The following is a 72,089-nucleotide window of genomic DNA, read 5'->3' on the forward strand; positions in this document are numbered from 1 at the left end:
ACCAGGGGATCCCATGTTCATAAATCCACTGCCATGCTTCTTTTCCTTCCATTTGTGTGTCCCTCAGTTCAAAGAAATGTTATGAAGAATTCTGTGTTGGTTGATCATCCACTCTCAATGCCTTTGGATATTTGTGCTGGTTGAGGTCATGAAGGCAAGAAAGAGAAATCCTTACCCAGAATATGTGTTGATTCTATTCAATATGAACCCCTGCCTGTTTGGAGATGAAACGGGTCTAATGCAATCAATTTGTCATCAAGGTGCTGGTTGGTCTCTTTGAGGAATGGTGCCATATTGATGACACAGAATATGTCTCTGTTGCTGGCAGTTTAGAATTTGGCAGCAACGGCAGATACTTTAGAGGTGGTGAGTTGGAGCTCATGCTGTTGGACCTGTGCATAGCCTCAATCCTGGCCTCCAATCAGAAGCCAATTTTGCTTGCTCTGGGGAGGCTAATGGAAGAAGATGGTGGATATCAACCTAAGTCATTTTGTTTACTTTGTTGTCTAATACCTCTTCTATGGTCTGTGGTGTCTAGTGGTAGATAAATATGATGCAAAGATCTTTACACGTCATGCACTCCTAGAAGTACCTCCACATGCCTCTTGCCAAGGCCTCCTATCACCCAATCTTTCTGTTTTCATGTCCAGACCAGCAAGCTAAGCCATTTGAAAACCTTTTTAACTCATATTTATCTTATGGAAGGCTACTTTTCTTTCTACACAAAATGAATGATCAGGTGTAATTCCTGAATCTCTGCCCATTTAGAAAATTTTCTGCCAATACTGACTGTCAAGATCACCCAGAGTGGGCCAGTAGTTCAGGAGCAGTCCCTTTGTGGCACATATATCCATATACTGAGTCATTCCACATGTGAACGTAGCTCAATTATTTTCTTCTTCTGTCTTCTGGTCATAACAGACACCCAGGGGGGCTTGGTGTGAACTGGAATGAGGTATAACATTAGTAGATGAGAGGGGCTCTGAAGCACCTTCTTATATAGCTTATTTCTGTCCTCTGTCCCTACCTATGCTTGTCCCAGAAGAACCACTTCCACGTTAGGATGGATTGCTGTTGGCCCACCTGGCAATATGACTTGGTGGCTTTAAGACAACCTACTTAGTGATCACGTGCTCTGGTCACATGGCAATTTAGTGTCCTCTCAGTCATGCTTCAGGTGGCATGACCTTGCTCCATAACTTTAGGGCCTATGATGTAATTTTCCTTTGAGACTTTCCATAAACTTTAGACAACATCTTTTTCCACTCCAGATGACTCTTTTACTGTAGGAGGTATTTTCATGTAATATGACCCATTTTCAGAGCTGCTCCCACCTTTTCCAGAGCCATTTCATATGCTGGGCCCCCTCAGCTGGCAGTCTTCCATGTTATTCAGTAAATAGATTGAAAAGAACTCCCAGTGGAAAATACTACTGATAGCAGTGAGAAGGCCTCCTAGGCACTATGCTTCCTTCACAGTGGTGGTAGAGGCAAGATACAATAATTTGCCTTTTATTTTGCAGGGTGTATCACGGCATGCCCCAACTACCTGGAATTCTAAAATATCCCTGATGTTGTGGGTTCCTGAATATTTGCGGTTTATTTCCCCCACTTAGTGTCATGTATGTCTTGCCAAAGCCTCCAATATATTGCCATTTTTTGATCATCTACTCTGATGAATATCGTGTTAATGGTATAAAGGACCAAGTGATATTCTGTAAAACGTGCACACAGTCCAGGTCTTTTGGATTACATTATAAAGGTATGGAAGAGAGGTAACAGAGTCTTGGGACAAAAGTGCAAGTGCATATTGTTGCACATCTCAAGTGAGTATGAACTACTTTTTGTCTTCTGAATAGGATGGAAACAACACATTCCACAGATTAGTACCCATGTGCCGTGACATAAATCTGTGTGAATTTGCTCTAGGAAAGACACCACACGTGGCTCGAGGCTCTAATTGAGCCTAATGTTTGATTCTATTTGTGGTAGTTCACTGGTATCCACTAAGATCAATCAGCTACTTACAGAGCCAGACTTAAATGGTCTGGCCCTGCAAATAATTAAGTGGAGAAATGATGGAAACCACTATCTCTGGGTGCTTTAGGCCTCTAAAAGTGCAATAACTTCTGTATTCACCAGGAATACATTATGGTTTCCAATTTACTCTCTTGGGAGTGAGTTAGACAGTAGTTTTCCAGTTTCCACATGTTTTTTTTCAGTAGAATACATCATATGTCACAGACCAAAGAACCAATGTGGGGTTTCTGCAAACATCTAAGTATAGTCAATCCCATAATATATGCAGTGATGGGGACACAGTCATTTTGAGAATGTGGACCCTGTGGATTTACTGTGAGTCCGGCTGTAGTCAGGACACATTTTATTACCTGACCACCAAGCTCCTGCTCGAAGAGGGGCAGCATGATGACTTTTTGAGTCCGTCAATATTAGTGTATCCATGAAATCTGTGTCCTGCAGTCCTCAAAATTTTTCCAGTGCATGTTCTCCCAAGTAAATCTTGTTAGATATCTCTGAGAAGGACTGGAAGAATCATTCATGTGTATAATTACCGCAGTATTTCAGAGTTCTTCTTTCTGGGGGTAAGGCTTCTACTCCAGTCAGTGGCTTTGGGTTCTGAGACGTAGCTCTGGTGTGGAAATTAGATAACGGATCATGCTTTTTCACTGGGGCAGCTACCCTCAAGCTGTTGATTATCCATCCTTGATTTCTTTTGAGTGTTTATATTAAGTTATATTCTTATTGGTAGTCCATTTTTTGCAAAGTGTTACCGTATTTCATTAGACGTTGCCACAGGTTTCTTTTTGTCAGTTCCCTGGGAAAGAGAATCTGAGGCAGAAATGTATATGCAGGAAGTTTTATGGGAAGTGTTCCTAGAACCAACACTTTTAAGCGTGTAAGGACATGGAGGTAGAAATAGAAAAGGGAGGCAGTCAGTGGTTTTTAAAACAAATATATCCATACATAGTTTGATAAGCCACCTTTTAAAAGTTGGAGTGCCCCCCGACCCCGGTTGAGTATGGGCCAGACATAGTGACTCTCTGCTGAATAACTGAACAAAGCAGAAATGATGATGTGTGGTTTTGGAGATTAAATTGTGAAAAGACATGGGGGCTGCCATCTTGATTACTCCATCTCTTGGGTTATTTGCTCCTGGGCAAGCAAGTTGCCATGTCATGAGGACATTCCCTGAGAAGAGGCCCTTGTGACAAGGAATGAGTTCTTTTTGCAATAGCAGCCTGAGAGTGAGCCATCTTGGAACTAGACCCCCCCGCCCCAGCACCAGTCAGACCTTTAGATATATCCAACCTCTGCTAACAGCTTGAGTGCAACATTGTAAGAGACCTTGAACCAGAGGTATCTGGCTAACTTGTTTCAGGATTCTTGATTCTCAGAAACTGTGTGAGATAACATATGTATGTTGTTTTAAGCTGCTAAATTTTGGAGCGATGTGTTTTGCTGCAATAGATAACTCCACATCTCCACCAACACTTGTTATCTCTTCCCTTTTTGATAATAGCCTTTTGAATAGGTGTGAGATGATATCTCATTGTGGTTTTGATTTGCGTTTCCCTGATGATTAGAGCTGTTGAGTACCTTTCCATATACCTATGGGCCATTTATATATCTTCTTGGAAAAAGGTCTGTTCTGGTCCTCTGTCCATTTTAAAATTGGATTATTTGTCTTTTCTGCTACTGAGTTGCATGAAATTCTTATATTTTCAATTCAGTTATTGTATTTTTCAGCTCCAGAATTTCTGTTTGGTTTCTTTTTATAATTTCTCTCTCTTGTTATTTTCTCATGTTGTTCTTATACAGTTTTATGACATCTTTCAGTTCTTTGTCTATGTTTTCCTTTAGCTCATTCAGCATATTTAAGAAAATTGTTTTAAAGTTCCTGTGTTGTACATGTGATGCTTATGTTTACACAGCGATGGTTTCCGCTGCATTTTTTCCTTTGATTGCACCATGATTTTCTGTTTCTTTGTATGCTTTGTGATGTTTTGTTGAAAACTGGGCATTTGAAGAAACAGCACCTTCTGCTAATCTTTGTAGCTTGGCTCTGTGGAGATGCCCTCAATAGTTAGCAGAGTGTATTTTGAGCCCTGTAAGTAGCTCGAGGTGGAGCTCAAGGTCTTCTCAGGTCTTTTCTGACAATGCATTCTGTGTGGGTCTTTCTATGGCCTTGTCAATTCCCTGTATACGCAGCTGCTTTTAAAGCTCTTTATTTTGCAGAGTCTCACCACAGATTCCCCTTGGGGCTTTAGATGGTCTATTGTGTTTCTCCACTGGAAATCTCTGCCTCAGGCTTCTATAGATTTTGCAGTCGTGTGTTGCTCAGCAACGGGGATATTTTCTGAGAAATGCAACATTAGGCAATTTGGTTGTGCAAACATCTTAGAGTGTACTTACACAAACAGATATCATAGCCTACTACACGTGTGGGCTATATGTTACAGCCTACTGCTTTTAGGCTACAAACCTGTACAGCACATTACTGTACTGAATACTGTAGGCAGTTGTAACACAATGGTAAGTAGTTGTGTATCTAGTCATATCTAAACTTAGAAAAGGTACAGTAAAAATACATCATGGGGCCGGCCCCATGGGGTAGCGGTTCAGTGTGTGCGCTCTGCTACTGGCGGCCTGGGTTTGGATCCCCGGCGTGCGCAGAGGCACTGCTTGCCAGGCCATGCTGTGGCAGCCTCGCACATAAAGTAGAGGAAGATCAGCATGGATGTTATCTCAGGGCCAGTCTTTCTCAGCAAAAAGAGGAGGATTGGGATGGATGTTATCTCAGGGCTGTTCTTCCTCACACACACACAAAAATACATTATAAAACACAAAATAGAGTACACCTGCATAGGGCACTTACCATGAATGGATCTTGCAGGACTGAAAGTTGCTCTAGGTGAGTCAGTGAGTGAGCGGTGAGTGAATGTGAAGGCCTGGGACATTACCGTACACTACCTCAGACTTTATAAACACTGTACACCTAGGCTACATTAAATTTATAAAAAAGTTTTTCTTTCTTCCAGAATAGATTAATCTTAGTTTACTGTAACATTTTTCCTTATAAACTTTTATTTTTATTAACTTTTTGACTTTCATAATAACACTTAGGTTAAAGCACAAACATATTGTACAGCTGTAAAAAATATTTGCTTCGTTTATGTCTTTATTCCATATACTTTTTTCTACTTTTTAAATTTTTTATGTTTTTTTTAGTTTTTAAACTTTTTTTAAACACTAAGACACAAACACACATATTATCCTAGGCTTACACAGGACCTACATCAATGTCACTGTCTTCCACCTCCACTTCCTGTCCCACTGGAAGGTCTTTAGGGGCAATAACATGCATGGAGCTGCCATCTCCTATAGGAACAATGTCTTCCTGTGAAATACATCATGAAGGACATTCCTCGGGCTTTTCTGCAGGAGGTATCACTCTTTCAGAAATTTTCAACTCCATTGTAATCTTTTTGGACCATGATCATATACATGATCTGCTGTTGACCAAAACGTCATTATGTGGCACATGACTATAGTCCCTCCCAGCCTTTACAACCATTGTCCAACACTTTCAGTCTCTTTTTCCAGCCTGAGATCTGAGTTTTACTGCTTCTCCTGCTCTGAGCTCTTAGATAAAACAGAGACCACTACTTCATTCAGCTGCCAGACAGTTTAGAATATTGCAAATAAGATCTTCTCTGCTCCCTCCAGTTGTACAGAAGGGATTGGGAGCTGGGCTGCTGCTTCCTCTAGACCATTACTGTGCTGCACTGGGGAAGTCAGGGGTAAGAGTGAGCAAAAACTTTCTACTTTTTTCAATGTTCTTTGTCCTTGATTGGTATTCGCTCGGTTGCTGCAGTCCTCTGGCTGTTTTCCAGAACTCATATAAAGTTATTTTATTCAATCTCTACTTTTTAAAATTAATGTTGCCATAGGACAATAAGTGCCTTGTGTATCCTAGTTTGCCATCTTTCTCTCTCTTTCTTCATATATTTCAAGGGTCTGTTGTTAGGTTTGTAAATGTGTATAATTTATAGATATTATTATTATATTGAAACTTTTATTAATATATAATGTTCTCTTTGTCTCTTGTAACCTTTTTGAATTCAAGTCTCTTTTGTCTGATACTAGTATAGCCTACCTGATCCCTTTTGATAACTATTTGCATGAAATATCTTTTTCAATCCTTTCACTTTCAACCTATTTGTGTCTTTGCCTTTAAAGTGAGCCTCCTGTACAAAGCATATAGTTGGAGCTTTGAATTGCTGTCTAGTGTTCTTTTATTTCAACATGAAAACTACCTTTAGCATTTCTTTCAGGGCAGATCTAGTGGTAAAGAACTCCCTGAGCTTTCCTTTATCTAGACGTATCTTAATTTAGCTCTCATTTTTGAAGGATAGTTTTTGGATATAGAATTCTCAGTTGATATTTTTTTCAGCACTTTGAATATATCAATTACTACCTTCTTACCTCCAAGAAATTGAAGAAATTGGCTGATAATATTGAGGATCTCTGTATGTGATGAGTTGCTTCTCTCTTACTGCTTTCATGTGTCTCTCTTTGTCTTTGTCTTTTGACAGTTTGGCTATAATATGTCTTGGTGTGGGTCTCCTTAGGTTTATTATACTTGGAGTTTGTTAAACTTCTTGGATTTGTAGATCCATGTCTTTCATCAAATTTGAGAAAATTTAAGCCATTATTTTTTAAAATATGTTTTTTGCCTCTTTTTCTGTCACTCTCTCTGGATTTCTCACAATGCATTTATTGGTTATCTTGAAGGTGTTGCACAGGTCTCTTAGACTCTTTCTCTTCTTTCCTAATATTTGTCTTTCTATTTCCCACACTTGATCATTTCAGTGGTCTTATCTTTAGATTAACTGATTCTTTCTATGGCCTGCAAGAATCTGGCTTTGAGCCCCTCTAAGGAAATTTTCCTTTCAATTATTGTAATTTTTACCTCTATAATTTCTGTCTAGTTCCTTCTTATATTTTCAAACTTTTTATTGATATTTTTATTTTGTTCATACATCATTTTCCCATCTTTTTTCAAGTCTTCCTTCAGCTCTTTGCATATCTTAAGACAGTTGTTGTAAAGACTTCATCCTGTAAATTCATCCACTGGGCTTTCTCAGGGATGGTTTTTGTTGATTTATATTCTTCCTTTGAATGGATAATAGATTTCTCTTTCTTTGTGTCTCATGATTTTTTGTCGAAAACTTGACATTTGAATCTTAATGTGGTACAAATGGAAGTCAGATTTTCTGCCTTTCCCAGGGTTTTCTTTCTTTAAAAATTGTTACGGGGTGTCTCTGTGCCAAAGATCAACCTAAGATGTAATCTTGAGGTCTTCTCAGTTCTATTCTGAGCCTGAATCTTTACCTGAGCATGAGTGGTGACTTCTAAATTTCCCTGTATATGTGGTTGCTTTTGATTGTTCTAGTACATAAATGTATAGCACCCAAAAGGAAAAAGGGAAAGAGAAGGAAAAAAAAAGTGCTTTCTCCTTACATCTCTTGAAGCTGCTTCAGCCTGTGGGGTTTACAACAATGGCCACCTGCTTCAGTGTCGGTACCTCTATGATCAGAAGTGGCAATCAGAACACAGATCCTTGATGTTTGAAGGACAAGGTCCTTTTTGCCCCCACTGGCTCCCTCAAACTGGTCCAGGAATGTGGGTATGGTTCCCTGCTGTAGTGATGAGTGTGTGTGGACGTTAGCCACTACTGTGGTAATGATTGAAATTGACTGAAATTAATCACGATTTATCAGCACCTGGGAGCTGCTGGCTTTGAATAGACTGCATATTTCCAGAATAGTTAACCAGAAAGTTTTCTCCCAGTACTTTTCTTGTCCACTTGAAAAGATGGATTTCTGGTCCTTCCAACTGTTCCCTGATGTCACTCCCCACTTCACTCTTTTTCAATCCCTGCACCACTGACCATCTCATGGAGCACAGCTGCTGGTTTATAACATCAAACACCCAAGAACAACTGTGGGACGCTCTCCTCCAGCAACACCAGAATCTATGGACTGGCCACAATTCTTCAAGGTGAACAACAATAGATTCTACCTGGTCTTTTTCATGATAGGGTCTCAAATATTTCATTAGGTGGAAGAATGTGGCTGGATAAGCCAATGACATTCCTGATGGATGATTCCTCAAAATTTCTGTTGTGTCTTTCCCACATTCTATAGTTTGTCATTTTTGTGCTTCTTTGTATCTTGGGTCACTTTGAAGGATAAAAGCAGAAGAAGCTTGTAAGATTGATTGACTTTCTTTTCAAAATTTAAAGTCTGTAGGAGAACTAGAGGGTCTCTGTAAGACGTAATGAGAGAAGAGGAAGGAAATTGAGTGTTTGGGAAGAGGTGAAATCAGGGGATGGTCTGTGGGTTATGGGAGAGAGATACCCAGTTCTGACCTATGGTAGTGCCCCAGAGAAGCAGAAGTCCCAAGCAGAGTGGCTGCATAGAGAGCTGATCAGTCAGACTGGAAGCCCCAGATTCCAATGTCTCATGTGGTGAATGGGAAGTTGTAGCAATGAATTGTGTACAGGGCTAGTATTAACCTGGTAACCTCTTTGCACAGATAACTGATAGCCAGTGGCTGCCCTTTCTTGTTCTCGCCTCATCACTGTGGCATTGCATGTGCCTATCGGATCATAGTTCTGGTAGGGAAAGAGTGTGGAAATAATCCCCACAGCTAACTGACTTGTGATTTACTTCCAATCTGGAGGAAATGGGAACTTAAATTAAAATTATGTTGAGTTGTAGAAAATAAAAATGGCAGACCACATCTGCACTTGTGTACTAAGAAGAATACCTGTTCCATCTGTTTTATGTCTATTTTTTCCTTTCATCTTCATGTGCAGAGTGGTTACCACACTGCTTGGTAGTTACTACATGCTCAATAAATGGCTGCTGAATTCATGAGTGTTTATTTCAAAGCTCTTGGTAATGATGCCAGACTGCGGTTTTAGCAGCTCTTTAGCTTGAATTATCGTATAATTCCACTATCAATCAACGAGTTTCTATTTAACTGCTCTCTCATCAACCTTGACCTGAGCACACATTAATTAAGTTGGTCTTTCGTTTGAGTTTCTGTCTTTGTTTTCCAGTGGGTTTGTACAATTTTCCATAAATTTATTGCCTATGTGGCTTTTTTCTTTTGAAAATGATATATTCTGCCTTTTACCCTTTTTCTATTTAATTATTTATTATCTTTTGGGTAGATATTATGAGAATTCTACATATTAAGTGTACATTTTGAAAACTATTTTGTCATTTGCTCTTTCATTTTTGACATCTTATAGTATTTTGGAATTTTACATATTCTTTGTTTAAACTTTGAATACATAATCTTACAAAGAATAAAGTAACAATCATCTAAAAGTTCACCAGCAAAAATTAACTGCTTTTATCATTTTGGTAAATGTTTTTCTAGTTTTCTTTGATAAGTTGTTAAGATTTAGCCCAACAGAGGCTTTAAATGGGTATTATGCAAATCTACCTGTCTTTAAATTTCTGACATTTGCTTTACTATTCAAAACCTTTTTTATCTCAAAACCCAAATTTTCTAATGAAAGGTTTAGTTTTTTTTATCCATTTAACTTTTTATTAACAGAGAATATTTTTTGGTGTAGGGTATGAAATCACATTATTAGTCATTTATTTTTAAATAGGTATTCATGCTATTTGTTGCATAATCATTTCTTTTGCCCTGTGATTTATGATGCCAAAATTATATATTAGGTGTTATATTTACTTTGGTGTGTTTCTTGACTTCCTTTGATATGTAAATGCATCTGCTCTTAATGTTTTGACTATTGCAGCTATAATAAATTCCGCATATGATACCCCATACACTAACTAGCCTCACAGCACTCCCTGATCCTCTTTTTTAGAATCACTTTGTTTCTTTGTAATTTCTAGATAGACTTGCATCTATTTTTTAAATTCTTCTAAAACTATGTAGTTTTTCATTATAATTAAGTCAATTATTCTACCAATTAATTAGGGGAAGAATTGTTATTTTTAGTACTAATCAAATTTCCTATCCAGAAACATGCTGGTTATCCACAGTTATGCAAATGTTCTAAATTCTTTTAAAACATTATGGTTTCTTCACATTTTTTATTATGATTAACTACTTTACACTTAATAATTTAATGTTGCAATTTTAAAATATCCATTTTTTCATTATATATTTTTATGTATTTATTTTGCTAATTTTCTTTTGCGAGGAATTATCTTCTTTTCCACTTTATTTTGCACTTGAATCAGCAGTTAGGTCCTGGAGTTCCTTACAACGGTGTCACGTTCATAGAAATATCTTCCTGCTCTGCTTTTCTCCTGGTAAAAATACAACGAAACCAACAAACAAATCAACGCAAAAAATGAAAAGACATGGAATAAACAGATATGTTCTGCCTTCTTTAGAGCAAGCTTATCCTTCACTAACCAGCTTTGGTACAAACTGTGACCCCCTTCCCCAAGCTTTTGAGTCAATCTTGTGAAGGAAAAGACCCAGCTCCCATTGCAGGATCTGGGAAAACAGCTTTGATAGTCTGTACTCTCAGCCTTGGACACCATGGCATTGGAAGAGGGGGTTTTGGATAAGGCAAAGGAGGTAGAGAAAAGTTTGAGAATTTTTTCCCATTCTTCATCACTTTAAAATCTCTGTTCTCAACACTTTCCTTCCCAAGGAAAACAAGACGGTCTGAATCTCACAGGCAGCACAACAGGACTCCTTCCCACGAGATATATTGACATCTGTGGGAGGGGCTCCTGTCCTGTCCCTGATCTTCCTCAGATTCTTCAGTGACAGGGTTCTCCTCAAGTCTTGTGGTTAATCTTATCTGTCAACTTGGCTAGGTCATAGTGCCCAGATGTTTGGTCAAACATCAGTCTAGATGTTTCTGTGAAGGTATTTTTTAGATGTTATTAGTATTTAAATTAGTAGACTTTGAGTAAAGCACATTACCCTCCAAAATGGGGGTTGGGGGGCTCGGCCAATCAGTTGAAGGCCTTAAGGGAAAAAGGCAGATCCCCCAGAGGAAGAAGGAATTCTGCCTCCAGATTGCCTTTAGGCTGGAGAACTCTTCTCTTCCTTCAACTCTTCCCTGGGTCTCTAGGCTGCTGCCTGCTCACAGAATTCAGGCTTTCCAGCTGCCACAATGCTGTGAGCCAATTCCTTAAAATAAATCTGTCTCACTGTACGTACACACATCCTACTGGTTCTGTTTCTCTGGAGAATCAGAATCAGATTATACAGGTCTACAATAACCAGCAGTCTCAGAGACATTACACTGGGCTGCACTTCCTGGGCTGAGGGCTGACAGGGACAGGGAGATGAGCATCTCGTGTTTGAATCTGTGCATGTTTGTGAAATACCTTCAGGGATGTGAATACCACGCTAGGGCACCTAATTTTGGCCTCTTCACCACTAAACCTACCAGTGCAGGTTGGGCAGAGTGGATCTGTGTGATCTAGAGAGCCTTGGGGGAGTCTGAGGTCACTGTGTGGCAGGGTTGAGGCTGTAGCCAAACCAAAGGAACTGACCATATGGAAATAGACTGGGTCTAAACCTTCGTCTGGAGACAATGACCCTGAATGGTGTTCTGCCCTCCTCATCACAGACCTGTAGTGCACAGCAACCATAAGGGACAGTTAGAGGGTTTACTCACTCCTTTTCCACATCCTGGATGGAGTCAGGCAGAGGCTGATTCCTGGTTTCAGGAAGGAGTCGGACAAGAAGTCCAGCGAGGATGGGGGAGACTCCATAGATGATCCAGGGCAGGTGTGGGGAATACACTGTTAGGATCATCAAGAGAGGAGCTACGGCTGCCCCAATATTAGCAGCAACTCCAATGATTCCTATAGCTATTGCTCTTGGGGTGCAAACAATAATACAAAGAAAATGGTGAAAATCCACATGTATAATTTTTTATTTATTATTTTGCTTTGGTTACGGGAGACAGCACATCAGTGTGTTTAGACATGGAGATTGATGACACACTCTTGTTTTGGACATTTTCTATTTTATTTGCCAGCAATTTTTTTCAAGTTCATATGTGCATTAAGACACAATATGATCATTAAAAAAATGCTCTTATCAGTACCATTAAACCTTCATATGGTTCAGAAGATTACAGGAGAAGAAACATTAAAGGACTTAGTGCTGGGCAAAAAGCTTTTGATAAAATTTGGGTATAATTTTTATTATTATTACTATAGTAATTAACTACTTTTGATAACTAACTGGTCTTAGTTTACTTCCCCCAATAAGTGTCAATTATCTGGGAAAGGTCTGTTTTGATCCTGAAAGACCATCCATGAGATTTGTACCTGATTACAGTGGGGATTAGTTCATTTCCATGGGTAGCGGAACTGGTGATAGCAGCAGAAGAAACTCCTATTCCCAAAGCTGTCAAAACCACACGCAGGGTCTGCATTCCTGGAGAGAGGGAGACCAGTGAGACTCAGGAAATAAGAGCTGAAGGAATCAGCATCCTTTGAATTACAAATGAAAAAGACCCTATTGGAGATATTTGTAAGTACATAACACATTGTAGAGAAACTGCACAGAGGCATAAAATGTGCAGCATTTAATCAGGTGAGAAATGTGACATCTACATATTATGGCTTACGGTGAATAAAAAAATTGAGTTATTTCATCAACTCTCCCTGCGTATCTGAGATTTTCCAGCAGATGCTCTCTTCCATTAATTCTGTTCTGTATTCTTTGCCCTTCACATAGAATGTAGGACTGTCATGTGTGCAATAAGTGAGGGGTTTAAGACTCATCCATATCTTTGAGAGTTTAAAACCTAGGATCTTACACAATACTGATGTGGACCTAATCAGGCAGAAGAGACTAATAAGAGAACAGAACTCCTATGTTAATAGATAAGCTGGAGAGCAGGTTGATCAAGAATAATGTTTCAATATCCAGTATAGGAACCTCTATTAGGAAAACAGCCTGACTTTGGAAACCTCTGACGGAAAGCTTCAGAGACTCGTTTTTCTGTCCTCTCCTTTCTCTCCATCTCCCCACCCCAATTTCATTACAGGCATTACAACATTGGAGTGAGCTCTGTTATAAGACAGCAAACTTGCCTCATTGCTGACATTCAAGATGAAGAGTGGAACCCACCAATCTAGGATGTTGTAAAATACATAACTGTGGTTGGAGTTGGGTTAAGCATGGTGACCACCTGGGTTCCCCTATTCATTACATGTGATCACTCAATTTAGTAAAATAGATTCTGAGAGAGGCTCTTAACTGCTTAGTGCCTTGTTCCTACAGTCACTTCTCAGCCTGAAGAGAAGGAATTTTTGTTTCTTAATGTCAAGTTGATTCCTTTAAACTAGAATTTCAGCTATGGAGACCCAGTATGAGACACATGAGTGGACACGTAGAGATCAGAGAATAAATTATCACTGAAGCTGTAGTAATAAGCGAGACCCTAGACAGGGAAGTGACAGTATTGTGTCCTCACATAGAATACAATGACAAGGACAAGACCCTCCATGCTTGCTATGTAAAGTGTGATTGGCCAAAGGTAAGTGAGCGATTGCTGTCATAGAGAAACTACCAGTAAAAGATGGCACCAGTTTCCGGATACTTCTCAGATATAATGAATACATCATATCTCAGAGTCAACCTTAACTGGCTTTAAGCTCTTTTCCCAGCAACTTAATGGTAGAATATGTACTAAACCTTCAGATTGGCTTCAGAGTATTGTTAGAACACAATCTGCATTTCCTTCTGGCTTCAAATAGGTGTGATCAGTACAATTCATGAGGAATGGGAGGAACACATCTTCTTTCTTCAACATGTGCTCTTTTCTTACCTTGAGGTATAAATGTGGTGACCAGAATGGAGATTCCCAGCAGGAACAGGAAAGTCATCTGGCTGACTCGACGGCCCAGGTGATTCAGTGCCAAAAGTGCAACGTAATTGCTCGGGAGTGTGCCTACACCAAAAAGAATCTGGGACAGGAAAATATTTTTCCCCAAGTGTTGGATGTGGAGACTCAGGCCAAAAAAGGGAATGAGGGTTGTAAATCTGTGGTGAAAGGAAGAGGAAAGAAAGATGTCATCAGGTTTAGATTCTGTGTCCTACAAATGATAATATTGAGCCAGGAAACCAGGGGTAGGTGTAAAGAATAGATGCATGGTGTGATTTGTAGAATATTTCTGTGTTGGTTACATTTTATTATTCTCTGTAGTTTTGATACTGTGGCATTTAGGGCCTTGATCCTGGACAGTGTGCCTTTCCCAGAGCTAGCTAATTCCTAGAGAAGGCAAATGATTCCCCTGTGAGTGCACCTTTCATATACAAACCACCAATCTAGAGCCCACACCCCCAGCCATCTCCTTTATCAAACTCACACTCCGAGTCAACGTTCCCCTTGCCCTAAATCATCCCCTTGCCAGGTACTGGACAACTACAGAACACCACTGTAGCCCAGAGTCCATTAAAATTATTCAAACTATTGAATCCTAAGCTTACTCAGGTTACCTACACTCCTCTCCCATTCCTTCCCACAAAAACCCCAATAAAGGCTCTGGGCCATACTCTTCCTTTTCTTCTCTCTTGGGCCTTCTGCTTGACCCCGGTGCCTTCCTGCACAGCCCTGTGTGCTGTTTCATGCCTTCTCTTTCTAGGGATCTGTGAGTATAAACTTCCTTCATGATGGTCATTCCTGAGTCTGTGTGTTTTACCTTGCCTGATTAAACACATATTGGGAACATTTTAAACACAATTTCCTTGCAAGTTAATGATTTAAAAATTATCATAAAATAATAGTATGATAATGGAGCCTGTAATTGTTGCTAAGTTTTGTTGGGAAGTAGAGAGTGTTTTAGTGGAGGATACATGAGGGGGCCTTCTTGGGTTTTCTCTATATCCTGATCTGGGTGATAGTTATATATTTACATATGGAAATATTCATTGAGCTGCATAGATTTGAGCACTTGACTGTTTGTAATTTTACCTCAATTAAAATGAAAACAAACAAGTGAAAAAACGTAAAGCCAAAGTCTGTACCGTGATTGAAGTTCTTAGCCTCATCTCCAGTGATGAGCCTAGTAGAGGGATGTGATAACAAAACTCCTAACTGTACAATTAGCTCCATGTTAGTCCTTTATAACCCTTTCACTACCTCCAAACATAACAGTTATCTTTATTACCTCTTCATGTTTTATCTCAAGTCTGTCCCTATAGCATGTTATAACTTTGAAATAAGATATAGAATCACGTCTTCACTATTTCAACATTCCTCGTGTACTATGTGAAGCCTACCTCATAAAGGATAGTACACACATCCTTTTACGCATGCTGGGTGTTCGGAACAAGTCATACAGAGAAGATTTGTTTTGTGCTGCTTCCAGCTCCTCCTGCATGGTGGATCTCAAAACCTTCAACAACAATAACAACAGCAAACTACTCAGTTGTCACAAAGTGGTAGACATTGTGAAGCCCCCAACAGAGGTCAAGAGAGATGACTTCTCTTTTCGTCCACTGAAAAATATAGCCATGGAAGATGCAATGACAGGTGTAAAAGTGGTATGAAAGCTGAATTAGGGAGTTATAGGCGCCTGAGGGAAATTATGTAGCAACAAGGATATTTTAACATGAGACTCAATTTGGCTGCAGAGCGTCAAAACTGGTGTGTATGTTAAAGATTTACATCAGGAAGGGGACTAAATGAAGAGTTGCTTGGATTATGGTCCAAAGCTTCCTTTATGCCAGAAGGGCACGAAGGGTCTGGCAACTGAGCTTGGTTCTTAGCTGGCTGCTCTTAGTAGAAAAACACTTTTTTTTTTCAGGAAGGAGAATAATTTCCTGAGAGCCTTTATTCTGGTCCTTGGGTCAGCTTCTTTCAGGGAAATTTTGGTATATGTTTTGTCTCCATGAATAAGATAGCTGAGGCTGAAATCAGGGGATATCTTGGTATAGTATGATTTATGCCCCAACTTTATAACCTGGCATTGTACAATGGCTCTGCCACATGCTAGGTGTGTACCTTGAGAAAGGAAACAGGGCATCTCTAAGCCTCAATTTCCTTGTCATTAAAAAGATGAATAAGAATATAAACCAACACATGGACAGAGAAAACTGTATTGTGGTTACCAGGGGCAATGGGGGTAGTGGGTGGGCACAAGGGGTGAAGGGAGACATATATATGGTGATGGACAAACAAAAATGTACAACTCAAAATTTCACAATGTTATAAACTATTAAAACATCAATCAAAAACTTAAAAAAAGAAGATGAATAAGAACAAGAAGATGTGGCAACCTGCTGAATGGGAGAAAATATTTGCAAATCATATGTCTGATAAGGGGTTAATATCCAAAATATGTATAGAACTCATACAATCCAATAACAAAAAACAAACAATCTGATTAAGAATGGGTAGAGGATCTGAATAGGCATTTTTACAAAGAATGCATACAGATGGCCAAAAGGTACCTGGAAATGTGCTCAAAATCACTAATCATTAGGGAAACGCAAGTCGAAACAATGCTACGATACTACCTCACCTGTTAGAATGGCTGTCCTCAAAAAAACAAGAAGCAACCAGCGTTGATGAGGATGTGGAGAAAAGGAAACCCTTATGCACCGTTGGTGGGAACGTAAACTAGCACAGGACTATGGAAAACAGTATGGAATTTCCTCAAAAAATTGAAAATAAAACTACTATATGATCCACCAATTCCACTCTGGTTATTTATCCAAAGAAAATGAAAAGACTAACTTCATAAGAGATATGCACTCCCGTGTTCATTGCAGCATTATTTAAAATAGCACAGATATGGAAACAACCTGTGTTCATTGATGGATGAATGGATAAAGAAAATGTGGTATGCATATATATGAAATATTATTCAGTCATAAAAAAGAAATCTTGCTGTTTGAGATAACATGGATGGACCTAGAGGACATTATACTAGGTGAAATAAGTCAGACAAAGACAGACAAATACTGCATGATCTCACTTATGTTTGGAAGCTAAAAAAAATAAAACAAAACCAAGTTCATAGATACAAAGAACAGATTGGTGGTTGCCAGATGTGGGGGATGGGGGAGTTGGGCAAAATGAGTGAGGGGGGTCAAAAAGTATGAACTTCAAGTTATAAAATAATTAAGTTATGAGGATGTAGTGTACAGTATGGTGACTATAGTAAGTAGTAGTGTATTGTATATTTGAAAGTTGCTAAAAGAGTAGACCTTAAAAGTTCTCATCTCAAGAAAAATAAATTTTATAACTATTTATGGTGATGGCTGTTAACTAGACATTGCGGTTATCATTGTATGATATACACAAATATTGAATCATTATGCTATACACCTGAGACTAATATAATGTTATATGTCAATTATACCTCAAAAAAAAAAAAGAAGAAAAGGTAAAAATTCAAGATCAAGAGAAGAAGTAGGAGGAAAGAATAATACTTCTCTCACACGGATTTCCAAGGCATACGTGAGATCACAAATGTATCTAGCATAGCTCAGGCAGTTATTGATTTATTAATTATTTAAATAATATTAGATCCATTCTCATCCCATCTGTACAAATGAAACAATGCCATGAAGCTCATTATAGAAAATTCCACGATGAAGGGAATTCCGAGAAATGAAAGGCCACCCCACCCGGAGACCTAGAGCAGTCAACAGATTGGTATTGATATAAAGTGAAGCAGCTTTACCTTAGGAGAATTGTCTGAGCTAGTGTGTTTGGCAATCCATCAGACGGAGGTTAAAACAAGACTAAGACCACAAATTTCTGAATTATCTTTACAGAATAAAAAAAAAATCAAATGAAGGTGTAGTAGCTACCAATTCATGGACAGAATCTCTTGCTTAGACCACATTTTAACTGCTACTCAAGTGCTCTTTCTTCCACTGGTACCGAGGTGATTTTCAGCTGCCATTCACCTTGATTCTGCATTGTTTTTTTCCTGCTTTCAGCTAGTATCACTTATTTTTGTATCCGCCTGACCCCTGTAAATATTTAAGGTTTCCTTCTCTGGATTGGGCCACTCTGGTAGGCAAAATGCCAAGTCTGGGCTTTGAACCAAGGATAATTCCTGAGAAGTTAGTTAGTCCAAAAGAATTTTATATAATTAAGCATGTATTAACAGAGTATAGAAATGCTATAGAGCTCCACTTTAAATTTCAAGGTCCACCTCCATCTTTTTTTTTTTTTTTCTTAAAGCACAAGCCAATGTTCTCCCCATCATATCAGAAACCCTCAGTGCCCCTCTTGTGTGTGTAATGGCTTCACCTCTGGGGAAACCTGATTTCCTCCAGCCATCTTCAGTGGGATCTGAATTCTCAGGGAGCATTATTTGAAGTATTCTAAAGGACCTCTGCATTTTCTGGGACTATAAGATCTTTCTTCTGATAAGCCACTGTACATGTTTCAGAAATGTTCTAGTCCTCCGTTTTTTTGGTTTTTTTTTTTGGTGAAGAAGATTAGCTCTGAGCTAACATCTGTTGCCAATATTCCTCTTTCTGCTGAGGACCCCATGTGTGGGGTGATACCACAGCATGGTCTGGATCATGAACCCATGAACCGTGGGCCACTGAAGAGGAGCATGTGAACTTAACCACTATGCCACCAGGCTGACCACTTTTTGAGTGGTCAACTTCTAATCCTCTCCTTTATCAATAAAAGGAAGGCAGATTTTTTTCCTCATCTCCATTAGCATTCTTTACATTCTCTTATCATTTTACACATTTGGATTTAAAAATGTCTCTGAATCTTTCTCTCTTATATTAGTGTGGAAGTTCCTTGAAGGCTGGGACTCTGACTTATTCTCTTATTCATGATCTAGCACCATGCCTGACATAATATAATTTTTCAATAAATACTTTATGTATGTGCATGACAAAGAATGATTTAACTAAGGACGCACAGCAATATCTGCCTTCCACACCTGGGATGGAAAATAAGAAAGAGAAAGACTTCTCTGGGGCATTTCCACTCAGTCATGCTCTTGGAACTTGTAATAAGGAGAATGTAAACTCCACACAACATGGGTTTGGACTGTTGTGGTCATTGCCATATTTCCAGGGATGGAACAAAACCTGCCACGGGTCGGCACTCATTAAATATAACATGAAAGAAAGTGTATGGGGGAATCAACGAATAGGAGAACCTCTTTATGCTCTATTCTGCATGGTCACTAATCCTTCTACTGGCATCACTGTTCTGAAAAATGGCCATCTGAACATTAGTCGGAAAGAAATGGATTACTTTTAATTACATTCTCTTACACAGAGTGAGACCAATATACAATATTCTTTTAAATAATTATTTTCATTTAATTAATTTTTGAGGTAACTTTGGTGTATGACATTATGTAAATTTCAGGTGTATATCATTATATTTTGACTTCTGTGTATACTACACTGTGTTCACCACCCAAAGTCCAATTGTCATCTGTCACCAGACCCCTGTGCTCTTTTACTCCTTTTGCCCTCCCCCATCCCCTCTTCCCCTTGGGTAACCACCAATCTTTTCTCTGTGTCTGTGTGTTTGTTTATTGTTGTTGTTGTTGTTTTATCTTCCATATATGATTGAAATCATATGATATTTGCCTTTCTCTGTCTGACTTATTTAGCTTAGCAAAATGTCCTCAAAGTCCATCCATATTGTTGTAAATGGCAAGATTTCATTTTTTTATGGCTGAGTAGTACTCCATTGTGTATATATACACAACATCTTTTTATCCATTCCTCTCTTGATAGGCACTTAGGTTGTTTTCAAGTCTTGGATATTATGAATAATACTGCAATGAATATAGTGATGCATATATCTTTTCAAATTAGTGTTTTCATGTTTTTTGGATAAATACCCAAAAGTAGATTAGCTGGATCGTATGGCAGTTCTAGTCTCAATTTTTGAGAACTTTCCCTACTCTTTTCCATAGTGGCTGCACCAATTTACATTTCCACCAGCAGTGTATGAGAGTTCCCTTTTCTCCACATCCTGTCCAACCCTTGTTATTTTTGTCTTTTTAAGAATAGCCATTATGACAGGTGTGAGGTGATATTTCATTCAGGTTTTGATTTGCATTTCCCTAATAATTAGTGCTATTGTGCATCTTTTCATGTGCTTCAAAGCCATCTGTATATCTTATTTCAGATCCTCTGCCCATTTTTTAATTGGGTTGTTTGTTTTTTTGTTGTTGAGTTGTATGAATCTTTATATACTTTGGATATTAACCCCTTATCAGATATATGATTTGCAAATATCTTCTCCCAGTTGTTAGGTTGTGTTTTCTTTTTGTTGATGATTTCCTTTGCTGTGCAGAAGCTTTTTAGATTGATGTAGTCCCACTTGTTTACTTTTTCTTTTATGTCCCTTGCCTGAGGAGATATGATATTCAAAATGATACTGCTAAGACTGATGTCAAAGTGTGTACTAGCTATATTTTCTTTTATGAGTTTTATGGTTTCAGGTCTTACCCTCAAGTCTTTAATCCATTTTGAGTTAATTTTTATGTATGGTGTAAGATAATGGTCTACTTTCATTCTTTTGCATGTGGCTGTCCAGGTTTCCAAACCCCTTTTATTGAATAGACTTTCTTTCTCCATTGTATGTTCTTGGCTCCATTGTCAAAAATTAGCTGTGCATAGATGTGTGGGTTTATTTTTGGCCTCTTGATTCCATTTTTTCCTTCGGGCACCATGCTGTTTTGATTACTATAGCTTTGTAGTATATATTGAAAGCAGGGAGTGTAATACCTCCAGCTTTATTCTTTTTTCTCAGGATTACTCTAGCTATGTGGGATATTTTGTTACTCCATGTAAATTTTAAGATCTTTGGTCTATTTCCATGAAAAATATTGTTGACAATTTGATAGGGATTGGATTGAAACTGTTGCTTGCTTTAGGAAGAATGGATATTTTAAGCATGTTAATTCTTTCAATCTATGAGCACAGAGTATCTTTCCATTTCTTCATGTGTTCTTCAATTTCTTTCAACAATGTTTTATAGGTTTCAGGGTACAGGTCTTTCACATCCTTGGTTAAATTTATTCCTACATATGTTATTATTTTTGTTTTGATTGTAACTGGAATTGTATTCTTGATTTCCCTTTCTGCTATTTCATTGTTAATGTATAGAAATGCAACAGATTTTTTTGTGTGTGTGAGGATGATTAGCCCTGAGCTAACATCTGATGCCAATCCTCCTCTTTTTGGCTGAGGAAGACTGGCCCTGGGCTAACATCCATACCCATCTTCCTCTTCTTTATATGGGACGCCGCCACAGCATGGCTTGACATGTGGTGCGTCAGTGGGTACCCAAGATGCGAACCTATGAACACTGGGTTGCTGAAGCGGAGCGCGTGCATTTAACTGCTGCTCCATCAGGCTGGCCCGAAATGCAACAGATTTTTGTATGATTGTTTTGTACCCTGCAACTTTACTGTTTTGGTGGATAATTCTATTAGATTTTTGTGTATTCTTTAGGGTTTTCTACAATATAAAAAAGTCATCTATTGAGATACTTTCCTTTTATACCCATTTTAATCAGAGTTTTTCTCATAAACAGATGCTGTATCTTGTTGAATGCTTTCTCTGCATCTATTGAGATGGTCATGTGTTTTTAATTCTTCCTTTTGTTAATGTGGTAAACCATGTTGATCGATTTGATGATGTTGAAGGATCCTTGCATCCCTGGAATAAATCCCACTTGATCATGATGTATGATCCTTTTGATGTATTGCTGTATTTGATTTGCTATTATTTTGTTGATGATTTTTGCATCTATGTTCATCAGTGATATTGGCCTATAATTTCCTTTTTTTTTGTGTTGTCTTTGTCTGGCTTTGGTATCAGGGTAATGTTGGCCTCATAGACTGAGTTAGGAAGCATTTCCTGCTCTTCAATTTTTTGGAAGACTGAGAGGGATATGTATTACATCTTCTTTGAATATTTGGTATAATTTACAAGGGAAGCCACCTGGTCTTAGACTTTTGTTTTTTTGGGAGGTTTTTGATTACTGTTTTGATTTCCTTACTAGTGATCAGTCTGTTCAGATTCTTTATATTTCTTGATTCAGTTTTGAAAAGTTGTATAATTCTAAGAATTATCAATTTCTTCCAGATTATCCAATTTTTTGCATAAATAGTTTCATAGTTTTCCTTATAATTCTTTGTATTTCTTGGTATATGTTGTAATTTCTCCTCTTTCTTTTCTGGTTTCATTTATTTGCCTTTTCCCATTTTTTCTTTGTGAGTCTACGATCTTTACAATTGTAAATACTCAGTGCTTTCTGCCATCATTGAGTAAAATATGTGTCCAATACTTTCAGCAACAGCATGTCCTTTCCTAATGTTAACCCAAACAATGTTAACACTCATTGAGAACCAGGAGAGCGAGGTCAGAAGACTTATAACCACTCCTGAGATCTTACCTTCCATTCCTCTTATGGATACTGACTCATAAAATGTCAGGTTATGCCTCCCCTACATGCCATATCCAGCTCCCATCCTCCTCACCTCCAGGGTTAGGGTGTTTCCAACATTCTTCCTTCCATTTCTGTGTGCTACTTGTCTAAGTTTCTTTAAGCCCTCCTTGGGTTTGTTGGTGATGATAAGCCACCGAGCAGACTCTGCCAGCCACCTGACCAAAGAACAGAACAGAGGTGCAGTTAACTCTCACATGCCCATTTTTCACATAGTCTTTGTCCAAAGATGTGAAGGGGTTTGGAATATGCCACTGAAAATATGTTTATTTGACATATTGATAATAATGAGCTGAAGGCACTTGAGAAACTGAAGATGCAGAAAGATTTCTCTAACCTCTCCCTTACTACCTCCAAGTCTGTCACAAAATTTCCCATATTAAAAGTACCCATCAAGTGCCAGGAAGAGAAGAACATTCTTATCACCAGAGACCGAGATTTGACATGAAATTGACTTTTATGAACAAACTTACTAACATAACTCATTTTCTCTTAGTTTCCCCATATATTTCCTGGTAACTGTTCCACAAGTTAATGCCTCCGACCCAAGCCACTTTGTCTTGTCACACCCCCATAATTTATAGAGTTTTTTTTGTGTGTGTGTAAAAACTTTTATAAGCTTTTTGGCCTATTGTCTTTTTTGAGTCTTCATTTTCCTTCTGAAGACTCACATGTATATGTAAAAATAGTAAATAAATTTGTATGTGTTTCTTCTGTTAATCTGTCTTACGTCAGTTTAATTCTTAGGCCATCCACAGAACCTAAGAGGGTAGAATGAAGTTTTTCCTCTCCTACAGATGCCTTTCCCCTGCTACCTAGTAAGTACCACTGTTCGGGAATACAAAAAATATAAATTTACATTTTCTTGTACCATAACTAGGAAAATACGAGGATGGCACCATAATGCAGTACACTTTGTCTGCTGGGAACACAGACTTGGAGTCATATTAGCTCCCCTCTTATTCAGAAGTGTCAATTTTGCAACCTAAAAATACAATGGGCCTAGTTAAATTTATATTCAAATAAACAGTGAATAACTCTTTAATGTAAATATGTTCCATGCAATATTTGGTACATAGTTATACTAAAATATTATTTGTTATTTATCAAAACTTTGAATTTAATGGGCCATTCTCTATTTTATACTGTTAGCACATAAAAATACAGAGCTCTCAGATAAACAGAAATTTCACACAAGCCATGAATAATTTTCAGTGTAACTATATGCCATATAACATTTGGGATGTTATTATGTAAAAATACGTGTTATTTATCTGAAATTCACATTTAATTTAGTGTCCATGGTGTTATCTGTCAGTCTTGTCTGTTCAGCTCCTGGAATTGCACAGTTTAGTAGAACACGTGCTCAAGTGTTGACCAAGGACAAAACAGAATTAATGTGTCCTGATTCCATGCATCTTTCATTCCAGGATCCTCTAAGACTGAGAGAGAGAGCTTATACCTTGAAGACAGAAGGACGGCAAATACTGGCACAGAAAACACCAGCTGGAGGGTGCGCCAGTCTCTAATGACGTAAGCCAGACCTCCTAATATTATCTGTCCAACACTGTAGGAACAAACTGTCAGTGTCATTCCCAAGGCTTGGAATTGGGGCAATGTCCATTCTAAAACTGAAAGAAAACACAAACAGGATTTTTACTTTAAATAACAGCAGAATGTCAACATCAAAGTCAAGGCTTGGAAAATGTACAAAATCAAAAGTGTTGACTTACTGAGCATAGTGCCATTTAGCAAGATGGTGATGACAGAAAGGCCAGCCAAGAAGCGCAGCGAGCAGTAAATGAGGAAGGTGGGAGCAAAGGCTACACAAGTGTCAGCAATGGCACACTGGAGCAAACACCATCTGAGCATTAACCTCCTTCCAAACCTGAGAAACAGATACAGGTTAGATTAGGGAACGATAACAACATATTGTAAAAGTGAGTTTGAAAAAGAAGGCACATTTTGAAATTTAGGGAAGTTTTTTGCATGTGAAACTTTCCACTTAAAACTTTAAAGGATGAACAGATAATAAGCAATAGATTTCAGGAGCAACCTTCCCTGTTTGTAAATAGATACGGAATATGACAAGACTTCTTCTCTAATCTGTTACCAGTAGATGTTTGACATTAATTGAAATGAAATAAGACAGGCTGCAATACTGGAAACTTTAACACATTATAAATATTCCTTGTACTATCAGATGCATTTAGCGTAATAGAAAGTCTGTATAGTGTCTAGAATGCAGTGGATCTTAGTCTCTACTTGGGACTCTAGGGCCCTGCAGGCTAAGGCTAAAGTAATGTGAAATGTTTTGTACTGCCATTGGTTTCCAGTTTCATACAATTGTGTTCAGAATAGATACTTTACATGATTTCAATCCTCTTAAATTTTCTAAGAGTTTTTTTGTGACCTAACATATGATCTATGCTAGAGAATATTCCACTTGCACTTGAGAAGAATGTGTATTCTTACTACTCTTATGTTGTTTTTCCTAATTGATTTGTATACTTCTCATTGAATTTCTTCACTTTTAAGAGATCTTAGTCCTCTCTCCTCTTCCACCTGAATCATGTCTAGATTTCTATCTTTGAGCTCACTAATTCTCTCTTCCATATGGTATGCTCTACTTCCAATGCTTTCAAGTTAATTTTTCATTTCATTAATTGTTTTCTCAATCTCCAGAATTTCTGTTTTGTTTCTTTTTTAGAGTTCAATCTCATTGGTGAAGTATTCCTTTTGTTCATTAGTTTTATTCCGGAGCTCACTGAACTGTCTTTTTAAGTTTTCTTGTATTCCCTGAGTTACTTCATGACAGCTGTGTTGAATTCTCTGTCAGTTAGATTGCAATCTTCTGTGACTTCAAGTTTGGTTTCTGGAGAGTTGTCATTTTCTGTCTGTTTTACCATGTTACTGCAATTATTCACAGTGCTTGATGAGTTGATCCTCTGCCAGTACATTTGTGGAAGTACACATCTCTCTTGTTTGGGTACGGTTTTGGTTACTTTGATTCTAATATGCTTCTGGTTGTATTTGAGATTCTGCACTTTCTGCCCTCCACAGGCATTCTCTGTGCCTTCCTTGTGCTGCTTATGCTTCCAAGGTTGCTCGTGCCTTGCTGTTATGATGTGGCTTCAGTATCGGGTGTTGCCACCTGGGTCACCAGGCTGTGAGCATCTCTGCTGCTTCTGGGGTGGCCTGGGTCTTATGTTACCCAACTGGCTCTCTTTGGGCTCTCCATGGGCTCAGGTGCTGCTTTCCCATGCACTACCTGGGTTGCTGCTTCTTCTGGGTTACCTGGGTGTGCTGATGGCACTGCTGCTGGGGGCTGTGTTAATAGATGTTGCAGCTGCTGCCAGGGGCTTGGAGTCCTGTATGCCTCACCCACTCCTGGTAGGGCTGCTGTTGGTGGTGCCACAACTAGGGGCTGGGTCACAGGTTCTGCTGTGGTTTGTGAAGCCTCATGTCACAAGTGCTACCCGCCACTGCTGGGGGAGGTGGAGGGGCTCAGCCATGAGTGCTGCTGCTGCTCCTGTAGCCTATGCCTCCAGTGCTGGTGTGCTTTTTGAAACTTCAGGTAAGGGTACCATTGTCTCTGCTGGGGGTTTCCACATTTTGGTTTGTCATCACCGGGGAAGAGGGAGAGAGCTGGGCCATCAGCACTGCTGTTTTCCTGTAGCCTCAGATTGTGGGCACCCTTTGCTACCACAGGGGGAGGGCAAGGGGTAAGCCGTGTGTGCTGTTCCTCCTCTTGCAGCCTCTGGTCTCTGGTGCTATTGCCATGTTTGAACCTTAGGTTAGGGCACTACTGCCACTGCTGGGGGTCTCTGCATTTTGGATCACTACCACCACTGGAGAGGGAGGGGCTGCTCCCCTAGTTCCATTGCCTCCTGGAGGTCCAGTCCACCTACCTTCAGATATATAGATGCACAGATCTCTCAGACATTCAGATGTGCTCTGCAGAGAGTCCTTTGTTGGCCAATGGATGTCCTACTGCTTGCGACTTAGAGGGGAGAGACAAAGGGAACAACTCACCCTGCCATGATGCTGATGTCACTCCTCTAGTTTTCTTTTCCATTTGTGTTCTTTTTCTGGCTTTGGCATCAGAGTAATGCTGGCCTCATAAAATGAGTTTGGAAATGTTTCCTCCTCTATGATTTTTTGGAAGAGTTTGTAAAGGATTGGTGTTAACTATTCTTTAAATGTCTGGTAAAATTCACCAGTGAAGCCATCTGGTGTTGGTCTGTTCTTTGTTCATAGATTAATGATTACTGAGTCAATCTCCTTACTTGTAATTTGTCTGTTCAGATTTTCTGTTTCTTCCTAATTCAGTCTGGGTAGGTTGTTTGTTTCTAGGAATTTTTGCATGTTGTCTTGGTTGTCCAGTTTGTTGGCATACCATTGTTTATGGTGGCCTCTTGTATTTCTGTGGCATCAGTTGTAATATTTCCTCTTTCATTTAAAATTTTGTTGATTTGGGTCCTCTCTGCTTTTTCTTGTTACTCTAACTGAAGGTTTGTCAATTTTGTTTATCTTTTCAAAGAACCAACTCTTAGTTTTGTTATTTTTTTATTGTTTTCTTGTTGTGTATTTCATTTATTATTTCCTTCTGCTAAGTTTGGGCTTAATTTGTTTTGTTTTGCTAGTTCCTTGAGTCATTGACTTAGATTTCCTTTTGGAGATCTTTCTTGTTTCTTAATGTAGGCATTTAGTGCTGTGACCTTCCCTCTTAGAACTGCTTTTGTCGCATCCCATAAATTTTAGTATGTTGTGTTTCCATTTTCATTTCTCTCAAGATACTTTTATTTCCCCATTAATTTCTTCCTCGATCCGTTGGTTATTCAGGAGAGTGTTGATTAATTTTCATGTATTTGTGAGTTTTCCAGTTTCTCTACTTTTATTGATTTCTAGTTTCATATGATTTTGGTCACAGAAAATGCTTTCAATCTTACTGAATTTGCTAAGACTTGTTTTGTAGCCTAACATGTGTTCTATCCTAGAAAATTTTCCACGTGTACTTGAGAGAAATATGTATTCTGCTGTTGTTGGATTAACATTCTGTATATGTCTATTAGGTCCATTTGGTCCTTAATGATGTTAAAATTCTCCTTTTTCTTACTGATTGTCTAATTGTTTCATTATTAATTATTGCATTATCTGGCTAGATGCACTCCATTGCTCCTCTTTTATTCTGGACATAGAGGAAGACTATATTTCCCAGTTTTATAATTAAGTGGGGTCCATACACCTTTGGGTTGTCCATGGACAGTGGACAGAAGTGTCGTAGGCCACTTCCAGGCCAGTCCATATAAGATCTATTTTGATTCTATCCATTCCATTTGAGAACATGGCTGGAAACAAATGATGAGAAAGTCACATAATGGAAGGAGTTGTTTCCTGAGTCATTGCCTTGAAGATGGGGGCCTAGATGGCTACTTGACTGACACCAAATTATGACATAGGTGAGAATCATTCTTTTATTGAAGTAACCGATTATGATTCTGATTTTTTCTGCAACCAGTTACCTTGATTAATACAATTATGCTGTGATTATAATGATGTTTAAAGAAGATAACTAGAGAAGCTTTGTTTGTATTTATTTTTGTATATGTTATGAAATTTATTTTAAAAAATATTTTATTTAAAATGAAAATGTGATATGTATCTATAAACAAATATGTCAAAAGAGGTTATGTAATTACACATACACATATCACACATATCCCAATTTTGCTTCAAACATGTAATTGTGGTGTATGTAAATATAACAAAATGATGTTAATGTTGGCTCCCACTTAGGCGGATTTATCCCAACCACTCTTTATTTTGGAAATTTTCAAACGTGAAAGACAGTTTAAATGAATACTATAGTGAATCACAGTAAAAACTTCAACTGGATTCACCACTAGATATTTTACTGCAGTGGCTTTACTTCTTTGTATATATGTGCACACACACATACTCTTTTTATGTTTTGTATTGCTGTTGAATCATTTGAAAGGCAGTTACAAATCATATGACACATCACGCCTAAAGTTTTAAGCATGACGTATTAAGAATAAGGATAGCTTCCAATATTATCACAATTCCATTATCACACCTAAGAATGCTAACAATAAGTCCATCATATCAGGTAGTAGACCATATTCAAATTGCCGCCAGGTCCTCAAAATATCTTTTTAGCTGTTATTTTTCTTTAGTCCATCCATGATGTATTTGGGGTTTACACATTGCATTTTGTTGTTATGTTTTGTTAGTCTTTTTAAATCTAGAATGATCACTTATTTTTCGCATGACATTATGTTTTTGAAGAGTCCAGGTTGGTTGCTTATAGAATGTGAGATAAGGACAATTTAAAATTTATTCCTAATTTTTATGTATATTCTAATTTTTACATGCCACAATTTTGTTCAGAAAATAACAAAAGGTTAAAAAATCAAAAAATATATTTGCCTTTCCCTCCTGATAGCTTTGAGAGTCCTTTTTAAAAATAGACAATATTTTTTAGAGCAGTTTTAGGTTCACAGCAAAATTGAGCAGAAGATACAGAGATTTCCCATACACCTCCTGCCCATCCACACTCACATGCATAGCCTCTCCCATTATCATATCCCCCACCAGAGTGATCCATTTGTTAAACTGACAAATGTACACTGATACGTCATAATAATCCAAAGTCCATATTTTACATTAGGGTTCACTCTTAGTGTTGTACATTCTATGGATTTGAAGAAATGTGTAATGACATGTACTCATCATTATAGCATCGTACAGAGTATTTTCCCTGCCATAAAAATCCTCTGTGCTAGCCTGTTCATCTTTCCTGCCCTCCATCCCAAGCCCTGGCAGCCACTGAACTTTTTACAGTCTCCATAGCTTTGCCTTTCCTAGTATGCCATACAGTTGGAACCTAGAATGTGGAATCATACAGTATGCAGCCTTTTCAGATTGGCTTCTTTCACTTAGTAACATGCATTTAAGTTTCCTTCACGTCTTTTTGTGGCTTGATGGGTCATTTTATTTAGCGCTGAATAATATTTCACTGTCTGATGTACCACAGCTTACGTATCCATTTACCTACTGAAGGACATCTTGGTTGCTTCCAAGTTTCGTCAATTATAAATAAAGCTGTTACAAATATCCATGTGCAGGTTTTTGTGTGGACATAACTTCTCAACTCCTTTGGGTAAATACCAAGAAGCATAATTGCTAGATCTTATGGTAAGAGTAGGTGTAGTATTGTAAGAAGTAACCAAACTGTCTAAAGTGGCTGTACCATTTTGCACTCCCTCCAGCAATGAATGAGAGTTCTTAATGCTCCACATTCTCACCAGCATTTGGTGTTGTCAGTGTTCTGGATTTTGGCCTTTCTAATAGATATGTAGTGGTATCTCATTGTTTTAATTTGCATTTCTGTCATGACATATGATGTGGTGGATCTTTTCATATGGTCATTGCCATCTGTGTGTCTTCTTTGGTGAGGTCTCTTATTTGTTTAGTTTTTTTGTTTTTGAGTTTTAAGTGTTCTTTATATTTTTTACCTAACAATTCTTTAGTATATATTGTTTTGCAAATATTTTCTCCCAGTCTATGGTTTATCTCTTCATTATCTTGACAGTGCCTTTTGTAGGGCAGAAAATTCAATTTTAAAGAAGTCCAGCTTATAATTTTTTTCTGTCATGAATTATGCTTTTGGTGTAGTATCTAAGAAGTCATCATTAATCCCAAGGTTATCTAGATTTTCTCCTATGTTATCTTCCTGGAGTTTTATAGTGTTGTGTTTTACATTACATCTGTGATCTATTTTGAACTCAGTTTTGTGAATGGTATAATGTCTCTGTCTCAATTCACTTTTTTGTATATGTATGTCTAGTTGCTTTACTACCATTTGTCAATGAGACTATCTTAGCTTCATTGTATTTCCTCTTCTCCTTTGTCAAAGATCAATTGACTCTATTTACGTGGGTCTATTTCAGAGCATTCTATACTGCTCCATTTATCGATTTGTTTATTCTTTCACGAATACCACACTTAATTACTGGAGGTTTACAGTAAGTCTTGAAGTCAGGTAGTGTCAGTCCTCCAACTTTCTTCTTCCTCTTCAATATTGCGTTGGCAGTTCTGGGTCTTCTGCCTCTCCATATTAACTTTAGAATTAGTTGTTGATGTCCACAAAATACTTTTCTGTGATTTTGATTTTGATTGCATTGAAACTATAGAACAATTTGGGAAGAAGTGACATCCTGAGAATCCTTTTAATATGCAGTAGGAATAGGGAAGGGCTTTTGATACTGACATTATACAAAGAGCCGCCAGTAAACAGTTTCTATTCTATGACAGAGAGTATGGCTTATCACTTCCTCCTCTTTACCCTAATTTAATGCTTCTATGATGCTGAAAGAGGCTAGGCAGAAAAGAATCTGATGACATTCTGTATATTCTCAAAGTCAGTGTCCTACATCAGGGTTCATAATAACTTCTTCATCATTATCAAGAAGCTTGAATGCATTAGCAATGATTGCCTTTCTCCAAACTCTGAACTACAGGAGTCCTCTCTTCTTTTCATTGTGAATAAGTAGACTGCATAAAATTTTTATCCTCAGTGGGATACTTTTGAGACCAAAAAGGGATGTTATTTATAATTAAACCTAGCATGCCTGGGCACATGGGATGACTGGTCACCCAAGGAATAGGAAAGTTGGGCTATTGCATTAGATATGCAAAAGGAAGGGGATTCTAGACACTGATGCTGAGTCAGCTTGTCTAAGCTCAGACTAGTGTTCAATCAGCACAAGACTATGATCACTAAGTTGGCTGTCTGAGTACCAGAAGTCCATGTCGGTACCCTGTGTCACCCTCATGGAAAGTTTTTATAATGTCTTTCTACAAGGGCACCAGCATGACTCTTCCCCTGCATTGAAGCAAAGATGAGGTCTGGTTTGTTTGAGAAATTCAAACCATGAAGATTTTAGTGTATTTATGTAAAACTGAACAGTAAGATATTCAACATTTTAAAGGAATCAGGCCTCCAGGGAATGTATGAGACTGCATATTTTTGAATTTTGGCTGAAAGGTATGTTCTAATGGGCAGAAGGGATATTATAAATGTATAACAACCAATACATGAGAATCACTGACCATTAATAATGGACATTGGCCTTAACACTTGGAGTGTTCACATAGAGATGCCTACTGGGCCATATATTTCCCCTTTAGTGGATGAGTAATGGGGAGATTGTTGCTTGGATATTTGCGAGCTGAATGTCAGTCTGGCTAAAGTTTATGTTTGGGGTTTGTTTTTTCCAAGCAGGTCATATTCTTACTACTGCTTTCCCCTACTTGACCTCTCCTGCTGCATGACTAATAGGCACTTGGAATTTACTATGTCCAAAACAGAAGTCTTGACTTTCTCCTACATATGGGGTCCTTTTCCTGTTTTCCCTCGTCTTATTTAATAGTATCAGCATTCATCCATTTGCTCAGGCTAAAGATATAGACATCATCCTTGATCTTCCATTAGCCATATCAAAGACTTCTTCTTAAAAATTTGAAACCATCAGGAAATCTTATTGCATCTTTCTACAGATAGCTTCCCAATGCAGCTTCTTGTTACCATTTCCATGGTCATCTTCCTAATTAAAATTTCCATCATTTTTCCTTAGAATTATTTGATAGTCTCTTAAATAATATCCCTACCACCACTTTTGCTCCCCTAATTAATTATCAATGAAGCACTAATAAAGAGGATTAAAATTCTATCATAATACTTTTCTTAAAAGCCTTTGATGGGCACATTTCAGGTTCCAGGAATAAAGGACTTTAACTCTACAACCTGCCCTCCACTCTCTCTAAAAATAGCAAAGAGCCTGTGCATAACAAAAAAGCAGCTACACAAAGAGAGTATTGGTGTGTTTGAGAGTGAACAGCAGCAGGTAGTCTGTGGTGGGGAGTGTATGGCCCCTTAGAGGAGAGCAGATAGGGAACAATGTAAGGAAGATCCTGTTTCCATGACTGTAACCTGGAATAAGGTGCAATCCACACAGTAAGTACAGTGAGTGGGGTACATGTGCAAACCCTGCCCTCTTGTGGCCTGGAGAACAAGGTGACAGACCATGGGAGACTGGGAACACTGAAGAGAGTGAGAGTTCCAGCAACAGAAACTGGCAAAGAGGGGATCTCTAAATTATGTCTACTGCACATCCCTGACTGGCCCCTGAAACATACACTTGCCAAATAATCTCAAAGCTGGTCAGCTAAAGACAAAGATCTGAACTGAGGCCAATTGCCTAAGAAACAGTTTTTAGTTCAACCCCAGGCATGAACATTACACACTAAAGTGAAAGAATCAGTATTACTGATGAATAATAATGCAATCCAGAATCTCTACAACTTAATATTTATAATAGTGATGGCAGAATTCAACATTTCCTGATATGTGAAGGACCAAGAAAATGAAACCCATTTGCAAGAGAATTAAAATCATTCAAATCTTATCGTGAGGTGAGACAAATTTTGAATTAACTAATAAGTATTTTAAAGAAGTAGTAGAAGTATCCTCCAAGATGTAAATAAAATATGATTTAAGAGTCAACCCCTTGGCCAAGTGGTTAAATATCTGCATGCTCCTCTTTGGTGGCCTGGGTTCGCGGGTTCCAATACCAGGCATGGGCATACTCCACTCATCAGCCATCCCATGGAGGCATTCCAGGTACAAAGTATAGGAAGATTGGCATGGATGTTAGCTCAGGGCTAGTCTTCCTCAAGCAAAGAAAAGAGGAAGATTGCCAGCAGATGTTAGCTCAGGGCAAATATTCCTCACTTTAAAAAAATATATGTATATTATATATATATATGTGATTTAATAACATATGAAAATCACAGCTGTGAAACAGGCACTCTCAGCAGAGAAATTGACACAGAAAAACCAAAATAATTGAAATGCTAGAACTGAAAAAGTATAGTTTCTGATATAAAAATTCACTGTATATACTTCACAGCCATGTGGACACAAGAGAGAGACTATGTGAACTTGAAGATAGAGCAATAGAAGTTATAGAAGGTGAAGAACAGAGAGAAACAACGGTTTAAAAAAATCTACACAGAGCCTCAGTGTGCTGTGAGTCAGCAAATATTTCCAGCAAAGACCAGATAATTTTTATCTTATGCTTTTTGAGCCACATACAATGTCTATCAATGTTCATAATTGTTTTGTCTTTTTATATTAATATTTGTGTTTCCTTTATATTACAGCTAAATATGTATAAAATTAAATTTGCCATTTTAATCATGTTTAAGTTTATAAGCCAGTGACATTAATTACATTCACAATGTTCTGCAAACATTATTACTATCTTTTGCCAAAACAATTTCATCACCCCAACAGAAATTCTGTGCTCAATAAAGCATTAACTCCCTTTTCCTCCATTCCCCCTAGTTGCTGGTCACTTCTAATCTACTTTTCTTTCTTCATTAATTTGTGGAGTCATGGGAGTGGAAGCATAAAATATTTGTCCTTTTGTGCCTGTCTTATTTAGCTTGAGATTCGTTTGTGTCCTACATAAAGTTTACCCCAGAGAATATTCCATGTGCATGTGAGAATTTTGTGTATTCTGCTGTTGTTGGGCTCTCTATATGTGTGTTGGGTCTAATTGGTTTAATAGTGCTAAAGTTTTCTCTTTCTCATTGCTCTTTGGTCTAGTAGCTCTGTGCATTGTTGAAAGTGGTTTGTTGAGTTATGTAACTGTTATAGACTGTCAATTTCACCCATCAACTCTCCCACTGCTTGCCTCATATGTTTTGGGCTCTGTTGTTTCATGCATCTATGTTTATCATTGTTATATATTCTTGTTGAATTGACTTTGTTAAAATCAATATATGAATTCCCTTTTTTTTTTTCCTCATAACAATTTTTGAGTTAAAGTCTATTTTATCTGATATTAGGAATAGTCAACCAAGTTTTCTTTTGGTGACTATTTACATGAGATATCTTTTTCTATCCTTTCATTTTCAAGTTATTTGTGTCTTTAGATCCAAAATGTATCTGTTATAGACAGCATATAGTTGAATTCTATTTTTTTTGTGTGAGGAAGCTCAGCCTTGAGCTAACATCTGCCAATCCTCCTCTTTTTGCTGAGGAAGACTGGCCCTGAGCTAACATCCATGCAGATCTTCCTCCACTTTATGTGGGATGTGACCACAGCATGGCCTGACAAGCAATGAATTCTATTTTTTTAACCCATTCTGACAATCTTTGTCTTTTGACTGGAGAGTGTAATCCATTTACATTTAAAGTAATTACTGATAAGGAAGGACTTAATTCTGCCATTTTGCTATCTGTTTTCTGTATGTCTTACAGCTTTTTTGTTTTTCATTCCCTCTATTACTGATTTCTTTTTTGTTTAGTTGATGTTTCTGTAGTGACATGCTTTGTTTCCCTTATCATTTCCTTTTATGTATACTCTATAGATATTTTCTCTGTGGTTACCACATAACATCCTAAAGTTATAGCAATCTAGTTTGAATTGATACCAACTTAACTTCAATTGCATCAGAGTCTCTACATCTACACAGCTATATGCTCCCCCTATTTTTGATATTGATATCATGAATTACATCTTTATACACTTAAATATAGATTTAAAATTATTTTTAATGATTTGTGTTTTAAATTCTTTGGAAAATAAAAAGTTAATTTACACACCAAAATTACAATAATACTTGGTTTCATATTTGCCTATGCATTTATCTTTATCAGAGAACTCTTTTCTTCATATCTATTTCTTCTTTGGGCTGCTGTCTAGTGCCCTTTAACTTCAAACTGAAGGACCCTTTTTTAACATTTCTTGTGGGATAAGTCTAGTGATACTGAACTCCACCAGCTTTTGTTTATGGGTAAGTGTCTTAATTTTTAACTCATATTTACATGATCCTTTAGCCAGATATAGAACTCTTGTTTGGCTGTTTTCCCTTTCAGCACTTTAAAAACATCATCCCACTGCCTTCTGGCCTCCCAAGTTTCTAAGGAGAAATTAACGAATGATCTCATTGAGGAGCCCTTGTATGTGATTAGTTGCTTCTCTCTTGCTGCTTTCAAGATTCTCTCTTTGGGCCAGTGTCAGTGGTCTAGTGGTTAATTTCAGTGTGCTCCACATTGGAGGCCTGTGTTTGGTTCCTGGGCATGGACCTACACCACTTGTCAGTGGCCATGCTGTGGTGGCAGCCCACATACAAAATAGAGGAAGATTGGCAACAGATGTTAGCTCAGGGTGAATCTTAATCGGCATAAAAAGAAAAAGAAAAGATTCTCTCTTTGTCTTTGGTTTTTGATGTTTTGATTATAATGGGTCGCAGTGTGGGTCTCTTTAAGTTTTTCCTACTTGGATTTCCTTGAGATTCTTGGATTTGTAGATTGACATCTTTCATCAAATTTTGGAATTTCTCTGCATTATTTCTCACATAATGTCTCTGCCCCTTTTTCTTTCTCTTCTCTTTCTAAGACTCCCATAATTAGTATGTTGGTTGCTTGCTGGTGTTCCCTAAGTCCTTTAGGCCGTGTTCACTTTTCCTTTTCTGTCTATTCATCTGACTCAGTAATTTCAACTGTACTATCTTCATGTTCACTGTTTCTTCTGCCTGCTCAAGTCTGCTGTTGAAGCCTTCCAGAGAAAATTTCAATTTGTTATACTTTTCACCTCCAAAGACTCTATTCAGTTCCATTTTTATAATTTCTATCACTTTGTTGATATTTTCCTTTTATTCATGTAGTATTTTCCTGAGTTATTTTAGTTCTTTTTCCATGTTTTACTTCAGTTTTTTGAATATATTTAGGACAGTTATGTTAAAGCCTTTGTCTGAATGTCTGATTTCTGGGCTTACTCATGAACAGTCTCTGTCAGGTCTTTTTTTTCTCTTTTAAGGGCCATATTTCCCTGTTTCCTGCATGCCTTCTGATATTTTTTTTTGTTGAAAATTGAGCATTTGACACTTATAATGTGGTAACTCTGGAAATCAGATATTCTCTCTTCCCCATGGTTTGCTGATTCTTTTTTAAAACATTGAATGGTTTAGTAGTCTAACTTGGAGACATTTCCAAAATATTTTGCAAAAGTATTAGCTCATGTTCAGCTAAGTTCTTACTGAGATTTTCTTGAGTGCCTGGGGGTCTCCCAGTGTTTCCAGATTGCATCTGTTTTTGGGCACTCCTTAAAGACTTAGCTAGGCTTGCACTGTGGGTAGGTATCAACCTGAGGTAAAAGCTTTAGTTGTTCTCATGTCTTTGCTGAGCATGTGCTTTGCCTGGCCTTGCACATGGCTTTCTAAATTCCTCCTTATATATGGCTGTTTTTTAAAGTCTCGATTTCCCATAGGGTCTCAACGAAGCTTCTCTTTCAGGTCTTAGATGGTCTATAGTATGTGTTCAGCAGCGCTTATTTTATGTCAAAATCTTTTCAAGTAAAATACTCAGAAAACCAGAAATAGAAGAATATTTCTTAAACCTCATTAAGGGTATCTACTACAATCCTATAGCTCACATTATACTCAAGATTGAAAGGATCAATGTGTTCTATCTAAGGTCAGAAAAAGGGAAAGATTTTACCATCTCTCACCACTTTCATTAAGCATGTTATTGAATGTTCGAGCTATGGACAGAAAAAGAGTATAAGGAAAAAGATAGGAAAATAATAAGTAAAAGTATCCTTAATGACAAATGAAAAGGTAGTGCTGTGGAAAACTACAAGGAATTCACCATAAAGCTACGAGCACTAAAAAGCAAATTTATCAAGATGGCTGTTGGTAAGGTCAGTATATAAAAGTCAATTTCATTTTTAAATAACAGCAATGAGTAATTAGAAGTTAAACTTACAAGAAACAACTACATAGCCTCGAAAAACAGTTCATTAGTATTTAGGCACATGTGTGTGGTGATGGGTTGTAATTAGTATTTGGGTGGTGAGCATGAGAACATGATGTAATCCATGAAGAAACAGAAGTGTAATGATGTACACCTGATATTTATACAATGTTATAAACCAATGTTACTGCAATAAACAAAAAACTAAACTAAAATAAAATAAAATGCATAAAAAATGAATAAATAAAAAAAGAAAGAACTTTAATGGAAAAAATGTATGATTTTTTCTAGAAAGTATAAATGTTGAAAAAGGAAATTAAAGAAAATATAAATAAATAGAGAGTTTCATAATGTTAATAGACCAGAAAATTCAGCACGCTAAAAATGGCAATCTAACTCAAACTGATATGTAGATTCAAGTCAAACTTAATAAAATTCTAAAGAAAACCAATTTTCTGACTTCCCACAACATAGTATGGCTTGCTTCTTTTGACTCTACCCAAATGTAATTGTCCAGTATCTAAATATTTGTGTTTTGTTTCTTCTGGTCAACTGCATGGTTTTGATATTCATTCATGTTACTGCATAAAGTAGTTCATTCCATTTCCTGTATGTGAATTTATTATGTGGCTATTCTGCATCTTATTCTATTATTGACATACTCTAGATTGTTCCTGGTATTTGGATATTATGAATAGTTGAGTGTGTTATTTCAAAAGTATCAATTTGTTCATGCCCTTCTCCTACACATAATCCTTCAGTTATTCCTCTCAGGTTTCTGATGAAATTCAAAATCCTTACATTGTCTTTGCTCCTCAATTTCAGCTAGTTCTCCACTGTAATCTGCTACTAGGCCCTTTCCATTCCACACCTGTACTACTCTGTGATCCATAATAATTGATATGTCTATAATTTCTCATGACACTGTCACAGAAGGCTGGGTTACTAGACTGCTAAAAATGAACACTCTGACTCTGAACTCATTTACATGTTACATTTACTGTGATATATTTAGTGTTCACATTTCTCAGCTGAGACTACTGTTAATAATATGCTGGTCAATGGTAAGGGGCACCTCATATCCAGTTCTCTCAGGAGAGACACGGTTGGGTGTCAACAGTGATTTCAGAATAAATCTGTTTCAGAAGAAGTACTGTCTGGCACAGAATACCCCGAACTTCTCACATGACAAACTGTGACAGAAGTTGTGATTCAATTAATTACTTTACAGGATTGCAAAACTTACCTTAAAAAACCTGTTTTTGCAAACACAAAAAGTAGGATTCCTGACATAATTTTTCAACAACCACCAAGGACACTTTGCATATACCCCACAGGTTGTGAAGAAAAATCTACCCATCACACTAGGCCAAGTAGACCATGATGACCATTCTCTGGGAAGCCACAACCATTCAGCTCACAGGCTCCAGGGAGGACTGAACATGGCACACGTGGTCAAGGCCGACACAGAAGATTTCCATACCTGTGTCTCAAACAGGCTGAATCTCATCCATGAAACATTTTCCTCAGCATTCCCATAGGTAACACTTTCTCATGTTTCCAAACCACATGTTATAGAACCTCCTCTGTACACCTTGTCCTTATGTGTTTTCAGATTTGATGGCAATGTTATTACGTGCCCTGTACACCAAGCTCAATGTTGAAAAAGTAGCTCTCACCACACTGATTAATTCTCTACTCATATTTCTAGAACACTGGAGACCAAAGAGCTCCGGGACAGCGTAATAATTATTTTTGAAGGAAAGAATGAATCGTGAAATGATGAAAATACTCAGGAAAGAGAGTTGAGATCCCAAGACACTCACCTGTCTGATAAATGGCCATATATAATGCCTCCCACCAGCATTCCAGCCATGAATAAGAATTTAGACACTGAGATCAGTGACTGAAATTCACATACCAGGTCCCACTGGAAGAGAAGGAAAATTGCAAAGGAGAGGTCCATAGCAGCTTATAACCCTTCATTGGAAACACCTCAGCATTACTTGCAAATTTTAGTATATCGGATCCCTATCTTCTTTTGCAGCTTCTGATTATGCATTACCTGACATTCTCATTTAGATCTCAGCTTAAAGATAACTTTTTTCTGGAAGCCTCCCCTAAAACTGTAGGTTTTACTAATGCTCTGTTTTATTCCATGCTGTTTCTTACTCTTGGCCATAGAGTGCAATTATTCGAGTTTTAAAATGTTATTTATGCCTGAATTTCATCACAGACCTTCTTACATAACTGTTCTGGGGTATAGTCTGAGCATGTATGTTTTCATCAATCTCTCAAATGTTTATAATTTGCAACCAAATAGTAGGCATTACTGACCTAGCATAACATTTTTTAACTCATTACCTCAATTACTTGCTTAAACTGGGTTCTTTAGAATAAAAGCACTAGAATAGCAGGGTTCATGTCTATTTTGAATTCATTAGTATCATTATTTATTTAAATGTGAATCATTTAATAAAGAAGCCATTAATATTTGCTGAAAGATAAAGAATGAGCACCTATGTAGTGATTAAAGTCTTCAAGCATGTTTTTTATGTGTTCTACCTATAAACACCCACACCATGTACTCACAGGACTTCCATGGGGACTCTTACCTCAGTCACAGTGGTGGAGGAGTAGGAGCTTCGGTCATACACCCAGCCATTCACACAGGGCTCTGTGTCTGGTTCACTCATGTTAGGGAAAGTCTCATTCAGGTGAAGGAACTGCCACTGGGGGAGGAGAAAGCGACGACACTTCTCTGGCCTCAAGTTTGAATCCAGTGGGATGGAGATTCTCAGGAGGGTGTCTTGGCTGAGGATCCCAGTAGCATTAGCAGAGACAGTGCCATTGTCGAGTATGTGGACCCAGCAGCGGTGACCAGGGACGGCTGCAGTGAAGTTCTCCAATAGTATATGAGGGTATACTATGATGTTGGAGATACAAATGAAAACCATCTGAATGATCTGGAATCTCCCCAGGCCTCCAACTTGTTCCAGGAAGTCCTGAAAACCCATGGATGCTGAAGAGGTGATCCGCAAGATGAAGCAAAATGACTGTCTCTATAAAAGTTCAAAGAGAAAATATTTCCTTTTACACGTCACACTAAATGTGTCATGACCACACTTTCTTCTCAATTGGCCCTGTCTCACCTCCAAAGCAGGGCCATGGGAGGTGTTTCTCCAAATTGTGTTAGGGTCACGTAAGTAGCTGTTTTCATTAGTCACAGAGAGAAATATTTTGCTGAGGTACTTCCTGCAGTTGACAACTAAATCTGTTAAATGTGAACTTTGTAAAAGTTCTTGTCCTCATCAGTGCTTCAAAGTCACCTTTGGACTTTGATCTACAGAAATCTTAGTAAACAACCTAAAATAAACCTGCTATATAGTATGCAGTTCTTCCCAGAAAATTTAATTGGTGAGACTCAAAAGTGAAATGCCTTTTGATTTTCATTTGAAAAGTAGAGAAAGCATTTTGCATGTTTAGTACTGAATTTTGACTAAAAGATTTAATGAAAACAGTGGAAGTTAAATTAAAGCTAGCAAAATATGGCGCAATCCTTTCCCTTTCATAACTGACATTCTGCTTTAGTTACAATCACACCACAAATTCACACTGAAAATACGTTTCTCGAAATGGGGATAGAGTGGGCAGTGATGAAGGGCAGAAGGGTGAACCAGTGGTAAGCTCACACAGAGGCTTATTTGTAGTGGTTTATTGATTCACCCAGACAACATTTGTGAGGACCTATCCTGTGCTAGTTTGATGAATAAAGCAATGTTTCAGATAATGTCTTTATGGCTCTTAAACTCCAGTGAGTAAGGGAGAAGCAAATAAATAATCACACTCTCATGTCATAAAATTCCTATTTGGTACATGCACAATGTGCTAGAGAAGAATTGAAAAGAAAATATGGGATAAAATGTCATAGCACTACGGATTAGCACTAACTCATCTTCTAAAAATTTCCTTCTTTATCCATTCGTCCCTTGATGGGCACTTAGGTTGCTTCCAAGTCTTGGCTATTGTGAATAACGCTGCAATGAACACAAGGGTGCATGTATCTTTATGCGTTGGTGTTTTCAAGTTCTTTGGATAAATACCCAGCAGCGGAATAGCTGGATCATATGGTAGTTCTACCCTTGATTTTTTGAGGAATCTCCATACTGTTTTCCATAGTGGTTTGCACTCCCACCAGCAGTGTATGAGAGTTCCCTTCACTCTACATCCTCTCCAACACTTGTTGTTTCTTGTCTTGTTAATTATAGCCGTTCTGACAGGCATGAGGTGATATCTCATTGTAGTTTTGATTTGCATTTCCCTGATAGTTGAACATCTTTGAATGTGTCTGTTGGCCATCTGTATATCTTCTTTGGAGAAATGTCTGTTCAGGCCTTTTGTCCATTTTTTAATTGGGTTGTTAGTTTTTTGTTGTTGAGATGCTTCAGTTCTTTATATAGTTTAGAGATTAACCCGTTATCAGATGTATGGTTTGCAAACATCTTCTCCCAATTGTTAGGTTGCCTTTTCATTTGTTGATGGTTTCTTATGCTGTGCAGAAGCTTTTTAGTTTAATGTAGTCCCATTTGTTTATTTTTTCTATTGTTTCTCTTGCCTGGTGAGACATGGTGTTTGAAAACATGTTGCTAAGACCAATGTCTAAGAGCGTACTGCCTATGTTTTCTTCTAGAAGTTTCATAGTTTCAGGTATTACATTCAAGTCTTTAATCCACTTGGAGTTAATTTTTGTGTATGGTGTAAGGTAAGGGTCTATTTTCATTTTTCTGCGTTTGGCTGTCCAGTTTTCCCAACACCATTTGTTGAAGAGACTTTCTTTTCTCCATTGTATGTTCTTGGCTCCTTTGTTGAAGATAAGCTGTTCATAGATGTGTGGGTTTATTTCTGGGCTTTTGATTCTATTCCATTGATCTGTGTGTCTGTTTTTTTGCCAGTACCATGCTGTTTTGGTTAGTATAGCTTTGTAGTATATTTTGAAATCAGGAAATCAGGAACAAAGCCTCCAGCTTTGTTCTTTTTTCTCAGGATTCCTTTAGCTATTCAGGGTCTTTTGTTGTTCCATATAAATTTTAGGATTCTTTGTTCTATTTCTGTGAAAAATGTTGTTGGAACTTTGATAGGGATTGCATTGAATCTATAGATTGCTTTAGGAAGTATGGACATCTTAACTATGTTAACTTTTCCAATCCAAGAGCATGGAATATCTTTCCATTTCTTTGTGTCTTCTTCAGTTTCTTTCAGAAATGTTTTATAGTTTTCGGTCTACAGAAATTTCACCTCTTTGGTTAAGTTTATTCCTAGGTATTTTATTCTTTTTGTAGCAATTGTAAATGGGATGGTATTCTTAATTTCTCTTTCTGCTACTTCGCTGTTAGTGTATAGAAATGCAACTGATTTTTGTATGTTGATTTTGTATCCTGCCACTTTACTGTATTCGTTTATTACTTCTAAAAGTGTTTTGGTGGATTCTTTAGGGTTTTCTGTATATAAAATCATGTCATCTGCAAATAGTGAGAGTTTCACTTCTTCCTTTCCAATTTGGATCCTTTTTATTTCTTTCTCTTGCCTGATTGCTCTGGCTAGGACTTCCAGTACTATGTTAAATAGGAGTGGTGAGAGTGGGCATCCTTGTCGGTTCCTGTTCTTAGAGGGATAGCTTTCAGTTTTTCACCATTGAGGATGACATTAGCTGTGGGTTTGTCATATATGGCCTTTATTATGTTGAGGTACTTTCCTTCTATCCCCATTTTATTCAGAGTTTTGATCATAAATGGATGCTGTATCTTGTCAAATGCCTTTTCTGCATCTATTGAGATGATCACATGATTTTTATTCTTCATTTTATTAATGTGGTGTATTATGTTGATTGATTTGCGAATGTTGAACCATCCCTACATACCTGGAATACATCCCACTTGATCATGATGTATAATATTTTTAATGTATTATATGCGATTCGCTAGTATTTTGTTGAGGATTTTTGCATCGATGTTTATCAGTGATATTGGCCTGTAATTTTCTTTTTTTTTTGTGTTGTCCTTGTCTGGTTTTGGTATCAGGGTAATGTCAGCTTCGTAGAATGAGTTAGGGAGCTTCCCCCCCTCCTCAATTTTTGGAAGAGTTTGAGAAGGATAGGTATTAATTCTTCTTTGAATGTTTGGTAGAATTCCCCAGGGAAGCCGTCTGGTCCTGGACTTTTATTTTTGGGGAGGTTTGTGATTACTGTTTCGATCTCCTTACTGGTGATTGGTCTATTCAAATTCTCTACTTCTTCTTGATCCAGTTTTGGAAGGTTGTATGATTCTAAGAATTTATTCATTTCTTTCAGATTGTCGAATTGGTTGGCATATAGCTTTTCATAGTATTCTCTTATAATCTTTTGTATTTCTGAGGTGTCTGTTGTAACCTCTCCTCTTTCATTTCTGATTTTATTTATTTGTGCCTTCTCTCTTTTTTTCTTGGTGAGTCTAGCTAAAAGTTCGTCAATTTTGTTTATCTTTTCAAAGAACCAGCTCTTGGTTTTATTAATTTTTTCTATTGTATTTTTAGTCTCTATTTCATTTATTTCTGCTCTGGTTTTTATTATTTCCTTTCTTCTACTGATTTTGGACTTTGTTTGATCTTCTTTTTCCAGTTCCTTTAGGTGCATTGTTAGATTGTTTATTTGAGATTTTTCTTGTTTGTTGAGATAGGCCTCTATTGCTATAAACTTCCCTCTTAGAACTGCTTTTGCTGTATCCCATAAATTCTGGTATGTCGTATTTTCATTTTCATTTGTCTCCACGTATTTTTTGATTTCTTCTTTGATTTCTTCGTTGACCCAGTCATTGTTCAGTAGCATTTTGTTTAATCTCCACGTATTTGTGGCTTTTCTGATTTTCTTCCTATAGTTCATTCTAGTTTCATACCATTGTCGTCAGAAAAGATGCTTGGTATTATTTCAATCTTCTTAAATTATGGAGACTTGTTTTGTGGCCTAATATGTGATCAATCCTGGAGAATGTTCCATGTGCATTTGAAAAGAATGTGTGTTCTTTGGTTTTTGGATGGAATGTTCTGTATATATCTACTAGGCCCATCTGTTCTAGTGTATCATTTAAGGCCAATGTTTCCTTATTAATCTTCTGTTTGGATGATCTATCTGTCAGTGTAAATGGAGTGTTAAAGTCCCCTACTATTACTGTGTTACTGTCTATTTCTCTTTTTATGTCTGTTAATAATTGCTTTATATATTTAGGTGCTCCTATGTTGGGCGCTTAGATACTTACAAGTGTTATATCCTCTTGCTGGATTGTTCCCTTGATCATTATGTAATGCTCTTCTTTGTCTCTTTTTACAGTTTTTGTTTTAAAGTCTATTCAGTCTGATATGAGTATTGCTACCCCAGCTTTCTTTTCATTGCCATTTGCATGGAGTATCTTTTTTCATCCCTTCACTTTAAGTTTGTGAGTGTCTTTATGTCTGAAGTGTGTCTCTTGTATGCAGAATATATATGGGTCTTGTTTTTTTATCCAATCAGCCACCTTAGTCTTTTAATTGAAGCATTTAGTCCATTGACATTTAAAGTAGCTATTGATAAATATGTGCTTACTGCAGTTTTTTAACTTTTTCTTTTCTCACTGTTTTACTAGTCCTTCTCTGTTCCTTTCCTCTTCTATACAGAATTGATGGTCTCTTTAGTTTGACCTCTGTCTGAAAGCTTTACTCTTTAACTCCCCTCCTCCCTCTTTTTATGTTTTTGATATCATATCTAACATCTTTTTTGTGCATTTGTATCCATTACCCTCTTATCATTGAAATAGATAATTTTTCCTACATGTGGTCTTCTCTTTTCCCCTTAAATCAGTCCCTTTAACATTTCTTGTATCACTGGTTATTGGTGACAAACTCCTTTAATTTTTGCTTGTCTGGGAAATTTTTGATCTCTCCTTCCATTTTGAATGATAACCTTGCCAGGTAGAGTATTCTTGGCTGTAAGTTTTTTCCTTTTAGCACTTTAAATATATCATGCCACTCTCTTCTAGCCTGTAAGGTTTCTGCTGAGAAGTCAGCTGATAGCCTTATGGGATTTCCTTTGTATGTAACTTGTCTTTCTCTTGCAGCTTTTAGTATTCTCTCTTTATCATTAATTCTGAGCATTTTGAATATGATGTGTCTTGGTGTGGACCTCTTTGGGTTTATCTTGTTTGGGGCTCTCTGTGCTTCCTGTAAGTGGATGTTGTTTCCTTCCTTGGGTTAGGGAAGTTTTCATCCATTATTTCTTGAAATAGATTCTCTGCCCCTTTGTCTCACTCTTCTCCTTCTGGGACACCTTTAACACGGATGTTAGTGCGCTTGATGTTGTCCCAGAGGTCCCTTAGACTGTCCTCACTCTTTTTAATTCTTTTTTCTTTTACCTGTTCAGCTTGGGTGTTTTCTTCTAGTCTTTCATCCAGCTAGCAGATCTGTTCTTCTGTATCCTCTACACTGCTTTTGAGTCCCTCTAGTGAATTTTTCATTTCCAGTGTTGTATTCTTCATTTCCAATTGGTTCTTTTTTATATCTTGCATTTCTTTGTTGACATTCTCACTGAGTTCATCTATTCTTCTCCCCAGATCAGTGAGCATCCTTAACACTCTTAGTTTGAACTCTCTGTCAGGTAGGTTGCTCATTTCTGTTTCACTTAGTTCCTTTTCTGGGGTTTTGTCCTGTTCCCTTACTTGGAATGTATTCCTTTGCCTCCTCATTTTGCCTCTTTCCCTGTGCTTTTGTCCATGTATTAGGTAGGTCAGCTACGTCTCCTGCTCTTGGATAGGTGACCTTATACAAGTGATGCCTTAGGAGGTCTGCAGTGTGCCTCCCTCAGTTCTCAATGTTCCAGGAGTGACCCCTCTTTGGTCTACATGTGTCCTTCTGTTGTGGCGTGTTTTCTCTCCCTGTAGGCACCCAGGGAGGCTGAGTTATGCTCCTGCCCAGCTGTTGTAATGCTCAGCTGCTTGTAGTTGTTGTGGGCCCTTCAGTCTCTTTATCAGGTGTGGGGAGCCCCAGCACAGTTGACTGTAAGTTCTAATACCACATTTGTGTTGCAGTATTTCTTTTAAGTGAGTAGGCTCCCAGCGTGGCAGGTCGTTAGGCTCAGGGCCTTACAATTGCTGTAAGCCTCTAGCCTATTAGGTCTCTTTTCAGCTCTCTGAGGATTGCAGCTTTGTGGGGCTCGCCTCAGTCATGGGAGTTCCCACTTGTTTCAGGCTTTGGAAGGTGGGGAAAACCCCTTATGTGGGTCTTTGAGAAGCACAAGTCTTCTGCAGCTGACAAGCCCTGCTGCCCACAGGTCCACACAGAGAGTCAACACAGTCCTGCCCCATGTACATGCCCCGACCTCCCGAAGCAGACCCAGTCTCTCCACGGCAGGAGCCCCACACACTCCACCACCACCCCCCACTTGCCACCCGCTCCTTGTGCACGCCCTGCCCTACTGAAGTCGGCTCAGTTGCCAGGCTGCAGAGAATCTAGTCACCAATCTATGCAGGCCCACAAGTTTCCTGAGGGCTTGTTGTTGGGTGAGGCCAGTCCCTAGGGTTGGCTGCCTGCCCTGGCTGAGCTGGATTAAATCAGTGCTCTAGTGGGCGGGGCATACTCTGGGCTAGCAAGCCCCAGGGAGAACTTCAATGCTGTCTGTATCAGCATTCCCACATCAGGCCACAACAATGGCCTCCGCCAATGTCCCAGTCCCTGGAGAGGTCTCACCTCTCACTGCAATGCACTCAGGGCCTATCAGGTGAGTCTCTTTTCACCAAAGCACTGTACACTTTTCTTTCTGGTGATTTTAGGTTGCTTTCTGAAACGGGTGAGTTTGTGCATGGGCCCTTTAAGAGCTGGTTTTTATTTCTTTGTGCACTGGCTTTTCTGGGGGTACTCCCCAAGGTTTTAGTAGCAGGCAAAGTCAGATATTATGCCACTCATCTCCATCGTGCTTGGCCCAAAAAATGCCTACAGTGGGTGCACTCTCCAGCTCAGGGCCCCACTCCTCCAGGGAGGCTGTCTACCTTTGGGCTGCTCCTGGGCAGCTGTTAAGCTGGCGGCTTGTGGAGGTGGCGTTTATCCTTTGCCGAAGGGAATCTGGCTCCTCCACCTCAACTAGGAGTGTCGTTTTTTGCAGGAGTTCCTCTTATCCAGTTTTCAGTTCTCTCTCGGGGGTAATTTTTCCACGAGTAGTTGTAAATTGGCTGTGTCTGCGGGAGAAGGTGAGTTCAGAGTTTGCTTACACTGCCTCACTAAATGTTTAATAAACTTCCTATCATTTAATTTGGCTTAGCAAAACTCAATTTTCAAGTTACCAAAACCAGTTTGGAAGCTGTTTTTAAGTAAACATTCCATAAAATATAATGTTGCCAAAAAGTTTATTAACTCTCATCCCAATTACATCTATCTAAGTTATTTACTCCCTACAATACATTTAGAGTTGTGAGAGATCAAGATTTGGCCACCCTGAAATATATCTCTTTACCTTGATTGTTTCCTCTGAGGGACATTTGACCTCCCCCACTAACTGCCTAAAGAATTTGACATGGTGGCTCCTTCCTGGAACAGATCTTCTATCATGATGGCTGTAAAGATAATGTAGGATAGAGGTTACAATAGGAAAGGCACCAAGCCTCTTTTATCAAAAAACTTTGTCTCTCCTTGACCACATTATCTATAGATGACCCTGAAAAGAATTGTCCTCCTGCCCTCTGAAGTCCAAGGCCACTACCCACCCCCAACACGTTCCTCGCCTTTAGCTGCAATACTTAAGCAAGCAGCTTAGACAGAGGGACGAGTTGCTCATTTCTGAGTTTCTCCGATGTATACATGTTATAAAACTTGGTATTATTTTCTCCTGCTAACCTGTCTTGTTGATTATTTGGCCAGCCAGAAGAACCTTAAGGGAAAGGGCAGAGGGAGATTCTCCCTCTTCCCCCACAGAGTACACACAAAAACTTCATGAGACATTGGACACAATCAGCCATCATTTGAAGTTTTTTTTTGACGGCAAATTTTGCAACAGAAGTAACATAAATTTGACTAGTAAACCTAGATAGAATACAAGTTCTTTATCTGCATTATATTCAATGTTGGTAACTTTAGAGATATGTCTGTTTAATGAAACCAACAAACTTAAGCGCACACTTATACCTAATATTTTCCTAGATCACCGAACTTGAAAAGAATCTGGGTTAGTTTGTGTTATATTTCTGAGAACTTTAAAATGCCAAATCTTTACAAGTGCTTGACCTTTACTGCAACTAAAAAGATTTTTTTTTACAAATTAATTTTAACAATACCATCTGGAGGTAGAAATTATCACAAATCTAATATATATATATAGAGAGAGAGATACAGAAATACATAGACACAGAGAACTTATAGTGATTAATTTTTGTGTAGAGTATTTGTAAGACTTCTCATGATCCCAATTTCCAAATACTTTCTCTCTCCATTTTTTTTTTTTTTTGCCTCTGATGAGAAACATTGCATTTCAAAGAATGGTTCTAAGGTCCTAGAGAAGATGTGGGTAGACAATCTATGTCACAAAGGTACAAAGAGTCTATCTAAGTTTTCTTGAAGATAGGGATTTGGGGGCATATTTGCAGAAAAATTCTGTTTCTAACATCCCAATATGTACAATTATTTTGACATGAATAGGAAAAATTTGGGGGTTGACAAAAAAGACTGACACACCCATCCACCTATTGTTGGAATGTTTCTTTCCCTCTGGGTTATAGTTTCATTTTAGCTTAGTGGAGGAGGCCTACAGAGAAATTCCTATCAGGTGCTAAATATCAGTTTTCAATTTGGCCAAATTTCTGATCATAAAGTTATTAAATCCTTGTAAATATCTTGTCAGGTTTCTGCCAGAACAAACAGTAAATAGATCTGGTAGTATTGGATAAATTTATTAATGGTAATTTCAGTTTCCCCTTGGCTGTTTAAGGGTATAAAAAGCAGTTTACCAAGAAATCCCTCAGATCCCTGTCAACATTGGGAGGAGCCCTTATGGGACCTCTTTTTCAAAGGTAGATGTGGGCGTGACTGTAAGGCCATTAACCTGGGCAGCTTTTCTTTATGGTCATGTAGTCTTTTCAGAGTGGAAAAACAATTCAGCCCAAAGATTATTAGGATAAGTACTGAAGTAGAGGAGGACAGAAAAGGCAGCAGGAGTTAAGTCAGTGTTACATCAGTCTTATTGTCTTTTGTTTACATTCCTCTAATCTCTTTAACTTTTTAGGTGTTTCGCAGTGAATCTTTCATTGCTAAATCTTGAAACCTTTTCTAAGATCCTGCATTGATTTTATCTAATTGGAATGTTTCTCATAATGATCATTGTAATTCCAGGTTGTCTCTAGACAAATTTTGCCATTTTTGCAGATCTCAACAACCCCTGAGACCACAGTTCTTAGGTATAAAATAAACGGTTATGCGAGAATGTGGTGCACTCAATTCTTTGAAGCTTGATGATCTCATTTCTTTTAGCCTGTGGGTTTCTCTGAGCCAAACTAATATTTAAGAGGATTTTGCTGTAGGGTGGGGAAATGGCAAGTGCTTTAACAGCCTTTAAATGTTCAACCCATGAACACCAATTTTGCAGCTTTTTTTCAGAGATTCCCATTACAAATTAGGTCTTATTTAATATTCACATGAGGGCTCTCACAGGACTCATTCCAGCTTAAGTCAGAACCAGTCCAATACCAGACCCAGTATGGTTCTTAAATCAGATCCAGTCCAACTCAAGCTGGTAATCACCAACAATTCCCATGGAAGGTTAAGCTGAAGAAAAGGATTGAAGCAGCAAACACCAAAGAATAGAGACGCCAGAGAGATTCCAAACAAAATGGAGAACTGTAGCTGCCACCAACAGTTCCCAGCACAGAATCCAGGGGGAATGCCTACAAATGCGGAATTGCAGACTAAACCATCAGCAGTTCCCAATCTGGAATCCAGGGACAGAGATAAATCCCCAGATTTTCCAGCCAAGGAATTGTTGTTTGAAAGATTAGGGCTTTGGCTCTTGCTAGAACCCTGTGACAGCTCAACTGGCCCTGGGCAGAATCCTCTGTCAGCTCAATTAACTCCAGACAGAATTCTCTACCTGCTCAATGGGCTCCAGATAGAATCATCTACGAGCTATGGGTGACCTGCCCTGTAAATGAAAACCAGTTAGATGGCGAGCTTGGATGTAAAAAGAGAGAGGAGATCAAACTGAGAGGAACTGACCAATGGCCCTCAGATATTGTGACGAAGACAGTGAACTCAAAATGGGGTTCACGGGTCATCATACCTGTGTTTCTTGTTGTCCCAGAATGCCATCAGAAGTTCCCTTTGGTTGCACGACTGTCACCAAATCTGTTAAAAAACAAAATTTAAATGAATAAATTTGAGGATATAATAGGCTTTATTAAGTGATTCATGAATTGAGCAGCATCCCACCTAGCAACTAGAAGGGCAGTCCCAGGGTTGGGAAGTTGGAAGTTTGGGAAAATGGAAGGTTTTGTTAGGAAGGAGAGTGAGGTAAGGAAATCATTAACAAAAGAAAAGAAAGGGTTATTTTGGGCCTGGACATCTTCTATTTTGGGTGGAAGGGAACTGGCATGGGTTTTATCATACAGGTTGTCTCACTAGTACAATTCAGGAAATTTGAGATGGACTGTTTAAAGGTGACATTCCTGGGAGGAGCTGAAACTATAATCAAGTTTGGTTTGCTCTCATTGGAGCCTATTATTTCCTCTGTAGTACATCTAATTTGCCTATTTAAAGTGTACAATTCAGTGGGTTTTAGTTACCAGAGAGTTGTGTAACCATCAACATTATCTCGTTATAGAACATCTTTATTGCCACCAAAAAAAAAAACAGCTGCAGGTGACAGAGCTTCAATTTTCTCTAATGTACTTATTTTTTCTTCCTTGTGATATTGAAATTTATAATAAGAAATATATATTTTGTCTTCATCTCTGTTTCTAACACAGAGCTCCTAAAATCCTTGGAATGTCCTAAGTCATAAAAGCCAAAAAGATATCCTTTGTTATGTTAGTGAGGTGACTTTTGGACTGCACCTAAGGATGGGGCTAGTTGCCAGGAGAACCAACCATGTGATTGCAGGGTTGGAACTTTCAGTCACACCTTCTTGGTATCCAGGGAGGGGTGGGGGTTTGGAGGTTGAATCAATTGCCAGTGACTAATAATTTAATCAATCATGCCTATGTAATGAAACTTCCACAAAAACCCAAAAGAATTGGTTTTGAAGAGCTTCCAGGTTGGTAAGCAAATTCTCATCAGGAGGATGACACACCCCATTGCCACAGCCACAGAAGCTCCTGAGCTTGGAACCCTTCCCAGACTTCACCCTATGTATCTCTTCATCTGGCTGTTCATTTGTATCCTTTATCATACCCTTTAATAAACCAGTAAGTGTAAGTAAATGTTTACCTGAGTTTTCTCTATCTATCTAGTGAACCAGTCTATCAAATTAATAGAAGTCAAGGAGGGGGTCATTGGAACCTTCAATCTACAGCTAGTTGGTCAGAGGCACAGGTAATAACCTGGGCTTATAAGTGGCATCTGGTGTGCAGGAGAGGTAGTCTTGTGGGCCTGATCCTTTAACCTGTGGGATCTGATGCTAACTCTAGGTAGATAGTGTCAGAATTGAATTATACTGTATAATTAAATTAAAGTCTCTGTTCTGCTGGGAACAGAAAGTTGGAGTCATATTGTCTCCTCTCTTATTCATGGGAAGTGCCAATTTTATCAACTAAAAATACAGTGTGCTTACCTAATTTGTATTCAAATAAGCAGTGGATAAGTTTTTAGTATAACTATGTTCCATGCAATATTTGGGATATATTTATACTAAAATATTATTTGTTACTTACGAAAAATTTGAATTTGGTGGGACATTCTGTATCTTATCCAGTTAGTACATAAAAACACAGAACTCTCAAATAAGTAGAAATTTCACACCAACAGTTGTTGATGCAAGTAACAAATAACCATTCTATAGATAGAGAAATAAGGTGAGTTTTATTTGAGCCAGAATGAGGGTTATAGAATTATAACATTTTCATCAAAGTTTCAAAGAGATATTTAGTTGCAAAGTAGTAGGTCAACATGACCCTGACATCAGGAAAGGGATTAATATGGGCATTACCAATAGGGCATGGAAGGGGAAGTAGGCATTCTTATGTTAAGAGAGTACATTCTTTACTTTAATGGTTAAAGCAGATGTACAATGTATGTTTGATAGGACAAGCATAGAGGTATATATTAACGGGGAAGCATTTTATAGGTTATGTAAATTGTCAATTATTTTTAGATTATCACACAAACATTGTATATGAGCCTTTACATGACTTCCTATAGTTACCTTGTTTATAATAATCATAGAATAGATGATTCAATACTTGAAATAATTAGTTTAACAATGAGTTCTCAGGTGTAGTCTGCTTTAGGAAAGGAAATTCCTTGAGGCTTGTAAGATCCATCAACCATCTCAAGTTGTTGAGTAATCATTGCTTTAGCCTGCATGCCAATCATACAACACTGAGTAAAGAAAACAGGAATTATTTTGAATATTATGGCTAATACAAGAAATCCAGGGAGTTTTATAAACAGGAATTGCAATCCAGATCACAAAAGGGAGCCCATATCAGAAGGGAGCCAACCAAACAAATCAAGACTAGGTGTAGGGTCGCTTAGGGCAATCACCTACTTTATCATGTGCTTTAGCAGAGATGACACATTGGAAGATACATCAGATATAAAAACACAACATTCAGTTTGAATGATTGCACACATACCACCTTAAGATGCAGTTAAAATATCTAAAGCCATTCTATTGTAAGGGAAAGCCTTTCTCATTAAAGACATTTCAATATTTAACAGGGCTATTCGTGCTTGACTATCATTAAGGGCTTGTTGATTAAATTTAATTAGGGCTTCTATATGTGATGTGACATCCCCTAGCCCCAAAGAAGGAACAAATATATCTGCTAGGTGATCGTACCAGTGGAAGAATGAATGATCCCACCTGTGTTTAAGGAGAGGAAGATTGGCAACAGTTTTTAGTTCAGGGAGAGTCCTCCCCTGCATCCAAGGGAATCCCAAAGTGCAGCATCCTAACAATCTGGGTGGTAGCCAAGGCCAGAGGTTTGTGCCACATAAAGAGTGAGTTCCATTAGGAGCCACCCAATAAATGCCTGGCCTTCAAGACCAGTCTGCTCCAAAACAATTCCTTTCTTTAAGTATGATAGTATGATGGAAAAGTTAAATGGACAAAATTAGCTCAGCATTATAAGAGTTTAAATGAGGAGATACGAGGTTGGGAATACAGGCCTGGCCCGAAGTCTTGGGACAGCTGTCTACAACAGATGCCATCTTCTTCTCATCCTGGTTTGGAGGTATTTATCTTGGTCAGTGGAAGTCAGGTGTAATAAAAAGGAGTTTAAATCCACTCAAGTGGAGGAGACATTTTCTAAATGAGAAATGTGAATCCATGAGTGTAAGTCCTTTAATTTTGCAGTGCATTGATTGGTTAAAAGTACCTGTTATGATTCCTTCCAATGGGGCTACAGAGAGTCTTTCATTTGATTCCATTTCCAACAAATAACTCTCCAGGTTGTAGTCCATGATCCTGAAGGTCATTGTCTCCTGGGAGCTCTCTGTGAAAGGAATCAGCTACTAACATTTCATTTCTTTTAAGCACCTCAATGAGACCCTGGCAACAATGTAATATATTTTTCAAAGTTAGTTCATACATCTCCTCATCTAATTGCATAGGCTGTCCTGTTCTTATTCAAAAGGAGACAGCTGATGTTTACTAAAATGTGTAGATGTAAGACTGAGAAGTATTAATGGAAGAGCTATTTGCCATGAGAGAATAAATGCTTCTAAAAGCTTTGCCAATTGAGTTGAGTGCACCATTCATTAAAATGTTGCATTATTGTCCAAATGTCACAAATAGAGTTAATTACTTGTCTGGAGGAATGAGTTCCTCAGTCACTGAATAATTTGGTAGGAATTATCCTTTACAACAATTTACCTACTAATAAAGCCATCACTTTTCTGCACCGAAAGGCCTAAACCCAATGTGAGAACATACAGATCATTACTAAGATATTTATATCCTTGAGATGGTGGCATTTGAACAAAGTTCAATTGCCATACCTCAAAGGGTCACTTAGGAAGGGGAAAGTGACCTTAAGACCCATGAAGTGTTTTCCTGGGTTTATATTTAGGACATACGGTACAGTGACCATAAGTTTTATGAGCCACTGTGCAAGAATTTCCAAAAGTATTGTTTTCCCCATAAAATCACATTTTCAGATGCTCAATGGGTTAACTGATATATACGCTGGAGCAGTGGCAATTGTGTTTCAATAGGCACCATGGTTTGTTATCAGATGTTTTGACATCTGCGTGATGGTGTCAAAAATTCCTCTTTTTTGTTGCCACCTTTATTTCTCTTCTTTCCTGGTGATTTCTTGAGCCTATAGAAGGAAATCTTTTACTGGGTTAGCAGATTTAATAGAAAAGTAGCAGGCATTCTCAAGGCTGGACAGCATACCCAGCTTGATGATGTCCTTGCTTATCCTTTAAATTTGACCCATCTGTAAACCAAATTAGATAGTAGAATGCAGTTGTGGTCATTTTTCTCCAATAGTGCTGGAAGCAAGGTAGCAGGGTTAAGATAGTGAATAATATTTACCTACACAGTATAACCCAAAAAGGTTTATCAGCACTTACTTGACAATGTTTCCCATGCAATTTAGAATACCAAAAAAGCCTAATTAATTTTGTATCTCCCTCTTTATAGGAAGAGAGAAAAAATTTCTTTGAGAAGTCCTGGGGCCCTCTTAAAATTCTCAGAGAAACTTTTAAGTCAAAAGAAAGACTTCACTTAGGATTCAAATTTTGGTGAAGCTTGTCAAAAATGTCAAAAGGTTTTAAAACACTTGATCAAACAAAGTCAAGTGTTTACTGATCTTGTATCACTTTGAAACACTGGTCACTGTGAAATAATACTTAGTTGTCCATTTAACCAAAGTGACAAAAGATGTTAAAGGCAAATAGTTAAAAAAAAATGCTTAGTTCCTTAAATAGAGTGATTTCAGCCTTTTAGAAACATGAAATTATTTTGACAATACATAGAGTTTCTGTCTGTTAGGTATATTTACTCAAAAGCAAAGAAAAACCTTTTGCAATATCATTAACAAGAGCAGACTAAAAGTCCAGGAAAATTATCCTTCCAAGAAAGAGAAAACCAAATTCTAATTTTACACCAGCTTACTTTTGAAATTGAAACTCATTTTCTTAATTAAGTTTATTCTGATCTTAGGCAGCTAGACCATGCGTAAAACTCTTTTCTGAAGTTTCCTTTTTCACAAAACTTCTATGACTTTCTTTAACATTCAGAATTTGTCCATGCCTTCTTTTTCCCCCCTAGTATTTTAAGATAAATTTATCTTTCTTAACAAAACAAAGCAAAATATTTCCAGTCTTTACTGAAAACATACATCTTACATTCCTTGAACACAAAGATATTTTCCTTAATAATTTTTAGTAGCTTTAATCACATATATTAATTAGAAATCTTAACCCTTACAGATCTTAATTTTTAGTGAAAACTAAGAAGCAAGAAATTATAAACTGTCCTTTACATTAGCATTCTGTGGCTTGGCAAACTTTTAAAAACTTTTAATAATTTCTAGATACATGTTACTTCATAGTACAATCTTTTAATAAAATACAAGACGTGTTTACTAATAGACCCCAAATTCTTTAATTTCTCTGTAATAAGATGCCAAAAGTATATAAACCTATATTTAGTAATTAATGTCTAGTATCCTATCTTATGTGTAAATGACCTAGAAACTCAATAAATTTCTATCATTTAACTTAATTTAACAAAACTCTAAGGTTTCAAGTCACCAAAAGATTTTCAAGTTATTTTAAGTACACATAGCATAAAACATAATTATTGTTAAAAGGTTCACCCAAAAACTTTCATCTTTTCACATTTATTTAGTTTAATTGTTTCTGATAATTATGTTTATATTGCCTACAAATCTTCCTGAGAGATTAGACAAAATCAGCTATCAATATAAGCTGTTTTGCTGACAAATTTTGTAACAGAGATACATGAGCTTATTTCACTAACTAACCCAAGCTGTATGTTTGCATCATATCCAATGATGATAACTCATAGGAAATGCCAATTTCAATCAAACCAACAAACTTAAGCTTTCATTTGCCAAAGATTATGGTTTTATAACATTAACTTTAAAGGCATTTGGGTTAGTTTCTAATACACTTAGAAGTAATTTGTGTAATAACTTACTTTAAGCCAATTAAATAGAGCTCCATTAGAGATTTTAATATCTGGATGCCCAAAAATATCACTTATATAACATATATGTAGACACCCACGTAAACACACAGACAGATACAAGAAAGATTGTATAGTCTCTGTTTTAAAATGTTTCCTTAGAATCTTGGGCAAGGGTGCTTTCATAGCAGTCTCCATCTCCAAAAGCTTCTTTCTCCCCTCAGTCACTTTTATTTTCAGACTTAGCAATCTGGGATGGTCTAGATAATAGCTCCCAGAGAGGTCACAAGTTTTTTGTGGGACAAAAAGGGAAGGTTAGTTACTTATCAAAGGACTGCCACATCCATCCAAGTACATTTTCCTTAATTTGCTCCTTTCCCTCTGGTTACTTAGTTTTATCTTAATTTAGGGAAGAAGATCTACAAAAAATTCCCATCAGGCTTCGAGTATCAGCTTCCAATTTGTCTGAATTTCTGATTATAAGTTACTAAATATTTTCAAATATCTTGTCAGATGTCAGCTGGGAAAAACAGTAACTATTCTTGACAGCATTAAACAATTCCATTAATTTTTTTAATTTTAACTTCCTCTTAACTATTTAAGGGTAGTAGTTTCCCAGAGTCTCATTAACCCTTGGAGGAGCTTATATTGGATCCTTCTTCAAAGGTAGATTACAGGGGTGTCCATACAGCCATGACTTAATAAGTGCACTTCTTAAATGACATTACCTAATTGGAACATTCCTTTTAATAGCCAATTTACAAGTTTTGGAGGCTCAAATGAGACCCAAAGTGGCCACTGGATTTTTTAATTATCCTGGGTTATCTTGATCCAAAGATCCAACCATTTACAGTTATCCCCATTTTGTTAAGCACTTGCAAGTATCTGCTCAACCCTACATATTATACATGAAGCCAGCCACGGTTCCAGGAGGAGGCTGCCCATCCAGGAGCTGGTCAGCTTTTAGAAGTATGGTTTCCCGTTGTCTTTTAATTTCATTTTACTATAAAGTCTGAAAAATATCTAAAGACAGTGTAGTGGTTCAGAAGTGTGCTGCTCATGTCACTCCCTGAAATGGTCATGAACATTCTCTTATATGTCTCAGTATTTCCTGCTTGCAGTCTAACACTATCATGGGGGCTCTAAGTGCATGGATGACCATCACTCATATGCACATCCCCGGATGAACCATCAGTTACTTAAAGTGAAAGGTCGTGACCGAATTCCCTGTGGGACTGCTGCAAGTCTTGAGGCTCCACCTCAGACCCTTCCTCTAGGTTCTCAGTTGCCTGAGAATGCCTTTCAGCAAGGAGGAGCTGGTGTCCCTTCTCTTCAGAGCTGAGTGAGTTTTCAGTCTCTCATTTTGCTATTAAACAGCTTGTTCAGACTTTATAGACACAATTCTTTCTAATTGAAAGGCAAATTTAAAGAGTCAGCCTGTTCTATTCACTCCAAAGTTTTCCCTAAGCTCCCCTGGCCTAGAAAATTCCCCCTGGGTTTCTCTTACCTAGGAAATGTACCAGTACCCACTTAAGACACCTAGTCTTAAGACTTGAAACAGCTCAGGTAAAAGTCAAGAAATACAACTTAAATAAGGAGGTCCAGGTTTCAGGAGAAACTCACGGGGAGCACCTGAAGAGTGCCATGAAGCCAGAGGGGCTCAGTGGGCCAAGTGGTATCTAGTGCTGGTTCAGAATAGACTCCAGCTGTCTGCAGTGTGTTTCTCTGAAATCCTGCCACACTATGCCAATAACTGTCAATGCAAACAACCATTCTATAGATAAGAGAAATATGGTGAGTTTTACTTGAGCCAGAGTGATTATTATAACCTGATAAGGCCTGTTCCAGAAAAGAAGAAAGTGTTCCAGACAAGCATGGTTTCCAGTAAAGCCTTATGCCTTTTTAGAACAAAGAACATACATTTAACACAACCAGGGTACATTTTCATCAAAGTTTCAAAGAGGTATTTAGTTGCAAAGTAGCAGGTCAACATGACACTGACATCTGGAATGGGACTGATATGGGCACTCCCAATAGGGCATAGGAGGGGAAGTAGGCATTCTTATCTTAGGAGAGTGCATTCTTTACTTTAATGATTGAAGCAGATGTGTGATGTATTTTTTATAGGCCATAAATCAGGCTTCCTTAGTTCACGCCAAGTCAGTGTTGAACCCAAATATTTACCCCATATACCTCAATATGTGAAAATCTCTTGTCACAGTGAATAATTTTCAGTATATTTATGTGCCCTGTAACGTTTGGTATATTAGCATACAAAATAGTTGTTTATCCGAAATTCATATTTAATTGTGTCCATGATGTTATCTGTCAATCCTGTCTGTTCAGCCTCTGGAATTGCACAGATTAGTAGAGCACATGCTCAATTGTTGACCAAGGACCAAATAGAATTCATGTGTCCTTATTCCATATATCTTTCATTCTAGGATCCTCTAAGACTGAGAGCCTGTACCTTGAAGACAGAAAGATGACAAATAATTGCACAAAATCCACTGCCTGGAGGGTGTGCCATACTCGAATGGCAAAAGCCAGACCTCCTGTTATTACCTGCCTGAAACTATTGACTCAGTTTTTCAGTATCATTCTCATGGCTTGGAATTGGGGCACTGTCCATTCTACAACTGAAAGAAAATACAAATAGGATTTTGACTTTAAACAAAGGTGGAATGTCAGCATTAAAGTCAAGGCTTGGAAAATGTACAAGATCAAAAGTGTTGACTTACTGAGCCTAACACTACTTAACATGCTGGTCATGATAGCCCAGCCAAGAAGCATAGTGAGCAGTAAATGAGGTTGGTGAGAGCAAAGGCTGCACAGGTGTCACTGGAGCAAACAGCATCTGAGTATTAACCTCCTCCAACACCTGAGAAACAGGTGCATGTTAGACTAGGGAACAATAACAACCTATTGTAAAAATAAGTGTGAGAAAGAGTGCAGACTGAAATTTAGGGAATGTTTTAGCAAACAAAACTTTGCACTTAAAACCTTACAGAATCAACAGATAATCAACAACAGATCATCTCAGAAACAACCCTCCCTGTTTGTAAATAGATACTGAGTGTAAGAAAGCTTCTTCTCTAATCTGTTACCAGTAGATATTTGACACCATTTGAAACAAAATGAGACAGGTTTCAATATTAGAAATTTGAACACATCATAAGTATCCCTTGTAGAAACAGATGCATTTGTCATAGTAATAAGTCTGCATATTGTCTAGGACACAGTAGATGTTGTCTGTTTTGGGACTCCAGGGCTCTGCAGGCTACGGCTAAAGTGATGTGAAAAGTTTCCTTTTGTTGTTGATTTCTAGTTTCATACCATTGTGGTCAGAACACCTACTTGACACGATTTCAATCCTCTTAAATTTTCTAAGAGTTTTTTGTGACCTAACATATGATCTATGCTGGAGAATATTCCACCTGCACTTAGGAAGAATATGCATTCTGCTGCTGTTTGATGCAATCTTCCGTGTATATCTGTTCCCTACTATTATTGCATTGTTATCTATTTCTCCCTTCATATCTGTTAGTAAGTGCTTAACATATTTAAGTATTCTTATGTTTGGTGCATATATTTTTTTCCGGTTTTATTGAGATATAATTGACATACAGCACTGTATAGGTTTAAGGTGTACAGCATAAAGACTTGACTTACCTATAATGTGAAATGACTATCATAGTAAATTTTGTTAACATCCATCTCATATAGATACAAAAATAAAAATAAAATATAATTTTTTCCTTGTGATGAAAACTTTTAGGATCTCCTCTACAAGCAACTTTCAAATATATCATACATCAATGTTAACTATAGTCATCATGTTGTACTTATCTTATATCTGGAATTTTGTACCTTTTGACCACTTATCTAATCCCCCCATCTCTGGTCACCACAAATCTGATCTCTTCTTCTATGGGTTTGTGTTTCATTTTGTTTTTTATTTTTAGATTGCACATTAAGTGAGATCACACAGTATTTGTCCTTCTCTGTCTGACTTATCTCACTTAGCATAGTCGTCTCACGGTCCATTTATGTTGCTACAAATGGTAAATTTCCACTTTTTTATGGTTAAATTATACATATAATCAACTTCTTTATCCATTCATTCATTGATCAACACTTAGGTTGTTTCCATGTCTTGGCTATTGTAAAAAATGGTGCAATGAAGCTGGGAGTGCAGATATCTCTGTGACAGTGTTTTTGTTTCCTTTGGATGTATACCCAGAAGTGGAATTGCTGGATCATATGTTAATTCTATTTTTAACTTCTTGAGGAACCTCCATACTGTTTTCCATAGTGTCTATATCAATTTACAACACTATCAACAGTGCATAAGTGATCCCTTTTCTCCACATCTTCACCAGAATTTGTTATCTCTTGTCTTTTTGGTGATAGCCATTCTACCAGATGTGAGGTGATATCTCATTGTTGTTTCGATCTGCATTCTCCTAATGATCAGTGATGCTAAGCACCTTTTGTTGGACTTGTTGGCCATCTTTGGAAAAATGTCTATTCAAGTTCTTTGCCCATTTGTAATTGGATTATTTGTTTTTTTGCTTTTGAATTCTATGAGTTCTTTATAGAGTTGGGATATTATCCCTTATGAATATATGAATTGTAAATATTTTTTTCCAATTCTGTAGGTTGTCCTTTTCATTTTCATGATCAAATTTTTTGCTGTGCAGAAGCCTTTTAGTCTGAGGTAGTCTCACTTGTTTATTTTTGCTTTTGTTGCTTGTGCTTTAAGGTGTCATATCCAAAAAATCATGCTTAAGATCCATGGCCAACAGTTTCTTTCCTGTTTTCTTCTAGGAGTTTTACAGTTTCAGATTTTACATTTGAGTCATTAATCCATTTCAAGTTAAATTTTGTGTTTATGTCTTTAATCTATTTTGATTCATTTGTGTGAATTAAATTAAGTGGTGTGTGATATGGGTCTAGTTTCATTCTTTTACATGTGAATATCCAATTTTCCATGCACCGTTTTTTGAAGAGACTGTCTTTTCTCCACTGAGCATTCTTGGCTCCTATGTCAAACATTAGTTGACTATATATGCATTGGTTCATTTCTGGACTCTTGATTCTTCTTCATCAAGATTGCTTAAGCTATTCCAGGTTTTTTGTGGTTACATATAAATTTTAGGATTTTTTCTCCATTTCTTAAAAAATGCCATTGGAATCTTGATGGAGATTGCATTGAAACTACATATGGGTTTGGGTGATGCGGACATTTTCACAATATTAATTTTTCCAATCCATGAACATGGGATACTTTCCTATTTTTTTTGAGTGACTTCTTTGATTTCTTTCATCAAAGTTTTGAAATTTTCAGTGTGGAGATTTTTCACTTCTTGGTTAAATTTATTTCTAAGTATTTTATTGGTTTTATGCTATTGTAAATGGGATCGTTTTCATTATTTCTTCTTCAGATAATTTGGTGTTAGGGCATAGAAACATTACGGACTTTTTGTATGTTCATTTTGTGTCCCACAACTTTGCTGAATTTGTTGATTAGATCTAGAGTTTTGGGGTTTAGTATTTAGGATTTTCTATGTATAAAATCATGTCATCTGCAAAAGAAGACAATTTTACTTCTTCCGTTCCAATTCTGATGCCTTTTATTTATTTTTCTTGCCTAATTGCTATGGCTAGGACTTCCAGTAGTATGTTGAATAGGAGGGTGAGAGTGAGTATCCTTGTCTTCTTCCCAGTCTTAGGGTAAAAGCTTTCAACCTTTCACCATTGAGTATGACGTTAGCTGTAGGCTTGTCATATATGGCCTTTGTTACATTGAGTTACTCTTTTTTGTGTGTGAGAAGAAGATTAGCCCTGAACTAAAATCTGTTTCCAATCTCTATCTGTTTGCTGAGGAAGATTGGCCCTAGGATGACATCCATGCCCATCTTCCTCTACTTTATATGTGGGATGCCTGCCACAGCATGGCTTGATAAGTGGTGCAGAAGTCCATGCCTGGGATCTGAACCTGTGAACCCCAGGATGTCAAAGCGGAGCACACAAACTCAACCACTGTGCCACTGGGCTGGCTCCAAGATTTACAGTCTTTTTATACCTAATTTCTTCAGAGTTTTAATATAAGCAGATTTTGATTTTTATCAAATGCTTTTTCTGCATCTGTTGAAATGATCATCTTATTTTTTCCCTTTTTTCCTTTAACGTGATATATCACATTTATTGATTTGTGTATGTTGAACTATCCTTGTTTCCCAGGGATAAATCCTACTTGATCATGGTGAATGATCCATTTAATGTGCTGTTGAATTCAGTGTGCCAGTATATTGCAGGAGTTTTTGCATCTATGCACATCAGGGCCTATAGATTTCTATTCTTTTTTAAAATTTAATTTTATTGTCCCATTGGTTTTTAATATTATGTAAATTTCAGACACACTTCATTATATTTTGACTTCTGCATAGACTGTGTTGTGTTCACCACCAAAAGCCTAGTTTTCATCCATCAACATACATGTGTGCCCCTTTACACCTTTCACCTTCCCTCTACCCCCTTCCCCTCTGTTAACCACTAATCTGTTCTCTGTATCTATGTGTTTGTCTATCTTCCACATATAAGTGAAGTCATATGGTAATTGTCTTTCTCCATCCGAATTATTTCACTTGGCACAATACACTCAAGGCCTATCCATGTTGTCACAAATGGTACGAACTTATCTTTTTTTTTGGCTGTGTAGCATAAAATTGTGTGTGTATACCTATATACGTATATACCAATATACGTGTGTGTGTGTATATATATATATATACCACTACATATTCTTTATCCATTCATCCATTGATTGGCATTTAGTTTCCTTCCCAGACTTGGCTATTGTGAATAATGCTGTAGTGAACCAAGGGGTGCATATATCTTTTCAAATTAGTGTTTTCATGTTCTTTGGATAAATACTCAGAAGCAAAATAGCTAGATAATGTGGCATTTTAATTTTTAATTTTTTGAGAAATCTCCGTACTAATTTCCATAGTGGCTGCAACACTTTACATCCCCACTAGCAGTGTAGGAGAGGTTCTATTTCCTCACATCCTCTCCAACACTTGTTATTCCTCATCTTTTTAACAGTAGCTATTCTGATGGCTATGTGGTGACATCTCATTGTACTTTTTATTTGCATTTCCCTAAAATTTAGAGATATTGAACGTCTTTTCATGTGTTTTGTGGTCTTCTGTGTATTTTTTCCTTGGAAAAATGTCTGTTTATATCCTCTGCACATTTTTTGATCTGGTTGTTCATTTTTTTGTTGTTAAGTTATACGAATTCTTTATATATTTTAAATATTAATACCTTATTGCATATGTGATTTACAAATATTTACTCCTAGTTGTTGGCTTGTCTTTTCATTTTTTTGATGAATCCTTTGCCGTGCAGAAGATTTTTAATTTGATATAGTCTCATTTGTTTATTTTTTTCCTCTTGTCTGAGAAGCTATGATATTCAAAAAGATACTGCTAACACTGATGTCAAAAAGCATACTGCCTATGTTTTCTTCTAAGTGTTTTAAGGTTTCAGGTCTTACATCTAAGTCTTTAATCCATTTCGAGTTAATCTTTCTGTATGGTGTAAGATAATTGTCTACTTTCATTCTATTGCATGTGGCTGTCCAGTTTTCCCAACACCATTTACTGAAGAATACTTTCCTTTCTTCATTGTATGTTTGTGGATCCTTTGTTGAAAATTAGCTGTCCAGTGATATATGGGTTTATTTCTGGCCTCTTGATTCTGTTCCATTGTTTTCTTTTTATAGAATCATGTCATCCACAAATAGTGACAGTTTCACTTCTTCCTTTCCAGTTTGGATTCATTTTATTTCTCTTTCTTGCCTAATTGCTCTGGCTAAATCTTCCAGCACTATGTCGAATAAGAGTGGCGAGAGTGGCAGCCTCGTCTTGTTCCTGTTCTCAGAGGAATAGTTTTCAGTTTTTGCAAGTTTTCACCATTGAGATCATGTTGAATGTGGGTTTATTATATATAGCCTTTATTATGTTAAGGTACTTTCCTTCTATACCCATTTTCTTGAGAGTTTTTACATAAATAGATATTTGATCTTCTCAGAAGCTTTCTCTGTGTCTATTGAGATGATCAGGTGATGTTTATTCGTTGTTTTGTTAATGTGTTGTATCACATTAATTGATTTTCAGATGTTGAACCATCCTTGCATCCCTGTAATAAATTCAACTTGATCGTTGTGTGTGATCCTTTTAATATATGGTTATATTCCATTTGCCTTTATTTTGTTGTAGATTTTTGCATCCTTGGTCATCAACTATATCAACCTATAATTTTCCTTTCTGTGTTGTTTCTGTCTTGATTGGGTTTCAGGGTAAGGATTTTTCAGAATATTTTGAGAAAGATAGGAGTTAACCTGCCTTTAATGTTCAGTAAAATTCACCAGAGAAGATATCTGGTCCTGGACTTTTGTTTTTTGGGATATTTTTGATTACTGGTTCAATCTCTTTGCTTGTCATTGGTCTATTCAGATTCTCTACTTCTTGATTTAGTTCTGGGAGGTTGTATGTCTAAGAATTGATCCATTTCTTCTAGTTTATCCAATTTATTGGCATATACTTTTTCATAGTATTCTTTTATAATCTTTTATATTTTTGTGGTGTCCTTCATAATTTCTCCTCTTTTATTTATTTGAGCCTTCTCTCTTTTTTATTAGTGTGTCTAGCTAAGAGTTTATCAGTTTTGTTTATCTTTTCAATGAACCAGCTCTTAGTTTCATTGATCTTTTCTATTGTTTTTCAGTATCTCATTTATTTCTTAGCTGATTTTTGTTATTTCCTTTTTCTACTGACTTTGGGCTTCATTTGTTCGTCTTTTTCTAGTTATTATAGGCATAGTGTAAGATTGTTTACTTGAGAATTTTCTTGGTTCTTGAGGTAAGCCTTTATATACTTTCCTCTTAGTACCACTTTTGCTGCATCCCATAAGTTTTGGTAAGTTGTGTTTTCATTTTCATTTTCCTTCAACTAGTTTTCATTTCTCCTTTGATTTCTTCATTAATCCAACAGTTGTTCAGTAGCATGTTGCTTAGTCTCCACATGTTTGAGACTTTTCTAGCTTTTCTCTTGTAGCTGGTCTTATTTTCATACCATTGGAGTTTGAGAAGATGCTTGATATTATTTCAACTTAAATTTATTGAGGCATGTTTTGTTTCTCAAGATAAGGTCTATCTTTGAAAACGTCCCATGTACCTTTGAGAGGAATGTGTATTCCAGTGCTTTTGGATGGAATGTTCTATATACTCTATCTATTAAGTCAATATGGTCTAATATTTCATTTCCAGCCAATGTTTTTCTTGTTGGCTTTATGTCTGGATAATCTTTCCATTGAGATAAGTTGAGTGCTAAAATCCCCTATTAGTATTGTGTTGCTATGAATTTCTTGCTTTAGGTTTATTAAGAGCTGCTGTATATGCTTTGGTGCTCTTCTGTTAGGTGTGTATACATTAATAAGTGTTATGTCTCCTTCGTGGAATGTCCCTTTTATCCTGATAGAATCTCCATGTTTCTCCTTGCCATCTTTTTTGCTTGAAGTCTATTTTGTCTGATATAATTATGACTACACCCACTTCCTTTTGGTTGCCATTTGCTTGAAGTATCATCTTCCATACCTTCACTCTGACACCATGTTTGTCTTTAGAGCTGAGATTGGTGTCCTGGAGGCAGCATAGTGTGGGGTCTTGTTTTTTAATCCATCCAGCCACTCTGTGTCTTTGGTTGGTGAGTTCAATCTATGTACATTTACAGTGATTATTGATAGATGAGGCCTTAATACCCCATTTTACCTTTTGTTTTCTGGTTGTTTTATATTTCCACTGTTTCTTTTTCCTTATTTTTCTGTCTGCCATTTCAGTTTAGTAGTTATCCATGAGATTGTTTTTAGTTGCCTCTTTTTCTATGTTTTCTGTCTCTGTTTTGATTTTTTTGTTTTGTGGTTACCATAAGGTTGGTATAAAAGACCTCATAGGTGAGATATACTTTTTCTGCTGATAAGCTCTTACTTCCATTATCCTATTCAGCTTTCATCATTTTCCTTTTCCTCTTCTGTGTTTTTGTTGTCACAAGTTATCCTTTTTTGTGTAGTGGGTTTGTTACTAAAGTGAAGTCATTATAGTATTTTTGATGATTCATTTCCCTTTAGCTTTTATGTTATAATTAATTATTCACTAACTTATTCTGATACAGAGTTGCAATTTTCTGAGTCTGTCTGTCTATTTATCACCTTGCTCAAAGCTTTGTAAATCTTTGCCTTTTTGTTATAAGTGAGAAGGTTCCTTTCAAAATTTCCTGTGAGGTAGGTCTAGTGGCAAACCCTCAGGTTTTGTTTGTCTAGAAAAATCTTCATTTCTCCTCCATATTTGAAGGATAACTTTGCTGGATAGAATAATGTTGGCTGATAGTTTTTGTCTTTCAGTATTTTGAATATGTCATTCCACTCTCTCCTAACCTGTAGAGTTTTGGCTGAGAAATCCAGGGATAGCTTGATGGAGGTTCCTTTGTAAGTTAGTTTCTTCTCTCTGGCAACTTTTACTATTCTTTCTTTGTCATTGACTTTTGACAGCAGTAAAAAACGTGCCTTGGAGAAGGTCTTTTTGCATTCTGATAATTAAGAGTTCTGTGCACTTCATATAATATTTATTCAGTTCATTCCCCAGTTTTGGAGAGTTCTCAGCTGTTATTTACTTGAATAAGCTCTCTTCTCTTCTCTCTCTCTTTCTCTTTCTGGGATACTCATTATTCTTAAGTAACTTTTTCTTAACTGGGTTGGATATTTGTCATAGAATTCATTCATTTTTAAATATCTTTTTAAACATCTTAGTTCTCTCTTCTTTTCCACCTGAATCGTTTCTAGATTTCTATCTTTGAGCTCCCTAATTCTCTCTTCCATATGGTCTGCTCTATTTCCAATTCTTTCTACTTTATTTTTTCATTTCATTAATTGTGTTCTTCATCTCCAGAATTTCTGTTTGTTTTTTGTTAGACTTTCAATCTCTTTGGCGAAATATTCTTTTTGTTCATTAGTTTTTTTCCTGAGCTTACTGAACTGTCTTTCTGAGTTTTCTTGTACTTGTTGAGTTTCCTCATGACAGCGACTTTGAATTCTCTTTCAGTTAGATTGCAATCTTCTGTAACTTTAAGTTCGGTTTCTGGAGAGTTGTTATTTTCTTTCTGTTCTACCGTGTTACTGTAGTTCTTCATGGTGTTTGATGAGTTGATCCTCTGCCAGTGCATTTGTGGGAGTAAGCACCTTTCTTATTTGGGTAAGGCCTAGGTTACTTTGATTCTGAGCTGCTTCTTGTTGTATTTGTGAGCCTGCACTTTTCACCCTCCATTGCCTCTGCCAGAGGCATCATCAGTGTCCTCCTTTTGCCATTTGGGCCTCTGAGGTTGCTAGTACCTTGCTACTTATGGCATTGTTACAATTGCATGTGTCACCAGTGCAGTCACCAGGTTGTGAGCACCTCTGCTGCTCTAGAGTCACCTTGTCTTGTTTTCCACCATTAACTCTCCATGGGCACTCTGCAGGTTTGGGTTGTGCTGCTCATGCACCACATTCACTGCTGCTTTGGGATATCTGGGGGTGCTTGCTGCACCGCTGCCAGGAGGCTAAGTTCATGGGTTCTGCAGCCACTGCCAAGGGCCCAGGGTCTCATATGAAGCCACCCTGCTGGTATAATAGGAATTGGTGTTGCCACCACTTGGGAGTGGGTAATGGGCTCTCCCGTGGTTCCTGAAGCCTCAGGTCACAAATGTCACCTGCCACAGCCTGGGGAAGGATTGGCTGACCCCTGAATGCTGATGCTGCTCCTGCAGCCTCTGGCTTTGGTGTACTTTTTGAAAATTCAAGCCAGGGCACCACTGCTCTTGCTGGGTTATCCATGCTTTGGATGCTGTCCATGCTGCCGGAGAGACAAGGTGCCACTACTGGGGTAAGGGGTGAGGGTTGGGTCTCTGGCATCACGGTGGTTCCCAAAGCCTCAGTCATGAGCACCACCCACCACTGCTAGGGGGGTAGGATCTGAGCCAGAAATGCTGTTGTTGCTCCTGTAGCTCCTAGTTAGCAACGTGTTCCAGTGTGCTTTTTGAAACCTCTGGTCAGGGTGTCACCACCATTGCCAGGGGTATCTACCATTTGGAATGCTGCAACCGGGGGATGAGAAGGGGCTGATACCCTAGTTTCTCTGCCTCCCAGTACAGTCAACCCTCTTTCATTTGTATAGATGTATGGATCTCTGAGGCATTCTGGTGTGCTTTGCAGAGGGTCCTTTTCTGGTCAATAGACGTCCTACCAGTTGTAACTTAGACAGGAGAGACAAAAGGAACAACTCACTCCACCATGATGCTGACATCACCCCCATGAACTTATTCTTGTAAAGAATGTGTATAGCTGGGTCCACAGATGATTGGGACTAATTGTATAACAGGGAGTTTGGCAAATCAATGTCCAAGTAGGATAGAATCTTTATTAAGTGATAAGTAACCAAGATGTGCTAATTTGAAGCCTAGAAGACTCAATGTAAACAGGATGAGGAGTGGGAGACTCTGGGTTGGGGTAGTGCATTCTAGCTGCTCCATGTTCCTAATAATGAGAGATCAACAGAGTCAAACCTTGACGTGATCAGTCCATGGGACAACATAAAACTCAGGGCCATTATGTGATCCCATTGAACCATCTCTTAACTTCCTTGAGATAATTGAAGTGATGAGATCTTGGTGTTGTGCTTCAGGATTTTCCTCTCACTTCTTATGAGCCAGGGTTTTTAATTACCACAAGCTTCCCCCCTAATCTTCAGGGGCTCCAAAGTCACCCAAGGCTCAGGGAGATGTGGCAGGGAAGTCACTGTTGCCCAGCCGGGGAACCCTGTCTTTGTCCATTGCTGGCCCTCCTATTGGTTGTCATTGCTGGTCTAACAGCACTTGAAATGTGGAAGAGACATTGGAAATGTGGGGCAAACATACCTCCTTTATTTGGTCAGCTCTATTGTGTTATAATTTACATAAATACAATTTAGCAATTTCAAATGTATCATTTGATGAGTTTTCACAAATGTATTCTCTCATGTAACCACAACCACAATCAAGATAGAGAATATTTCCAGCACCCCAAAATATTCCCTCGAGCCCCTTTGCAACCAGTTCCCTTCCCTATCACCTTATCCCCTCCTTTCCTCCCCACTCTCTCACATTCCTGGAAGCTGCTAATCTGCCTTTCATCACAATAATTTTGGCTTTTTTAGATTCTCATAGAAATAGAATCATACAGTATGCGGTCTTTTATGTCTGGATTCTTTTAATCAACACATTACTACATGTAACAACATGGATTACAATAAGGAGGAACATCAGGAAAGAAGATTCTGATTCTGGCTTGAGCTGGAAAGAAGATACCAGCTTGTGTGAGTACCCCAGCTTAAGCTTAAGGCAACTAATTCTATCACAAGTGTAGAGGACATTTGTTGTTTGGGGTCATTCTAATTCCTTTCTTCTTAATGGCCAAATTATGATTTTTGTGGGCCTTAAAAACTTTGCCTTCATGTGGAGCTTCCTCAAAAACTTATGTTTTATGACTGCTTTGGTATAAAGATGAATAATTTTTCAGGTTATATTCATCTTTAAATATTCATTATCATTATCATTATTATGGTTATTATATTGCCTCTTCTCTTGAATTTAGAAGAAAGTAAAAACATTTTTAAACAAAAATGTGTTTAAAAGTATTATATGCCTCCAGCACTGTGCCTACTGTGCTTAATGGATAAGTTGACTTTGCCACAGACACTAAGGACCCACCAAAGGATTTTTAAATACAAATGCAATATTCCGATGTGTTTTATAAAAAAAATCAGTGGCAGAAAAGTGGAAAAGGAAAGAGGAAGCAGAATATGACAGGAGTCAAAGAGACCTAGTTGGAAGGATATTGCAATAGTCTGCGGGAGATATCAAGAAGACATTAATTAACAATGTTGCAGTGGAGATGGACATAATGATATGATTTTGAGAGATATTTTATGGAGATCTTATGTGGTTATATATTTTCATCACCAGAATTTTGCGAATCATTAAATATTAAATTTAGGAGTAGGGAGAGGGAAGAAATTAAGTTGAATCCTAGATTTCTTTCTTGTGCATCTGAATTATATTCTCTAAATTCAAAATATGAGAGAAGCAGATATATGCTTTCCTTCCATTATTTGCTTGGGGATGTCTATGTGGAGTTTTCTGGTCGATATTTGAAATATATGTCTGGACAAAATAGAGGGTCTGGGCTGGAAACATCGCAGATTTAGATGCAAGTTAAGTCCCTATTAGTGTCAGTTGCACCAGAGAAGTTTACGTCAAAGGAGAAGAAAAGAGGGCTAAGGATGAGCTCTTGGGACTCTGATTTTAAATAGAATGTTAAGAAGATGGAGCCAGCAGAGTAGATATTAAGAATGGCTAGAAAAACCACAAGAGAAACAGAAATGTATCATTTCTACTGTCTCCTTCAGAGTCTCCTTCTCTTGCTATTACTTGCTTCTCATATCTATCTCTGTAAATGGTACTCCCATCCACCAGTTACCCATGTCAAAAGCTTTTACAATACACTTTGACTCTCCCTTTATACTCACTCATAGCTCAGTCAGTTCCAAATCCAGTCAATTCTACCTACTAAATAACTTTCTCTCATCACAATAAGATCAGAGAGAAAATTGTAGGGTGCTCAATTGTAGGGAACTCAGTGTGGTTCCAGTTAAAAATGAAGCAACAATATTCATGCTATCTTGTGCTGCTTGACTGCAGGCCCACAAACACTTTAGAATTTGTCTTGGGTTGGTTTCCTTGGAAAGAGACTTTCAGGCACAAATTTACACCTAGAAGGTTTAGTAGAGCATACTCTTAGAACTACAATCTTTAGTGTGTGAGGGAAGCATGATTATTGAGAGGTACATGTTAAACCATGATAGATAGCTCTTAAGACAGTCCATGGGCAGATGTGATGGAATGGCCCTTCAGAAATGTCTGGAATTAATCCACAGTGTGTACTGTTATAACACCACTATGGCTATTCAATGGATACAGGCTGCCCCTCAGTAGAGAAGCATAACCTTTGGGGATGTAGTTTCTTTTGGCCAAGAGAAATCCAATGGAAGATATGAGCCATCACTTGTCAAAACACAGGATTGGGGAATTATTATTATTATTATTCTTTTTAGTGAGGAAGATTCGCCCTTAGCTAACATCTATTGTCAATCCTCTTCCTTTTTTTTTTTTTTTTTTTTTGCTAAGGAATACCAGCTTTGAGCTAATATCTGTGCCCATCTTCCTC

The 72,089-nt window shown here is 37.6% G+C and overlaps 1 protein-coding gene across 1 annotated transcript; it reads right to left on the reverse strand.

The window, feature by feature from the left end:
• Positions 1–10,180: 10,180 nt before the first annotated feature.
• On the reverse strand, positions 10,181–47,604 carry LOC131394917 (organic anion transporter 7-like). The gene is made up of 11 exons (XM_058526614.1): positions 47,419–47,604; positions 39,991–40,437; positions 39,202–39,305; positions 24,258–24,412; positions 23,987–24,155; positions 22,559–22,682; positions 15,342–15,457; positions 13,888–14,102; positions 12,380–12,488; positions 11,719–11,922; positions 10,181–10,384 (listed from the first exon to the last, which is right to left on the reverse strand). Exons 2-11 carry the CDS (start codon positions 40,390–40,392, stop codon positions 10,336–10,338), a joined length of 1,647 nt encoding a protein of 548 aa, XP_058382597.1. The 5' UTR covers positions 40,393–40,437; positions 47,419–47,604; the 3' UTR covers positions 10,181–10,335.
• Positions 47,605–72,089: the final 24,485 nt, after the last annotated feature.

This window comes from Diceros bicornis, chromosome 31, assembly GCF_020826845.1.
Source record: "Diceros bicornis minor isolate mBicDic1 chromosome 31, mDicBic1.mat.cur, whole genome shotgun sequence".
Taxonomy (NCBI): Eukaryota; Metazoa; Chordata; class Mammalia; order Perissodactyla; family Rhinocerotidae; genus Diceros; species Diceros bicornis.

Coding starts and splice junctions, on each gene's coding strand:
- LOC131394917 (XM_058526614.1), bottom strand. CDS start 40,392: ATGGGTTTTCAGGACTTCCTGGAACAAGTTGGAGGCCTGGGGAGATTC. Junction 39,306..39,990: donor CCTCCACCACTGTGACTGAG/GTAAGAGTCCCC, acceptor CTTCTCTTCCAG/TGGGACCTGGTATGTGAATT. Junction 14,103..15,341: donor TGTGTACTATCCTTTATGAG/GTAGGCTTCACA, acceptor CTTTCACCACAG/ATTTACAACCCTCATTCCCT.